The sequence below is a fragment of the Pongo abelii genome, chromosome 16 (assembly GCF_028885655.2).
Source record: "Pongo abelii isolate AG06213 chromosome 16, NHGRI_mPonAbe1-v2.0_pri, whole genome shotgun sequence".
Lineage (NCBI taxonomy): Eukaryota > Metazoa > Chordata > Mammalia > Primates > Hominidae > Pongo > Pongo abelii.
In genome coordinates, this window is record NC_072001.2 from 47,928,467 (window position 1) to 47,993,134 (window position 64,668).

Below are 64,668 nucleotides of genomic sequence, written 5' to 3' on the forward strand. Positions count from 1 at the left end.
ATTTGCTTGTCTGTAAAGGATTTTATTTCTCCTTCACTTATGATGCTTAGTTTGGCTGGATATGAAATTCTGGGTTGAAAATTCTTTTCTTGAAGAATGTTGAATATTGGCCCCCACTCTCTTCTGGCTTGTAGAGTTTCTGCTGAGAGATCTGGTGCTACTCTGAGGGGCTTTCCTTTGTGGGTAATCCGACCTTTCTCTCTGGCTGCGCTTAACATTTTTTCCTCATTTCAACCTTGGTGAATCTGGCAATTGTGTGTCTTGTGGTTGCTCTTCTCAAGGAGTATCTTTGTGGTGTTCTCTGTATTTCCTGGATTTGAATGTTGGCCTGCCTTGCTAGGTTGTGGAAGTTCTCCTGGATAATATCCTGAAGAGTGTTTTCCAACTTTTTTCCATTCTCCCTGTCACTTTCAGGTAAACCAATCAAATGTAGATTTGGTCTTTTCACATAATCCCATATTTCTTGGAGGCTTTGTTCATTTCTTTTTACTCTTTTTTCTCTAAACTTCTCCTCTCACTTTATTTCATTAATTTGATCTTCAATCACTGATATTCTTTCTTCCATTTGAACGAATTGGCTGTTGAAGCTTGTGCATGCATCACATAGTTCTTGTGCCATGGTTTTCAGCTCCATCAGGTCATTTAAGGTCTTCTCTACACTATTTATTCTAGTTAGCCATTCGTCTAATCCTTTTTCAAGGTTTTTAGCTTCTTTGTGATGGGTTTGAACATCCTCCTTTAGCTGGGAGAAGTATGTTATTACCAACCTTCTGAAGCCTACTTCTCTCAGCTCATCAAAGTCATTCTCCGTCCACCTTTGGTCCATTGCTGATGAGGAGCTGTGATCTTTTGGAGGAGAAGAGGCATTCTGGATTTTAGAATTTTCTGCTTTTCTGCTCTGGTTTCTCCCCATCTTCGTGGTTTTATCTACCTTTGGCCTTTGATGCTGGTGACCTACAGATGGGGTTTTGGTGTGGATGTCCTTTTTGTTGATGTTGATGCTATTCCTTTCTATTTGTTAGTTTTCCTGCTAAGAGTCAGGTCCCTCAGCTGCAGGTCTGTTGGAGTTTGCTGGAGGTCAACTCCAGACCCTGTTTACCTGAGTATTACCAGTGGAGGCTGCAGAACAGCAAATATTGCAGAATAGCAAATATTGCTGCCTGATCCTTCCTCTGGAAGCTTTGTCCCAGAGGGGCACCTGCCTGTATGAGGTGTCAGTTGGCCCCTACTAGGAAGTGTCTCCCAGTTAGGCTACACGGGGGCCAGGGACCCACTTGAGGAGGCAGTCTGTCCATTCTCAGAGCTGAAACACTGTACTGGGAGAGCCACTGCTCTCTTCAGAGCTGTCAGACAGGGACGTTTAAGTCTGCAGAAGTTTCTGCTGTCTTTTGTTCAGCTATGCCCTGCCCCCAGAGGTGAGGTCTACAGAGCCAGCAGACCTTGCAGAGCTGCGGTGGGCTCTGCCCAGTTCAACCTTCCGGCTGCTTTGTTTTCCTACTCAAGCCTCAGCAATGGCAGACGCCCCTCCCCTGCCAGGCTGCTGCCTCAGACTGCTGTGCTAATAGTGAGCAAGGCTCTGTGGGTGTGGGACCCACTGAGCCAGGATAGAATTTAATCTCCTGGTGTGCCATTTGCTAAGACCGTTGGAAAAGTGCAGTATTTGGGTGAGAGTGTCCTGATTTTCCAGGTGCAGTCTGTCACAGCTTTCCTTGGCTAGGAAAGGGAAATCCCCTGACTGCTTGCGCTTCCCGGGTGAGGCAATGCCCCGCCCTGCTTCGGCTCACCCTCCATGGGCTGCAGCCACTGTCCAACTAGTCCCAATGAGATGAACCAGGTACCTCAGTTGGAAATGCAGAAATTACTGTCTTCTGCATTGATCATGCTGGGAGCTGCAGACTGGAGCTGTTCCTATTTGGCCATCTTGGAATGGAATGTGGATGATTTACTTTTGGCTACCAATTTGGAAGCCTCATGCCAGCAGGCTACTCTAGATCTCTTCAACTTTCTAGGTAATCAAGTGGGCAAGGCGTCTAAACTGAAAGCCCAGCTCTGCCTACAACAAGTTAAATATCTAGGCCTAATCTTAGCCAGAGGAACAAGGACCCTCAGCAAGGAACAAATACAGCCTATACTGGCACCGGTCCCTCAAGGAGTAGCACCAACCAGATTGATAAACTCACTTATCTGATCTTGTGGCCCTCACCCAGAAACTGACTCAGTCCAAGTGGACAGCTTAGATCCCCTATGATTTCATCTCTGACCCAAACAATCAGCACTCCTGACTCACTGGCCTTTCCCCACCCATCAAACTATCCTTAAAAACTCTGAGTCCCCGTATGCTCGAAAGCTTGGGGAGCCAGATTTGAGCAATAAGGAAATTCCAGTCTCCTGCATAGCTGGTTCTGCATGAACTCTTTCCCTATTGCAGTTCCCCTGTCTTGATAAATTAGTTTTGTCTAGGCAGCAGGCAAGGTGAATCCACTGGGGAGGTGGGACTGTAAGGGAATGAAATCCTGAGCATTGTCCTCAAAGGAGGGAGGGGCCTTATAGACTTAGGCCTATCTAGAAGCGCCTCTCTCCTCAGAGAGTAAAACCTCACTGTTTCTGAGGGCTGAGAGGCTTGAAGGAAGAGTTTGGGCAGAAACTCTGCTTTGAATAGAAGCAGTAGATCCAGTTGAGAGAAAGAGGTTCACAAATTCCATTGCATGGCTTTTTTTTTTTTTAAGACAGATTTTCACTCTTGTTGCCCAGGCTGGTGTTCAACTGTGCGATCTCAGCTCACTGCAACCTCTGCTTCCCAAGTTCAAGCTATTCTCCTGTCTCAGCCTCCTGAGTAGCTAAGATTAAGGCCCATGCCACCACGCTCCGCTAATTTTTGTATTTTTAGTAGAGACGGGGTTTCATCATATTGGTCAGGCTGGTCTCGAACTCCTGACCTCAGGTGATCCACCTGCCTCGGCTTCCCAAAGTGCTGGGATTACAGGCAAGAGCCACTGCGCCCGGCCTCATGTCTTTTTTATACTTAAGCACCAGGCCCATGTAATGATGCACGAATTCATTCACTCCTACTTGTGCCAGGCCCTTTGCTGGGGGCTGCAGACACAGGGCCGACGTGGACGCTGCGTCATGGTACCACCTGTCTCGCAAAGTGCACACCGTGCTCCACCCACAGCCTCAGCATTCTCGTTGCTAGGAATATGGACCCTCGGGCAGCACCTCAGACCTAGACCTACTGTATCAGAATCTCGGTGCTGGTCCTGAGAATGTGCATTCTCAACAGCTCCTCACATTCCCCACCCCCATTCTTCTGCAGCTAACGTTTGAGAGCGCTGGTCTGGTGTCTACTGCCTCCGCAGGCGGTTTTCAGGGCAGCCGTGTGTGCTTGGATGTGAGGCGGCAAAAACAGCGCGCTGCAGGGCCGGCGCGGTGGCTCACGCCTGCAATCCCAGCACTTTGGGAGGCGGAGGCGGGTTGATCACGAGGTCAGGAGATCGAGACCATCCTGGCTAACACGGTGAAACCCCGTCTCTACTAAACAAAAATACGTGGTGCGGGCGCCTGTAGTCCCAGCTACTCGGGAGGCTGAGGCAGGAGAATGGCTTGAACCCGGGAGGCAGAGCTTGGAGTGAGCCGAGATCGCACCACTGCACTCCAGCGTCGGCGACAAACAAACAAACAAACAAACAAACCAACCGGCGCGCTGCAGACGGAGCCAGCGCCAGGGCTTCTCGCCTCCAGCCCTCTCCCGAAGCCCCGCCCCGCCTCCGGGTAGGTAGGAGGCCGGGAAGACCCGCCCCTCCACGCTAGCGCCGCCCGGGCTGTCACAAAGGAGGAAGCCTAGTCCCGCCCCTGCGTGCGGCGCTTCTCCCAGGCCCCGCCTTCCATCCAGTGCCCTGGACCCTCGGCTGGGCAGCGCCACCAGAGCGACCAAACGTCCCGCGCCTTCCAGGCCGCACTCGAGAGCCAAAAGAGCTGCATGGCGGCGGCGGCCAAGCCCAGCAACCTTTCCCTGGTGGTGCACGGACCGGGGGACTTGCGCCTGGTAAGCTGGGAAGGAGGGTGGGAAGCATACCGATCCTGCCTCACTCTCCTCTGAGCCCAGCCGCAGTCCTGGCTTCCCGCTTCCAGCCTGGCGCCGGCCCCGCACCTTAAGCGCCCTGGCTGCCCAGATCCCAGCTGGTTCCCCTCGGGGTGTGGGGGCAGCGGGTAGTGGCTGTTGCGAAAGGCAGGAATCTAGTCGTGTGCCTCCCGGAACCTCGCCCCGTGGCTGGCACGTGGCCGGTGCCCAGGACGGTTGCAAATTGTTTGAATGAGGCTTTTTCTCTCCTTTGCCAGCTGCAGATTCGTAGTCCAGCCTCTTGTCATTGACCTTTTCAAAGAAAATGCTAAGGCTGTCTGAATTATCAGGGCAGACAGTGCAGAGCAGAGAAAGGAGGGCCAGAGGACACTTAGAAAGAGCAGAACTTGTATTTAACTCCCTTGCTTGGGACTGATAAACCTCCCTTGCAGGATTATGATGATCACAAGAGTACTCAGCACTTAGTACGTGCTCAGGAAGTGCCAGCTCCTTCTCCTTTCCTTCCAGTCTAGGCCTCCATCTCCAGAACCCCTGCTGTTCCCCTTGCCTGTGCCAGACTTGTGGATCTTGATAGCTCCCTTGTCTGTAAGGCTCCTTCTCTCCCTAAGACCCTGTCTGGTTCACTTTCCAGCAGTTTTTCTTTCTAATCCCGTCCCTCTGTCCCTTTAGGAGCATTCTGTATGTGTGTCCTCTGCCTTAGACCCTGCCTTTTGCTCCCTGGCTTGTGGCATCAAAGTTTAGGAAGTGGCTGAGTCAGCACCCTAGTCATGCCAAGGCTCCCTTGACAAAGTCCCTCTCAGATGGGCTGAGATGGCAGTGGGTATGTGGGACGAGTGCCAGCCATCTCTGCTGCTCCCCTGTACCTCCTTTCCCTCTAAGTACATGCGTCAGTGTGTAAACTGCAGTAATTCAGAAGCTTATCCAGATTAGCAGTTCTTGACTATTTAAGAATCTGTGGTGTCCCCTCCACAGAATGCAAACAGACTGAGTTTGGCAACAATTTCAGATTGTTCAAGGACTCCCTTTAAGCCGCTCTAAGCCCCTCTATAGAACCCTTGTCCCAGCTGACTCTCCATCTCCTCAGTTGAAGAAAGTGCCATGCCCAAGGTGATAGGTTTTGTTAGTTAACAGAGTCACGACAAGGACTCAGATGTTCAGACTCCCGATTCTAGTGCTCATTCCACTCTTTGGAGTCTCCACCCAAGGTCCTGCATTAAAGTGAGGCTGTTAGTGTTTATTGTTGCAAATGCCAGATGGTATTATAAGGGAAAGTGGTCCAGCTCTACACAGCTTGCAGAGTGATTTCCAACTCAGTACTTCATTCCACAAACATTCACTCATGAAAGGGTGCCTGCCATGGCTGAGGGCCCAGAGAGGAGGACACAGCGCCTGCTCCCAAGTTTACTGAGGGATGCAGACAGATAAAGTCAACGATTATGACAGAGCCCGAGGGCTTTGATGGAGGCCTCAGAGAGAAAAGACCCCACAGGGAGGGGCCCTTGGCCCTCTATCTGCTCAGAGCCTGCTTAAAAGTCATGCACCTAAGGTGCAGAAACACAGTTAAGTTCTCCTTCATCTTACCTCAAACTCATGGTCTTCCACTGCTCAGGCAGACTACCTCTACTATGGTTCTGTAGACAAAGCTTTGAAGATTAGAGCAGCAGCGAACTAACATTGATCTCATCAGCTTTGCATTAGAACCCACTCTCTGACTGGATTAGGGGCTAGGTTGGGGTGGCTGTAACCTGAAGTGTCTAGAAAATATGATGGGCTAGAGAATTTCACCTGTGGTTGTGTGCTGGAACACTAGCTGGGTAAAAGAGTTCAGAGGAGGATTTGGGAAAACACCTAGGCTCAGTTTGAGAATGGGAAGTGGTAGGGTCATTTACTAGTCAGAGTACATTAAAATGATGAGATTAGGTTTGAAAAGTTGAGTTTAAGATGTCTCTGGAGGCCAGGTGTGGTGGTTCATGCCTGTAATCCCAGCACTTTGAAAGGCCAAGGTAGGCAGATCACTTGAGGTCTGGAGTTTGAGACCAACCTAGCCAACACGGTGAAACTGTCTCTACTATAAATACAAAAATTAGCTGGGTGTGGTGCGGCATGCCTGTAATCCCAGCTACTTGGGAAGCTGAGAATCACTTGAGTCTGGGAGTCAGAGATTGCAATGAACTGAGATCGCACCACTGCACTCCAGCCTGGATGACAGCAAAACTCTGTCAAAAAAAAAAAAAAGATGTCTCTGGGACAGGACACAAGGTGCCTTTGAGAAATTTCCTTGGGTGCAGGGGTCTGGAGTGCAGGGATACTATCTGGGGTGGAAATGTAAACTCAGGAGTCCTTTGCTCCTCTACTGAGCAGTACTGCACTGCCCCCCCGCCCCCCCCGGAGGCATTTGGAAATGTGTCAGGGAGGCTTGGTTGTCACAATGACTGAGGAGCACTACTGCGGACTTTATTCAGTTCATAGCGCTATCCTGCACAACAAAGAGTTGTCCTGTCCCAAATAGTGCCCTATGGGGATTTGTGGATGGCTGAGCTTGCCTGGGCTGAGTGAACCATGTAGAGTGAGAAGGAAAGAGGAGGAGGACATTACCCTGGAGAGAGCCCCAACACTGGAGGGGAAAGGGCAGAAAGAGTTGTCAGCAGAGGAGACCCACTGTGCTGCCTCAGGTGCACCTGCAGCTCAACACAGACCTTCTGGGCCCTCGCCACTCCTTCTCAAGTATGGTCTTCCACCAGCACCTCCACAGTGCCCAACCCGGACCCCCAGTGTGGTATCACTGCTCCTCCACCTTTTCCTTAAGACAAATAGGCTCAGTGGCTTGGGTTTGGGGTCAGTAGTGAACCGGAGATAGCAACTAGGAGGAACAATCCTGGGGAAGCTTTGAGGGGAACCACCCATTTTCCTCTCTGCAAGAGGACCAAAATGAAACTCAGGATTTCCTGGGCTTAATAAATTGTCAGTGGATGCATTTTGGGGGGAAGAAAAGCCTTGGTTGGATATGAACTACAAAAAAGATAAGGGGACGTGGGGAGAATTTGACTGTTTTCTTCTTTTGATGTAAGACCACCAGCCGCAGATTAAAAACTCTTCCATTTCTGGCTGGCTGGGGAACTGAAGCCCAGCAAACTGTGGCTGGTTTAGGTATACTGGGGGCAGGGTCTGCTGATAAAATGGTTCAGTGCCTCAGGAACTCCTATGAAGGGAGTTGTTTGGGGAAACTCTCATTCCTAAAATCTTTTCAAAAAATGTATAAATTTTCAAGGGAAAAGTGTATCATTTAAATTACATCATTATTTGCTTTCCAAAAAGTGTATAAATCATTCCTAAAATCTGAAGCAGGATTCCAAAGCGTTCTGAAGCAGGAAGCAATATCTCAACCTTTCCCAGTGCTGCCATCCTACTTGAGGGAAGGCCAGGAACTAGCCAGCATCCAGGGCAGTGGTTCTGTGGGGGAATGCGACCTGGTCCACTTTACTTGTCCCTTAACTGGCAGGAAGGAAACCTACCGCACAGCCTCCCTACTGCCTAAGGAGACTGCACCATTCTCTTCTTTCTTGATGTATGGCTGCAGGGAACAAAAAATTAAACTCCTCGCCTACTAATTAGTTAATGATCACCTTGACCACAGCAAAGATAAGTATTTATAAATTGGGTGGTAAGTCAGACACACACTAAGACCAGTGGTTTTCTTTTATAATTCGGAGAACGAAATGAAACAACAATCTGAGACTTAAGGATTTTCGCTTTTCCCTTCATTTTAAATAGAAAAAGTTTGAGAGTTGGTGGGAGGAAAAGGGACTGATGACCAAGTTAATGTATGAAGAAGCAAACAGTGTCAGCTTGCTGGAGTTCTCTCTAAATGGAAATAGTACGAAGTTCCCAAACCAGGCTGGGGAGCCAGAGTGGGGTTTAGTCCCCATTCTCCTGCTGCTAGTTGTATGACTCAACAAATTATTTTCCACTTCAACTTCCCAGTGAAATGGGGATTATGGTAGTATTCATCTTTGGTTGTATGAGGATTCAGTGGGACCAGTTGTGTGTGTGAAAGGCCTAGCACAGCATCCAGCACACTGTTAATGGTACGTGCTAACTGTGGAGATAAGCAGGAAGCCAGAGCCCCTGAGGATGGACACTTAAACCATATCAGCTTAAAAAGAGGTGGATGGAGACCAGGGCCTTCAAACACACGAGCAGTTTTCCTAACCAAATTATTATAATGTGGGCCCAGGCAATAATCTTTCTTTCCACTGTATCTACCAGTTTAATTACTGTATGCCCCTTTGATCAGTCTATAGAGACCTAGAAGCTTTTAATTAGGAAATGAATTACTGGTTTATGAAGTTAGAATATAAAACAGTCAAATTAGTTTTTCCCCCACAGAAGCTATGTTTGGTGGTGGGGGTGGTGGGCAGCTTGTTTTTATAATGTAGGGTTCACTCGAATGGTAAGGAAATGAGGGGAATTAATATGTTGACTGCCTACTGCATTCCAGGCATGTGCTGGGTACTTTAATACAGGGCTTTACAAACTGTCCACAATGAAGGACCAATTTTACCTTTTCCAGTCGGCCATGGACTGATATGTTTGCATCAATATATTTGAATGCTGTGTCACATCAAAATGCTATAAACAGCCAGGCACGGTGGCTCACGCCTGTAACCCCAGCACTTTGGGAGACCAAGGTGGGTAGATCACTTGAGGCCAGGAGTTTGAGAGCAGCCTGGCCAACATGGCAAAATCCTGTCTCTACTAAAAATACAAAAATTAACTGGGTGTGGTGGTGCACTCCTGTAATCCCAGCTACTCAGGAGGCTGAGGCACGAGAATCACTTGAACGGGGAGGCAGAGGTTGCAGTGAGCTGAGATCACGCCACTGCACACCAGCCTGGGTGACAGAACAAGACTCTATCTCAAAACAAAAACAAACAAAAAAATTCTATAAACATTTCTAAATGCTCCTCTCAATTTCTGTACATTGTATTACAAGTCAGTTCATCAATCACCCTCTGAGTGCACTTTATCTCCCTTCTTCCTGAAAGCTGGCCCTTCCAGACTTCAGGCAGGAGCATCTGAACAGGGAGAAGTATAGGAACAAAACAGGCTCCACTTCCAGGAAACAACACCGTGGAGGGGATGTAGTCAGATTTTTGTTATGATCAGCTATATGAGGAGACAATAAATTAAAGGAAAAAATAATAATTTCAGAATGATGGGTTAATCTTGTTTAATTATAAAGGGCAGAAAAAAAATAATACATTGACATCAAGTTTAAACATTACTTGGAGGTCCATGAAGATATTGCTTGAGTTTTTGTCCATTGAGGCAACGTATCATACCTTAGGTCAAAAGAATTGTCTTGACCTAAGCATTTTTAAATACTCTTATTTATTTTTAAAAATAAGATAAATCTATATCTGTAATACAGCACATTCAAAATGTCCCCTCCGTGCCGTCTATACTTTACTGTTAAGATTTTGGGGTGAGAAGTGGATTGTATAATGAGAGGGTATGAACATGGGCAGCTCAGATGGTCCTGGGCATCATCTGATTCTCTGAGCCAGCTGCTTCTATGGGATCAGATTAAAGGGGCTGATAGTCATGAAGCAGGAGCTGGATTAAACCAGATTACCCTGATAGTGATGAGATGCAGGCTACTTAACCCTTAGAAGTCAGAGACACTCGAGAGTGAAAAGAGAATGTGAAACTCCTCCAGAAAAAGAGAAATTTGGTAGCAGTAAGTAGCCCAAAGAAGCATCTTTCTTGCTTTTATCTTAATTATGTTCTAACAACAAAACAAAACCCAAACTGGACACACCATTTCAAATTCAAAACAGGAAATTAAATCCAGCAAACACTCCCACCTCCACCAACAGCTCTGGAAAGGCAATGCCTTTGTCTGTGAAAGAATATGAGGCACAAAGGTAGCATTTTCCTCTCAAAGTGATGCAAGATTTTTCTTGGCCCCTTCGCTGGACCTATGGAGTACTGGGCCTACCCTGCTCAACCCCTTGTGGGAGGGAGCACATGAATGAGTGAGTGCGGGATCCAGCCAGCTGCTCCAGGCACTGACACAGGAGCAAGCTCCTTGAGGGGAATGTGGCAGCACCCAGGTGAGGGTGTCCATGACCCTGAAGCCCCAGAGGGGCTGTTACCGTGCTCATTTAGTTCCACCGTCTGCAGATGGTGGCATGTTAGCAGCTCAGTTGGCCCCTTGCCTCGCTGCACAGGGCATGCCACTGGTGAGGGGCAAAGGGCCAGTGTGACAGCCTTTTCTGGGTACCTGCACTTGGTGGGCCCTGAACTCTTGTCCAGTGTCCAAGAAGAATGAGGTCACGCAGATGACTGAAGGATGGTGAAGATGGAGAATTTTACTGAGTGATGAAAATGGCTTTCAGCAGAGAAGGGAACTGGAGAGGGGTGGGAAGGGCAGGTTGTCTTCCCAGAAGTCAGGTTGTCTCCTCCCCAAAGTCAGGCCATTTCCCCCTCTACCAACTGAGTCTGGGATCTTTATAGGCACAGGAGGAAGTGTGTATTGATGGGTTTGTGAGTATGCAAAAAAGGTTAAAGTGAAGACACCACTCAAAGGTGGGCAAAACAGTGTAGAAAACTACTTAGGAAAGGTTAGGTATATGTAAAATAGGTGAAGGGTGGGGATCAATCAGAGGGAAGCATCCAAACAGGAAGACAAGTTCTCGATCCAGTCCCAGGATTTAACTTGTAGCTTGGCTTTCAGGCTTTAAACTGTCTTCTACTTGGAGGTGGAATTTCACTGAGTACCCACCCCTATCTGCCTAGGCATTTGGCCACCTCCTTTCGCTATCAAAAGCGGGAGAAGAGGCAAGCAATATCACAAATAGGATTTTACCATTCCTTAAAAGCAGCCCTATTCTAAGGGGAGACCCTAGAATTATGGATGTAGGGGAAATTTCTCTTTAAAACTGCATGACAGAAATTAAGAAGGAGGAGAAATATGTACACATAGATACAATATTAGCATCTAACTTAGAAGTCTTTTAGTGTGGCTGTTAAAGCTGGCAGTTTTCCCCAAATCAGGTTTACACTAAGAACATTAATTACCAGGGAAAATATATTCAAATTTTGCAAAGTAATATTCAACTCAACAATTTTAAAAAACACGGAAATATTCAATTACATAGACCCGAACACAGTGAGCACTTATTAAGATCACGAACAGGACTAGAGCATCCGACAAAGCTCAGAGACTTAGAATTTTTGCTCCATATGTAGAACCATTTAATAAGATCATGTATGGTTATGTTCATACACTTTGGATTAGGAGGAAATTTTAATATATTTATCCCTGATGAAAATTAAATAGTCCCTAACTATCCTGTGTGGATTCAATGCTAGGTGCTGGAGAAGTGCAAAGGAGAGAAAGGAGTCACCTCTCCAGAGGGGAGGCTTTTTGCAGGAGGTGATGCCTGAGCACCAGTCCCAGTAACCAACTGCCTATTGAACAGCTGTGATGTCAGGTTCCAGCCTACTTGTGCTGACTCCGACCAGGAGCCCAGAGGTTTCACAATAACTCAATGGCCAATTAAATGCAAGGCTTTCACATACCAACAATCATGCAAATATATTCAACACACACAGGCAGTGATAGGGGAGGTCGGGGCGGGCATGGTGGTTCACACCTGTAATCTCAGCACTTTGGGAAGGTGAGGTGGGAGGATCACTTGAGGCCATGAGTTTGAGATCAGCCGGGGCAAGACCTCATCTCTACAAAAAATGTAAAAAGTAGCCAGGTGTGATAGCACACTCCTGTAGTCACAGCTACTCAGCAGGCTGAAGTGGGAGGATCGTTTGAGCCCAGGAGTTCGAGATTGTGGTGAGCTACTAATGTGCCAGCCTGGGCTACAGAATGAGAACCCATGTCTTAAAAAAAAACAAAAAACTAAAAACAAAAAAAACGAGGGAATGAACCACGGCAAGTAGCTCCAGAGACCAGCACGCTGACTGATGAACCGATTTGGATTTCCCTTGAAACAACAAAGTGGGAAGAGTGTTGTTGCTGTTCTTCTCCCAGCAGAACTTATGGCAGCCTCTGTTTGTGAGGAGAAGGCCTCAGAGTTCTCACGGCAGAGCTTCTACAGGCTCTCGGCCATGGTCACTTTCTTTGCTGTTTTTATACCCTGCACAGGAATGCATTGTCATAACTTAGCCATCTTTTGGCTTCACTTTCTTATTTTATTTTATAAAATTAATTTTGGAGACAGGGTTTCACCATGTTGCCCAGGCTGGTCTGGAACTTCTGAGTTTAAGCAATCCACCTGCCTCGGCCTCCCAAAGTGCTGGGATTACCGGTGTGAGCCATCCCGCCTGGCCTTGGCTTCACTTTCTTGTCAAGTTTTGGGGTTGCCTGGCCACAGCAGCTGTTGTCATCTCAGTCCCACATACATATGCTTATCACTTTGAGCAGTCAGCAGTTTCACTGTGAGCTGAGTCACTTATCATTGTGACTCCATTTTGTTGGTGGAAACAACCCAGATGTTATTCAAGTAATGAACATTTTTTAAATGTGGGATATAGATATATAATGGAATATTATTCAGCCCTGAAAAAAAGTTTTGTCACATGCTGTGTTAAAAATAAACCTTGAGAATATTATGTTAATAAAAACAAGCCAGTGACAAAGTGACAGATAGTGTATGATTCCACTTATATGAAATAAGTAGCCAAACTCACAAAAAGTAGAATTGTGTTTGTTAAGGGCTGCTGAGGGGGTAAAATGGGCAGTTGTTACTTAACAGGTATTCAGTTTCCGGTTTACAAGATGTGAAATTCTAGAGATCTGTTGTATAACAATGTGAATATAGACAACAATATTGAATTATACACTTAAAAAGATTTAAGATGTTAAATTTTATATTATGTATTTTACCACAATATATTTTTATAAAACAATAACTGGAAGAAAAAAAAGACTCCATTTTGAGACATTTAGAATCACAAAACATTATGATATATCAATAGCCCTACCTGGATGTCCCAAGACACCTCAGTCCCAGCATGTCCAAACCTAAGTGTCTCGTAATTCTCATAGGAATTTAGAAGTCATCCCAGATGCCTCACTTCCCACCTCCTGCGGGATCTGAAAGAAGGAGAGGGATTAGGCAATGGGAAAGGGTGAGTGTGGTGTGGTTGGAGGTAAGATGGGGGCGTGGTGGCCAACAGGTGAGGGGTTTAGGAGTCTCCAGGGTCACTGGCGACTTGATACAGATTTGCATTTCAGCAAGATTGTTATCAGCAAAACAAAGTTGAATGGAGCCAGGAGAGCTTGGGCTGGAGACCAGCTCATTGGACCTTGGGAGGACATTCTGCCTCCTACTTTGACCTCAAGTTTGCCAGGACCAACGCGGCTACAACAAAGCCTCTCAAATAGCCAATTGGGAAACCTTTGAATTTTCCTCCCACCTTCAAAACACCCTTCAGGCATTCAAGGGAAAAGGAAAATGGAAGGGGAAAGGAAGAAAAACAGGGTCTCTTGCGCTCTGCAGGTGTGCAGGGCAGCCCTCCACAGGCCCACAGCAGGCTTGGCAGCAGGGAGCAGGTGACTGCTGTGCATCTGGGATGAACCAGCACCTTCCCCACACACTGCTAGCCATCCCCCACCCTAAGACAGTGGGAGCACATTGCACTCTTTCCACAACTGGCAGAGTCAAGCCTAAAAACTGCAAGAATCCCTTCACTTTCTTCCAAATTCCAGCCTTGTAAAGAGTGGTCAGATTTTCTTAATGTTGATATGAAAACCATGAGAATACAGTTGTCCTTGGTATCCTAGAGTAGGGGAAGGATTGGCACCAGGAACCCTTTGTGGATGCCAAAATCCAAGGTTTCTCAAGTCCCATGTATGTAATAAAATGGTGTATTATTTGCATATAACCTACATGCATCCTCCCATCTACTTTAAATCCCCCTAGATTACCTCTAATATCTAACACAATGTAAATCCTCTGTAAATAATTGTTATACAATATTTTTCATTTGCATTATTTTTTATTGTTGTATTTCTATTTTTTATTTTTTGAATATTTTTGACCTGAGGTTTGGTTGAATCCAGGATGCAGAATACAACTTTTCCACAAAATAATTTAAAATACTTGTCAAAAGATAAAATGACTGCAATTTAATTTAAAAGATTTTCTTTGGCTTTATTTGCAATTCTAGAATTGGGCAACACTTCATTCCATAAAACAGCACGTGTTCCAGTGAGGTAAACAGAGGAGGTTGGTTTTACAAACAGAAAAGAGCTAAAGAAAGCTGAAACACAAGAAAAAGCAGATTGGTCATTTCAGTTATTTTCCTTGTAAGGTGGGAACAGGGAAATAGAACAATAGAAAAATAACTGATTGGTTAAGATCAGATTTCTTCAGGTCATTATTTTTTATTTTTTGGTAAGGATTAAAGTGGAGGGAACTTTATTATCATGCTGACTGAAACTGGCCTGTTTGGGATATTTGGCTATTATCTCTCCTGATTTCTCTGAAGGTCATATAACAACTTAGTTTTGCTTTGATGATGTGGACCTTTAGTATGAGTGGCTCCATTTTGGGTTTTTAATTCTGTTCTCTTGGCGCCCAGTGCAGGAGCAAAACAGTGGCCTCCTGTAATTCCTATTTAACATGTTTACTCTTATCAAAAGGACAAGATTGTCCAGGGTTCGTTCAACCATAGTGTGAGCTAATTATGGAAAAAGGACTTTGATTTTACTTCTTTTGTAATAAGAGTGAACGTATTTACTGAGTCGGCATTCCCTTTCATGATTATCATTATATGAAGGAGGAAACTGGGGCACACAGGGGTTACATAACTACCCTGAGGTCACACAGCTGGTGGGGGAAGCCTGGGTGGCATGTAGACAGGCAGTTCCAGAGTCTGAGTTCACTGTGCCACTCAGGTTGGCTGAAGGAGGGAAAAGGCATTTTCCTTCCATTTCTGCTTGTGTTGAGGCCGTTGCACAACCCAAGCAAGACATGTTGAGGGAATCAACTCAGTTATGCAGGTGGAAGTAGAGGAAAAGGGACCAATGACGACATAGCTAGGAAATATATGTTTAGGCTAATGTAAAAAATATATTTAGGAAAAGCAAGATAACATTTAGTATGTGAGAGGTACCTGAGATGATTCCATGTCCCCACAGAGAGTACTTCCTGAAGTATTTCCATGAGTTACTTCAGGAGTGGGCTGGTAGGGCAGCGGGAGGAGCTGAAGGGGATAGAAGGTGAGAGGTGACAGCGTGCTGGCAGTCCTCACAGCCCTCGTTCGCTCTGGGCACCTCCTCTGCCTGGGCTCCCACTTTGGCGGCACTTGAGGAGCCCTTCAGCCCACCGCTGCACTGTGGGAGCCCCTTTCTGGGCTGGCCAAGACCGGAGCCGGCTCCCTCAGCCTGCAGGGAGGTGTGGAGGGAGAGGCGCGAGCGGAACCGGGGCTGCTGGAGTTCCGGGTGGGCGTGGGCTTGGCGGGCCCCGCACTCGGAGCAGCCGCCCGGCCCTGCCGGCCCCGGGCAATGAGGGGCTTAGCACCCGGGCCAGCGGCTGCGGAGGGTGTGCTGGGTCCCCCGGCAGTGCCGGCCCACCGGTGCTGCACTCGATTTCTCGCCCGGCCTTAGCTGCCTTCCCGCGGGGCAGGGCTCGGGACCTGCAGCCCGCCATGCCTGAGCCTCCCCCCACCTCCGTGGGCTCCTGTGCAGCCTGAGCCTCCCCCCACCTCCGTGGGCTCCTGTGCAGCCTGAGCCTCCCCGACGAGTGCTGACCCCTGCTCCACGGCGCCCAGTCCCATCTACCACCCAAGGGCTGAGGAGTGTGGGCAAACGGTGCGGGACTGGCAGGCAGCTCCACCTGCAGCCCCAGTGCGAGATCCACTGGGTGAAGCCAGCTGGGCTCCTGAGTCTAGTGGGAACTTGGAGAACCTTTATGTCTAGCTCAGGGATTGTAAATACACCAAACGGCACTCTGTATTTAGCTCAAGGTTTGTAAACACACCAATCAGCACCCTGTGTCTAGCTCAGGGTTTGTGAATCCACCAATGGACACTGTATCTAGCTAATGTGGTAGGGACGTGGAGAACCTTTGTGTCTAGCTCAGGGATTATAAACGCACCAATCAGCACCCTGTCAAAACAGACCACTGGGCTCTACCAATCAGCAGGATGTGGGTGGGGCCAGATAAGAGAATAAAAGCAGGCTGCCGGAGCCAGCAGTGGCAACCTGCTCAGGTCCCCTTCCACACTGTAGAAGCCTTGTTCTTTCGCTCTTTGCAATAAATCTTGCTACTGCTCACTCTTTGGGTCCACACTGCCTTTATGAGTTGTAACACTCACCGCGAAGGTCTGCAGCTTCACTCCTGAGCCAGCAAGACCACGAACCCACCAGAAGGAAAAAACTCCGAACACATGTGAACATCAGGGACTGCTGATGAGTTACAAAAAAAAAAAAAAAGGAAATTCTGTTTAGGAAACCTTGAATATGATTAAGATGACAAAACCTTTGGGAATGAGAAAAAAAGCTGTGGAGATAAAAGTGAAAGTTCAGGATTGCAGAGAAGCTAAGAAACTTTGATAGATGAGAAATAGGGTAAATGGAAGAGTATCTGAGACAGAAAAAGAGATTAAGCAAGCAGAGGATTGTGGCCAACATCATGGCAAGGAAACATGAAAAGCAAGGTTTTGAGTAACCATGCTGTAATAACTTTCTAAAACATTGTAGTCTCCACAGTGTGCTTAGGGCAATATTTACAAACCTACCGGCTGATGTTAAAATGGTTTTGTGCTCAGGTAGGATGTCTCCTACAGAGACAGGAGGCAGGAGACAAGCCTGAGTTGTAAGGGTAATTAGAATCAGCCAGAAAAAAAGAATGGAAAAAGAAAGTTGGTGTGCAGGGAGAGGAATTTAACTTCTCCGTCAAGTGTGTTCTGCTACAGGCACAGCACAGGCTGTGGGCACTGCACCCTCTAGTGTCTGGGAGAGTCACTGCAGCTTTGCTGTGTGGTACGAGCACAGTTGTTCAGCTCTGTTAACTTGAATAAATATTTACAGTAGTGTTACCTCTAGTGACCCAGGGCCTACTTGGTGTGCCTGACTGTTGTTCTAAGCTTTAGTCTTACCACGTCTCCACCTCCAAATGGGGCGTTCAGGCCTGGCCTGGCTGGAGGCAAGGCTATGAATTGTATGCTGTGGAACTGTCTTTCAGTGTCTGTGAATTTGCCTACTAGCAAATTTAGCAGGGAGGGTGGGGTACTCTCCCATGTTTGAAATAAAGGTCTTAGTCTTTAGTTTCAATTTAACTTGCAGTTTAACATTTCACGCAGTATAATGCAGCCATAAAAAAGAATGAGATCATGTCTTTTGCAGGGACATGGATGAAGCTGGAAGCCATTATTCTCAGCAAACTAACACAAGAACAGAAAAGCAAATACCACATGTTCTCACTCATAAGTGGGAGTTGAACAATGAGAACACATGGACACAGGGAGGGGAACATCACACACCAGGGCCTATCGGGGAGTTGGGGGGCAAGGGGAGGGAGGGCATTAGGACAAATACCTAATGCATGTGGGGCTTCAAACCTAGGTGACGGGTTGATAGGTGCAGCGAACCAGCATGATACATGTATACTTATGTAACAAACCTCAGGTTCTGCACATGTATCCCAGAACTTAAAGTAAAAAAAAAAATCCACGTGGTATAACAGAAGCATCACTTTACACAGAGGTCCCTGATGTTTGATGTTGGACCAGCAACAACTTTGAGGAAGGTTTTGGTGACAATCAGCTATCTTCAGGTGGCTATTTCTAGACTGATTACTTCCCTCCCTCCCATCCTCCCTCCCTCCCTCCCTCCCTTCCTTCCTTCTGATGTAGCCAGTCTAAAGTATTAAAAGATAAAAAAAACTCCCTTAAGCCCTTTTGCCCCCATAAGCCTGCTTTGGATGCAGCTCCTCCATCTACCGCCTTAGTGTTACCATGGGTGGGTTCCTCAGTTTCATCATATGAAAAAGGGACAATAGTAGGATGTACCATTTAGGGTTTTTCTGAGTATTAAATGAGGTAATGCCTATAAAGCACACAGTACCTGACACAAATAAGCCATTGAGCAATGTCAGCTAGGCAGCAATAGCATTAAAGCTTTGAGCTTTGTTTCACTGGAGAAGAGGTTCACATTAGCACTGAGCCTCTTCAACAGAAAGGGCTGGTAACTTGAGATGAGTGAAAACCTCTGACCTTCCTTGGAAACACTATTTTGGATAGCGGTTATTTAACAAGTACAAACACTTGAGTTTGGGGACAAGCAGTGTACCTGATGCTAAAGAGATGGAAGGCGTGGTCTTTGGCTTCAAGGTGTTTATTATCTTGTTAGGAAAAATAAAAAGCCACTGATCACTAAGCACAGTGATAGTACCGAGCAGCATTTGTCTAGTGCTCTTTGGTGTTGTTTAGTGTGGTGGGGCTGCCTATAAAAGTAGCTAGATAGGCCCTTTTGGAAGGAGGTAAGCTTTGAACAGTGCCTCCTCCCAGAGCTTTCTTCATGGGGCCCAGCTCTGACATTCTCATCACTTGTTTGGCAGCTCTTTGCACCACCCCTGAAGAACAAAAGACATATTCCACCTTGGGGCTACAGTAGGGTACAGTGGAAGCAGGCTTTATCCACTCTGGTAGCATGATCTTGACCAAGTTATTTAACTTCCCAGCTTCGAGTTTCTCATTTCCAAACTAAGTGCTATGGTGAGGATAGAGTCCAGTCCACTGTCTGGCACATGGCAGGTGCTGTGAACATTTCCATCTCTCTCTCTTCTTTTTTTTTTTTTTTGAGACGGAATCTCACCCTGTCACCCAAGCTGAAGTGCAGTGGCACAATCTTGGCTCACTGCTACCTCCATCTCCCGGGTTCAAGCAATTCTCCTGCCTCAGCCTCCTGAGTAGCTGAGACTACAGGCACGTGCCACCACGCCCGGCTAATTTTTGTATTTTTGGTAGAGATGGGTGTCACCATGTTGGCCAGGCTGGTCTCAAACTCCTGACCTCAAGTGATCCGCCCACATCAGCCTCCCAAAGTGCTGGGATTACAGGCATGAGCCACTGCGCTTGGGTACATCTCTTTTCTTGATTACCTTCAAAGAATAAAATGAACACTTGGATTGTCACTAGGACTTTCCTAGACTGTTGACAATGAGGAAAGAAGGCTTAGTAAACCAACACTACTACAACTACTGCTGCTACTGCTACTACTACTAGCTGTGAACACCAGAATAGCTCAGATTGCTTTTGAACCTGTGAGAGGGGCCAAAATGCAGTTCTTACGTGTTCCCAAGGGGCCCCTAAAATGCCACATGGGAAGTTTAGGAAAAGAGGACCAGGTATCAGTCTTTGTGCTTATGTAAAGGAAAGAGGTTGGCAGCACAGACACTTTCTCCTACCTGTCTAGAGGGAAACATCCTCACGTGCAACTGTCAGAAATACCTGCATCCTTTCCCTGGAGGAGTTTGTCAGACCAAACAAATCTGTATCTAAGAACATGTTTTTCCAGGAAGGCAGGATCTGATACGGATGGCAGATCTAGAGACCCAAAGATCCCTTCTGCCTAGAGTTACATGGACTGTGCTTTTTCCTTAGTCCTTATGAAGTTGCACCAGTGGGTGGGATGAAGTCAGCAATTAGAGGCAGCTCTTCCTCGGTTAGGATTGTGCCTTTGGCTTGTAGGCTGTTTCCCAGGGAGGGAACCCAGCGTCAGAACTTCATCTCACCCTGTGACATGTCACTAGTGACAACAAGTGTGGTCCTCTGTATGCTCTGTGAGTATGCTGGGCATGCCGCTATTGAGTCAGTCACTGTGTTATGCAGAAAAGTGACGAAGGGCTAGGCAGGTGTGTGCAGCGTGCCATTTAGCGTATCCCCTCAGGCATGCACCCAGGAGCAGTGTGGTCTGAGCTTGTGTTAATTCTAAGAAGAAATAAACTAATGATGAAACTCTAATTGTTTTTAACGGAAAATGTTCATAAGGTGAAGTTATTATGCATGCTAAATGATTTTTTCAATTTTGTTTCTTTTAGGAGAACTATCCTATCCCCGAACCAGGCCCAAATGGTAAGGTCTTGGGAAACACGACTTATATTTTATTATTTCCTGTTGTTTCCTTTGAAGTCACATGTATATTGTTCCCTTACCTCTCTTTTCCTACTGTTTATTACTTTTGCGTCCATTAAAAACCTATGCTTTTGTTAGGCTGAGAACAGAGTGTACTGTCCACAGCATGACCTGGTGGGAAGTTTATCTTGGCTGCTACATGAAATAAAAAGAACAGTGATAGAATCAGAAAAATTACCGTACCAGACTGCTGAATTGTCCCAAAGAGTTTTTGATGTGAAGTATATGGACCAATGACAGAATTCTTCCTCTTTTGACCTAATGACAGTATACCCTATCTACCAGAAGCTGTTGTTGGAGTGGCCAAGTGTCCTAACCCTAACCCAAACTTTGAAAAGGAGTGAGTCTACAGAACTTAATCTTTAGCAAAGGGAGCATCATGCCAGCTTTCCCCACTCCCCAGGAAGGCCAGTCACTGAAGTGTGGGGCAGCCCAAGGACCTACCCTCCAGTGGGGGTGGGAGGGGCTGCATGGGGCCCTGTCCCCTGCCCTAATCAACCAAGCACAGAAAGTGAGTGAGCACACTGGGGCAGGGTTTCCAACACCCTTACTCCACTCCTTCCAGGCCTCTCACTTGCTAAGCCTGTGGGGCTTAGCTGACATGCTGACACCCAAGGTGGCATCTGCAACTTCCCAGCTTTGGGTTTCTCATGTACAAACTGAGTGCTATGGTGAGGATAAAGTCCAGCCCACTGTCTGCACATGGCAGGTGCTGTGAACATTTCCATCTCTTTTTGTCTGTTGGCTCGGGCAGATCCCTGCTGACAGCTTTCTAATCCCTCCCATCCCTGGAATTCCACTTTGTCATAATCGTGCAGGACCCTGAAGTGAGGCTGGGGGCAATGGGCAGAGTGTCTGTAGATACTCACCCTCCCCTTCTCACACCTAGACAGTCAGGTCCCCTTTCTGCCCTTGAGGAGTTGGGGGTGTCCTTTCCCACTTTGTCCTACCTCACACCAGAACCACAGCTTCTCAGTGAACATCAGATCGAAGGCAGCTTTCCTGGTAGATCCAGAGCTTTGCTACTGAAAGGTCAGTTGGGTTATCGACTTGTAAGTGGTAAGAATACAGACTAGATAGAATATAGCCATTCTATGGGTGCTGAGTAAGTATTGTATAGTTAGGGTTCAAGGATTTTCACCAAGATACCATGTGCAGAGAGGTGAAGGAGTTACCTCACTGTGTCCTGAAAAGTTGACTGTTGATTCCAGAAGTGGCCAAACGAGGGCCGTCTTGGACCCAGAGTACAAGCTTGGCTCCTGGTACAGCTTTTCTCCCTGAAGCAGCATTCTGCTCGCACTCTCTTCTCTTGCTACACTTGCATTGGAAGGGAAAAGAGTGCATTTCAGCGAGTGTTCTAGCAAGTCAAATCTAATCTCTCGCTACCAATTGCTACTTCAAGAGAGGAAATTCTGAGATGATTTTCCTAACTCAAATGACTTTTCCCTGCATTTGACCTGAGAATTCACCCTGCCATTTCTTACTCTTCGCTAAAACTAAGGAGGAAGAAAGTTCTGAAGAGCCACCCCTGGCAGTCTGTGGCAAGTGCAGTGCATAGCAGAGATTTGGGTCTCTTTGTCTTTCTAAGGCAGAGTGTTTTTTTCAGGGAGGTATTCATAACCATCATCTCAGTCAGAGATGATGGTACTTATTGGTACTTATTTCACCAAAAGGGCTCATTACCATCATTATTTTAAACTTAGAAAACTGGCCAGGCGCGGTGGCTCAGGCCTGTAATCCCAGCACTTTGGGAGGCTGAGGCGGGCGGATCACCTGAGGTCATGAGTTCAAGACCAGCCTGGCCAACATGGCGAAACCCCGTCTCTACTAAAAATACAAAAATTAGCCGGGCGTGGTGGCGCATACCTGTAATCCCAGCTAATTGGGAGGCTGAGGCAGGAGAATTGCTTGAACCAGGGAGGCGGAGATTGCGGTGAGCCAAGATCCTGCCATTGCACTCCAGTCTGGGCGACAGAGGGAGACTCTGTCTAAAAATAAAAAATAAAAATAAAAATAAAAAAAGGAAAGAAAACAATAGGCATGAAGAACTCAACTTGATAGTTCACAAAATGTTGCCAAGCTGAGATTCTACCAGACCTTTTCTCATAAATAGATACACATCTACGAATCACGCATAGCATATTAATTGTCTGGAAAGTTATCTTTTGGAAAACAGTTTGTTCTCTTAAGTGTTTGGTACATTTCATCCTACTAATGATATATTGTTTACCCAGTATATTGGTCAGTGTTGTCCAGAGAAACAAAACCACTAAGAAATATGTGTATGTATGTATGTGTGTGTGCACAAAGGGCAGGCTGGAAATTCAGGTAAGAGTTGATGTTGCAGTCTTGAGGATAATTCCTTCTCCTTCAGAAAACCTCAGTCTTTGCTTCTAAGACCTTCAAACTGATTGGATGAGGCTCACTCACATTATGGAGGGTAATCTACTTTACTCAAAGTCTATTGGTTTAAAAGTTAACCATGCCCAACACGTATTTTCAAACAACCAGGCACTATAGCCTAGCCAAGTGGACACATAAAATTAGCCATCACATGTGGAAGCTTGTTTGCCTTGCGAGACTTAATCAGGGTTGCTGTGGAGCTTGTTTTCCTCTGTGGCCTAAATCGTGTACCTGGCCTGGTAACCCAGCCCTGTCCCCTGGGCAAAGGGAAATCACTAGGTCACCTCAGAGTGATAGGGGTTCTTCCCTCTCTCACTGTTTTTTTCTTCCTTTCTTTTATCAGAGGTGTTGCTGAGGATGCATTCTGTTGGAATCTGTGGCTCAGATGTCCACTACTGGGAGGATGGTCGAATTGGGAATTTTATTGTGAAAAAGCCCATGGTGCTGGGACATGAAGCTTCAGGAACAGTCGAAAAAGTGGGATCATTGGTAAAGCACCTAAAACCAGGTCAGCAAGGTCCTTCGACTTATGTGTTCATTCAACATAAATATGTGTGCATGCTTTCTTTGGGCCAGGCCCTCTGTTAAGCTCTGGGTACAGCAGGGAACAAGACAATCTTGGTCCATACTCACATGGATCTTACCTTACACAAGAAAAGAGGGACCTGGAGCAGACAGATAGTTACTTAGTCACCATGTGTTTAGGGCAGTAGAGGAGAATACAGGGTGTGATTAGTGTATTTTACCCAGACCCTTGGTTCATTTGAGGAAGGGACAATTAATCCAACATCCGGAGCCAAGTAAGAAATAAGCCAGGTAAAGGGCTGGAGAAAACACTTGAGGCACAGGAACCCAAACTACCTTTACAAGCTGTGAACCACGGCCTTGGATATAGTGTTTGATTTTTATTAGATGGCTGGGAAACCACCATTAATTTTCCTAGATTTACTTAATTCATTTTTCCAGAGGGAGGAATTCTCAGCTGTGGCAGGCTGTGTTGTTCCCTGATACCGTGAATTAAATCCAAGTTGTCTTGGCATAGTTAGCTGTTGGCTTTAACCTTCCTTTACCGGTGAGGCTGCTGTGCAGCCTGGAAATAAGGTCACATTATTTGGGGGAAGGTGGAGGTTGACAGGAGGCCCCATCCTGTGTTAGTTATAAAGTTCTCTGAGCCCAACCACATGGAGAGGGATTGACTAGCTGTGAAGAAGTCAGGCATGTGTCTTGTTTAGGGATTTTAAGTCATTCATCATTAGCGGAAGTCAAGAAGGCTCCTGTGGTGTTATGAGGTTATTTCATAGTGGAATGTTTATAGCTTCCAACAGCCACTGATGATTGGTTCTCACCTGTGGGACAAAGTCTCTGACTATAAATTATAACAAAGAGTGGGGTTCTCTAAATGTAAATTATAACAAGGGTTTAGTCAGTTGTCTACAATGAACTCAGTCTTATGCCATGAGCCTTGAGGGATACAGAAAAATGAGCAGATATGATCCCTAGATGCTTAGATCTATATGGAAACACTAGATGTCAGGCCCTTCATAAATACCAGCAATTAGACAGCAAGCCCATAGGGTACAATTAGGTGTGGAAAAGAATAGGCTTTAGGAGTTCAAAGGGCATTTGTTGTGGGCAGAGGTGGTTAAAGAGTTCATGGAGGAGATAGGTCTTTGAGCTAGACATCTAACAGTAGTATTAATAAGAGGGTGGCTAATATTTATTGATTTGCTACATTAGTCTCCATGTTAAACACTTAGATGTACAATTCTTTCTTTCTTTCTTTCTTTTTTCTTTTTTTTTGGATGGAGTCTTGCTCTGTCACCCAGGCTGGAGTGCAGTGGTGCGATCTCGCCTTGCTGCAACCTCCACCTCCTGGTTCAAGTGATTCCCATGCCTCAGCCTCCCGAGTAGCTGGGATTACAGATATGCACCACCATGCCTAGCTAATTTTTGTATTTTTGGTAGAGGCTGGGTTTCACCATATTGGCCAGGCTGGTCTTGAACTCCTGACCTCAAGTGATCTGCCCACCTTGGCCTCCCAAAGTGCTGTAATTATGGGCCTGAGCCACTGCACCTGGGCTATTTATTTCATTCTTGTAACAACTCTATGAGGTAGGCATTATTATCTTCATTAATTGAAGAAGAAATTGAAGGCTGGTTATTGCCCAGGCTCACTCACTAGTTGGTCTCAGAACTGGGATACCCACCCTGGTCTTCTGGACTCTAGAGCAAGTGCTCAGAACCACTGGGCTTACCCAGCATCTTCATACTTGAGAAAGGTTTTATATTTGAGTTATTGAAGAGGTCAGAGCTAATATTCTAGTTAAGAGGAAGTGAACAGGCTGGGTGCGGTTGCCCATGCCTGTAATCCCAGCACTTTGGGAAGCTACAGTGGGCAGATCACTTGAGGTCAGGGGTTTGAGACCAGCCTGGCCAATATGGTGAAACTCTGTCTAAAAATAGAAAAATTAGCCAGACATGGTGGCACGCACCTGTAATCCCAGCTACTTGGGAGGCTGAGGCAGGAGAATTGCCTGAACCCAGGAGGCAGAGGTTGCAGTGAGCTGAGATTGTGCCACTGCATGCCAGCTTTCCAGCCTTGGTGAGAGGCAGAGCAAGACTCCATCTCAAAAAAAAAAAAAAAAAAAGAGGAAGCGAACAATAAAATTATAGATGTGAGAGTAACACATCTGGGTGCAGATAAGTCTGTGCTGCTCAGAGCAGAAGTATTGTGTTGGGGAGTTATTGGAGATGATAAACATGCATAATCTTTATAAAAGTCCCTCTTTAAAAAGCACTTGGCTGGGCATGGTGGCTTACACCTGTAATCTCAGCACTTTGGGAGGCCAAGGCAGAAGAATTGCTTGAGCTCAGGAGTTTGAGACCAGCATGAGCAACAGAGGGAGACCCTGTCTCTACAAAAAATAAAATTAGCTGGGTGTGGTGGTGTGCACCTGCAGTTCCAGCTACTCAGGAGGCTGAGACAGAAGGATCACTTAAGCCCAGGAGGTTGAGGTTGCAGTGAGCCATGATTGCACCACTGCACTCCAGCTTGGGTGACAAAGCAAGACTCTATCTCAAAAAAATAAAATAAAATAAAATTTAAAAAGCACTGTAAAACTGTGAAATGTCATGTTATCATAATATAATCATAATTAGAAGATAAAACTGAATAATATGAAAACTCCACCTGATTATGGAGGATCTTGAAGGCTAGGTGGAAGATTCATCGTTAATGGCATAGGCATAATTTGCAGAAAGTTCACCGGACAGGAGAGAAAGCAGAAGGAGTCAGAGGAGATAGAAGGAAGAGACAAATATAGACATTTTATTTTTTTGAGATGAAGTCTCATTCTGTTGTTCAGGCTGGAGTGTAGTAGGGCCATCTTGGCTCACTGCAACCTCTGCCTCCCGGGTTCATGCCATTCTCCTGCCTCAGCCTCCTTGAGTATCTGGGACTACAGGCACCCACCACCAGGCCTGCTAATTTTTTGTATTTTTAGTAGAGATGGGGTTTCACTGTGTTAGCCAGGATGGTCTCGATCTCCTGACCTTGTGATCCACCTGCCTCGGCCTCCCAAAGTGCTGGGATTACAGGTGTGAGCCACTGCGCCCGGCCCTACTTTTCAAAGCTGAGCCCAGCCATGGATTTGTATACTCAAATACCTATGAGTTGGGCAAATTCCTCTCGTCTTGAGGTCAAAAGAACATGGAGCCTGTTAGAAAGCGACATTCTTTACTCACCGCAGCTTAGGAATCCTGTACAGGGACTGTGTAGACAAGATATGAAGCCAGTTTTCCCAAGGGGAATTTATTGGCTCTGCAACTCCAGCTTGATTTTTTAAAGGGAAGCACACCGTTCCAGTCAAAGCCTTGGTAAAACAACTAGTTTCTCCATTTGTGTCCTGTTGTGAAAGAAGATGGATTCTTATTGCACTGATGGAAACAACTATATTGCCATAAATCAAGAATACTCACAAATAGTTTCCAAAGTCTAGAGAAACTGGCCAAAAGAAACAAACATACTCCAAATTTTATTCACAGGAGTATACATTACTGAATTGTTAAAAGCTGTAGATAGCTCAAAAGAAAAATTCCCTTGACTCTGAAAAACAAGGATTAGCAATGTTTTAAGCAGAAAGTTAAAAAGGATTACTTCAGTTTTCTATTAGTTCAGTCCATTCCATTAATACTTGCTCTGCTTGGTATTCGTGAACATTTCAGTTCTTCATGAGTCCTATACATTTTTCCTCTATTCCAATGTCACAATCTCCAAGGTTATCAGAAACCTGCATTTGAGAGCACCTATCAAAGTCCTATAGCTGATTATAAACTATCTTTTGAAGATGATTAAAACAAGACAACAATTGTCTGTGAATGACAAAATATCCAGGGTAGCTACAGTTAAAAACACAATTGACAAAGAAATTTGATTATCTCTGTGGTTTACAATAATTTACACAATAACCTTAATTATGATTGATAGCAAATAGACATTAGAATTTTAGATATTCTATACAATTTTGGAACATAATATTATTCACTAAAATATAACCTAAAGAAGATTAAACATGACTTTGGCAATCCCACGTAACTCAACGTGTCAAATACTATTGTTTACCTCTCTTTTGGATGCTCCAGGGGCCTGCTATAGTACCCAAAAGCTAGGGATTAGAAAAGACAACCTTGAAACTGAAGTTTGATTTGGGGGAGCCTGTTAAATATGTTAGCGGTTCAAAGCACTTGATATTATGAAGTACAATTACAGATTACTATAAACTATTTATTTTAGCCAAAGTCATGACTCAAACATTTTAAAACAAGGCAAAAACCTTCACTCATTAAGAGGGAGGACTTAGCTTCCAAACAATCTGTCTTTAATGTTACATGAAAATCCTGTTCAAGAGGAGAAAGTCAAATTTCACCCTTTCGTTAGTCTACTATTAATGTCAACCCCAACTTTTTAAATGAAACCTTAGAGATAATTCTATCAAATCTTACCCAGTTTGATCATGAGGTGAGATTTTTGTAAACCTTTTATAACTCTCTACAAATTTTTGTTAAGGAGCAGATCAGTGCCTTAAGAAAGCCTTGTTGTGCTTTTATTTCAATGCTCAATTTACGTAAAAAACATAGAATACCCTTTTGAATTTAGTCAATATATTCAGACACAGAATTTCCTTTGCAAGGTTAATTTTTATAATCCTTCCACAACTTGCTCAAACCTTCAGCTTTATCTTAACCTAATTCTAAACAATCCTTTATTTCTAGGCAAAATTTACATTTCCATGCTTTCTTATAATCTTTTACCAAAACACATTTTACTTTCCTTACACACCTTGCATGTAAATCTATTTTCAGTAGTCTCTAATTTCCTCTGGGAGGAAAGTGGCTGGGTTTAGGCAGGGACAGGTTTTTAAGTGGACTGTAGATCCTTCCAGCAGCAAAGCCTGATATGTGAAGAAGCAATTGTCTGTTAGCCAGAGACTCCAATGTAGCTGGATGCAGAACAGGTGCCTCAAACATAAGGATTGAATGGCTGTTCTCCCTGTGATGGGGACAGTACTGAGGCTAAAAGTTGTCTCTCAAGGGTGGCTTCCTCTTGACTATTGAATGTGGAATTTTGCTGTTTACAGATGGGGCATGGTGCCTCGTCCCTAATAGAGGGATGTAGGAGGGAGATAAATTGGGGAACTAGAGGCCTTGGACAAAGGGCCAATAGTGCCCCCCACAGAGAAAAATCCCATTTCACTAGGTGGCATGGTAGGGACTGAAACGTTAGGTAAAAACTCTGACTCTAAATTTTTTCCAGGCAGAGGTTAGAAAGAGGTTTGGGGTTTGATAGTCTACCCCCACAGTATGCCTCTTAGCAAAAGAAAATTGTCACATAGAGGAACTGTTCAAATTCAATGGGCAGACACAGTCTCAGCCTTGCCACTGCTGCCCCCACCACCCAGAGACTGCTGAGCCCCTGTCTATCCACCGCCACCACCCACTTCAGACACTGAACATCCAGTCATGAATAAAAATGAGCTGGTTCAGAAGGCCAAACTGGCTGAGCAGGCTGAGCGATATGATGACGTGGCAGCCTGCATGAAGTCTGTAACTGAGCAAGGAGCTGAATTATCCAATGAGGAGAGGACTCTTCTCTCAGTTGCTTATAAAAATGTTGTAGGAGCCCGTAGGTCATCTTGGGGGGTCATCTCAAGTATTGAACAAAAGACAGAAGGTGCTGAGAAAGAACAGCAGATGGCTCAAGAATACAGAGAGAAAATTGAGACAGAGCTAAGAGATACTGTCTCTTTTGGAAAAGTTCTTGATCCCCAGTGCTTCACAAGCAGAGAGCAAAGTCTTCTATTTGAAAATGAAAGGATATTACTACCGTTACTTGGTTGAGGTTGCCACTGATGATGACAAGTAAGGGATTGTCGATCAGTCACAACAAGCATACCAAGAAGCCTTTGAAACCAGCAAAAAGGAAATACATCCAACACATCCTATCAGACTGGGTCTGGCCCTTAACTTCTCTGTGTTCTCTTGTGAGATTCTGAACCCAGAGAAAGCCTGCTGTCTTGCAAAGACAGCTTTTGATGGAGCCATTGCTGAACTTGATACATTAAGTGAAGAGTCATACAAAGACAGCACGCGAATAATGCAATTACTGAGAGACAACTTGACATTGTGGACATCAGATACCCAAGGAGACAAAGCTGAAGCAGGAGAAGGAGGGGAAAATTAACCAGCCTTCCAACTTTTTTCTGCCTTATTCTAAAATTTACACAGTAGACCATTTGTCATTCATGCTGTCCCACAAATAGTTTTTGTTTACAATTTATGACAGGTTTGTGTTACTTCTATTTGAATTTCTATATTTCCCATGTGGTTTTTATGTTTAATAGTAGGGGAGTAGAGCCAGTTAACATTTAGGGAGTTACCTGTTTTCATTTTAAGTGGCCAATATGGGGATGTGGAATTTTTATACAAGTTATAAATGTTTGGCATAGTACTTTTGGTACATTGTGGCTTCACAAGGGCCAGTGTTCCATATCTAAGCAAAGAAACTTCCATATTTAAGCAAAGAAAACTACCTACATATTGGTTTGTCCTGGTGGGGAGTAAAAGGGATCATTGGTTCCAGTCACAGGTATAGTAATTGTGGGTACTTTAAGGTTTGGAGCACTTACAAGTCTGTGGTAGAAACAGTTATCCCATGGATCCCACGTGTTAAACCATGTATATCTGTGGAATACTCAATCTCAATGCGCACACCTTTGACTACAGCTGCAGAAGTGTTCCTTTAGACAGTCGTAACCCATTTTACTCTGGATAAGGGCAGAAACAGTTCACATTCCATTATTTGTAAAGTTACCTGCTGTTAGCTTTCATTATTTTTGCTACACTCATTTTATTTGTATTTAAATGTTTTAGACAACTGAGGAAGAAATGTGAAAGTAAAGATGCAGTAAAACCTAATTGGCTGATATTCGTTACTTATGTATATCAAGCACAGCAGTAAAACAAAAACCCATGTATTTAACGTTTTTTCAGGTTTTTTGCTTTTGTGATTTTTAGGTTTTTTGCTTTTGTAATTTTTTTTGATACTTGACTAACATGCATGTGCTGTAAAATAGTTAACAGGGAAACAACAGGCTAGGTTTGTTTAACGTCTTATGAAATTTTCATGAACAATCCAAGCATAATTGTTAAGAACATGTGTATTAAATTCATCTAAGTAGAATAAAAGTTTTATGAATAGAAAAAAAATTTGGCTGGGTGCGGTGGCTCACGCCTGTAATCCCAGCACTTTGGGAGGCCGAGGTGGGCAGATCATGAGGTTAGGAGATGGAGACCATCCTGGCTAACACGGTGAAACCCCGTCTTTACTAAAAATACAAAAATTAGCCAGGTGTGGTGGCAGGCGCCTGTAGTCCCAGCTACTTGGGAGGCTGAGGCAGGAGAATGGCATGAACCTGGGAGGCAGAGCTTGCAGTGAGCCCAGATTGCGCCACTGCACTCCAGCCTGGGCAACAGAGCGAGACTCCATCTCAAAAAAACAAAAAGAAAGAAAGAAAGAAAAAAGATTCACTGGGCAGTGCTGGGCACAAAACCCAAATGGAGAGGAGGGTATTCACTGAGGGTGAAATATCCTCCCATACAGTGCCATGAATGCCTATCATTGGGGGACAAAAAGGTCCTTACTAGGTGAAAATTTAGACTGAAATCTTGAATTCTCCCTGTTTCTAGGAAATCACAAAAACAGCAATTATTTGAGTTACTTTCCTGGTTACTAAGGCACTGGCTGATTCTATCCAACAAAATTATATTCCCAGGTTGTAAAAACACCTTCAGCATAGCATACAAAGAAGGGATAGGAGACATGATAGTCACAAAGGAGAGAATGGAAGAAAATGTGATAGGAAAGACTGGAAGTCCTGGTGCCGACACCGTGATGGGCTGTCAGGAACTGGAGTTAGTTCAGGGTCCTTCAGATAACACTGAGGTGTAGCCTCAGCCAGAAACCTTCAGTTGTCCCAGGACCTCCTTCCAACCCCATGTGATGGCTAGGTCTTCCATGAATGGAAACTGGATTGGAACACAGCTGACATTCCCAATACCCAAGGGCGATGGGGGATTGACAAAGTCCCCTCCAGCAAGCCTGTCCTCTGAGTCTTACAGATCTGGTGGCTGCACTAACCACTCTTAACTGACCAACAGAGGCCTGGTATTTGTTTGATTTTGAGAGAAAAAAAAAAAAAAACTATGGATAAGAAACTGCAGAAAGTAAAGTATTGGGGGGCTGCTCCTACTCACCCTTCTGACATATCCCAGATGACCCCCTACAGGTGAAGCAGTCTAGGGTCAGTGTAGCAGTCTCTTTGTCTGAGGTGTTATCCAGAGTTCTTTGTCTCATGACCAAGAAAATTAAGGAGCATGGACACCAAGGGTGAGGTTGGAGTGAAAGTTTAATAAGTCAAAGAGGAAAGCTCTCAGCAGCAGAGCAGGGGACCTGAAAGAGGGTTGTTGTTTTACAGTTAAATACGAAGGTTTTTATAAGAAACTTCCCTTATCCGTCTAGGTGCTGTGTAACTTACCTTTTCTCTGTAGCTACCTGTGTAGCTTCCCTTATTTGTGCAGCTGCGAGCATGTATTAGGCAAGCACAGAGTGCAGCTTCTCTTGCCTGAGCAACTACGGGCATGTTTTAGGCAAGCCCCCACCCCACCCCATGCAAGTTCTCATGGAGCCCACTGTGTACATGCCCAAAAAGGGGAGGAAACTTTTTCCTGGGAGTGCACTGATTACACAGAGAACCAAGGCGTTTTTATGTTGGGCCTCACTCCCTTATCTGTGCCTGTAGCTTGATTTTTCCAAGCTGCTCTTTATGTGCTTGCAGCTTGATTTTTTCCAGTCTGCTCTTTTGTTTGAAAGAATTTCACCAAGGACCTGCCCTAACTGTCTGCCTGCTTTTTTTCTTTCTCTTTCCTCACTTGGGAGGCTGAGGCAGGAGGATCACCTGAACTTGGGGAGGTCGAGGCTACAGTGAGCTTTGATTGCATCACTGTACTCCAGCCTGGGTGACAGAGTGAGATCCTGTCTCAAAAAACAAACAAAAAAACCAAAGAAACATGCACACACAAAAAAACCCAAAAAACCAACAATGAGAAAACTGGAAACAACCAGGTTTTTTCCATCAATAAGAGAATGGTGATACTGACTGTGGTATACTCTTACATTGGAACACTATTCAGCCATGAAAAGGAACAAACTGTCATTTGTTTTTGAGACAGTTTTGCTCTGTCACCCAGGTGGGAATGCAGTGGTGTGATCATGTCTCTCTGCAGCCTCAACCTCTTGGGCTCAAGTGATTCTCCCGCCTCAGCCTCCCAAGTAGCTGGGACCACAGGCACACACCACCATGCTCAGCTAATTAAAAAAATTTTTTTTGTAAAGATGAGGTCTTCCTATGTTGCCCAGGTTGGTCTCAAACTCCTGGGTTCAAGTGATCCTCCTGCCTTGACCTCCCAAAGTGCTGGGATTATGAGATTATAGGCATGAGCCACCACACCTGGCCGGACAATTAATACCACAACAACATAGATCAATCTCAAAAACATTATGCTAACTGAAAGAAGCAAGATTCAAAAGAGTATCTACTGTATGATCCCATTTTTGTGATGTGCTAGAACAGGCAGTACTAATCTGTGGTACAAAAAAAAGTCAAAACATTGGTGTCCTCTGGGGATGGGGGTGGGGATTGACTGGGAACAGATACAGAGGAATAAGATTTCTGAGGTAGTGGTAGTGTTCTGTATCTTAAAAGGGGTTTGCATTCCTAGGTGATACCTTTAAAAAAGAACCATAAACAAATACTGAACTCTAGTTAATGATATGCAGGCTGAAGCATTTAAGGGTGAAGTATACTGATGTCTGCAGCCTGCTTTGAAATGCATCGGAAAAGAAGATAGACTGATGGAAGGAGACAGAGATGAGATGGAGGGGTAGATGGATAGATATGTGATAAAGTGAATATAGCTAGATGTTCCTCGAAGAATGTAGGAGGAGGGTGTCCAGGTGTTCGCTATACAGTTCTTTGAATTTTGCTGTGTGTTTGAAATTCTTCATAATAAAAAGATAGAAAAAAAAAAGCAATTAGAGAGCAGTTCTCAGGCTGGGTTTCCAAGCAGGTGTTGTGAGGCATAGAGTAGAAATATCATAGAGCTGGCTGTTCAGAAGCCTCAAGTATTACTCTCCACTGTACGAGGCCTCTGCAGGTCATTGGCCTTTGCAGTTCTACTACCAGGAATCAGTTGACTCCTAATAATTGTCTAAAAACGACCAGACTGGACATAAAACATGTTGTAATTATAGCTCTTGTCTTTGTAAAGGCTTTGCTCCCTATCTTCCAAACAGATGAAGAAAAAATGCCTGCAAACTCCATGTATTAGCTACACCTTCTCCAGCAGTGTGAGATGGGAACTATACTTGGCTTGCCTTAGCTGGGAAGTGGCTGTGGAGATAGAGGGGTAGCTTGGCTTGTTGCAGGAGTTGGAAAAAGGGCAGGCCACACTGGGCTGTGGAGGAGGGGGCTGGTCCTTTTCCCCCAGAGTGAGTCTGTGCTTCATCCCGAGTTTCCTCACTTGCCTAGGACACCCTGGGTCCCCAGGGAGGAGGGTGGCTCGTTAAGCTAGATTCTCTCATCTGGCATCTGCCCATGAGCATGCAAGCCTTCATAACATCTCTGCTTCTGCTGTTTTCAAAGGTTGGAAAACAAAGAACCAGACCAAAGAGGGGGCAGACTCTGCTCCCACCCTCGGACATGGTGCCATCTTTGTTTTCCTCTCCAGGTGATCGTGTTGCCATCGAGCCTGGTGTTCCCCGAGAAAATGATGAATTCTGCAAGATTGGCCGATACAATCTGTCGCCTTCCATCTTCTTCTGTGCCACACCCCCCGATGACGGGAACCTCTGCCGGTTCTATAAGCACAATGCAGCCTTTTGTTACAAGTTAGTGTCCACAGTCCCACTGGGTCTCCTGGGACCTCTTTCCCTTCATTAGCTTGGTGCTGTTTCCTGTGGTTATTTCTTTATTCTTTTCAGCTCATAATTCCAAACATGAGGCATCACCTGGGCAGGCTACTCTTCTTGGTGGCATTGAGAGAGGGTAGCCTCCCTAGGAATAAGACTGACTCACAGTGGTTGGTTTTAGTCTTTCAGTTTGTTTCCCTTACTTAGAGCAACAATAGAAAATTATTGCTGAAATCACTCACCCTCTGCAGACACCTGGAGGGAATTCCTGTGGTTCATCCTCTGTTATTAGTTTCCACTGCAACCACCAGAAAGGTCATAACAACAATGACCTCGGCCAGGTGTGGTGGCTCACGCCTGTAATCCCAGCATTTTAGGAGGCCGAGGCGGGTGGATCACGAGATCAGGAGAGTGAGACCTTCCTGGCTAACACGGTGAAACCCCATCTCTACTAAAAAAAATACAAAAAATTAGCCAGGCCTGGTGGCGGGCACCTGTAGTCCCAGCTACTTGGGAGGCTGAGGCAGGAGAATGGCTTGAACCTGGGAGGTGAAGGTTGCAGTGAGCCGAGATCACGCCACTGCACTCCAGCCTGGGCAACAGACCGAGACTCCATCTCAAAAAGAAAAACAACAACAATGAGCTCGATAATAACAACAACACACCATGACAGCAACAGCTGACATTTCCTGAGGTGCCGTGGTGTGCTGCCAGGGCTTGAGCTCTGGGATCCTGGATCTACTCCCTCCTGGCAAGTGATTTTGGAGAAATGATTTCACTTTTCTCTGATTCAGTTTCATTTACTCGCCAAAATATTAACTAAGGTGATGCATGGAGAGTCATAATTATTATTACTATGTGCCTGCCCTTGTGCTAATAAGTGGTTTGCATGCTTTAATTTATTTAATCTCCACAAGAATAATGGTGAGGTGGGCACCGTTATTGGGTTAACCAAGGCAGAAGGAAGCTCATTGACTTGGGCACAGAGCACAACCAAGAGTCAAACTGGGGTCTCTGAGTCTCAAGCTCCTGCCCTGTGCCCACTCCCTTACCCTACTCCAATTCTCACCCCTGAAATTGTGAAGTTGAGTCTGGAGGAAGCAAAGTGCTTCCCTTTCTGCATGACCCCTCATGGCCCCAGCCATGGAGCTCTAGGGTGCTGAAGTGCTGCTTTCCCCGTGACCCAACCCAGATGCATTCTTCTCCCACCACAGCCTGGCCCCAGGCTGGGGCTTGTCTGATGGAGGCCAGGTGCCAGTCACAGGAGCAGTATGACAGATCTGAGTTTTTCTAGGGCCCACTGGGAGCCTTGAGAGGAGTCACAGGCCAGAGACCTTGTGATGGGTTTAAGTCAACACCTGAACCTGCTCTAGAAGTAAGCAGGTTACATGTGCAGAGTACACCTTTCAGCAAGTGTTTCCTGAATGAGCCCATCTTTCTGGGGCCCTTTCCAAGTCAAGACACCAAACAAAAGTTTCATGGAAGGCAGAAGAGCATAGTGGTGAAGCCCACTGGTCTCTGCCAATTACAACTGTGTGACCTTGGGCAAGTCACTTAAATTTTGTAACCTCAATATCCTCGCCTGTAAAATAGAGATAGTAATGGTACCTCCCTCACAGAATTACTGATGAGATCCAATGAGAAAAGCATATCAAGTCTCCAGCATGAGGTCTGGCACATAGTAAGTGCTCAGTAAATGGTACCAAGCTATGCCATAGTCATGGCCTAGTGGTCTGGGGATGGAGGTGCAGGAGTAGGCCTGAAAGAGAGGCTTGTGCTGGTGGTTTATAGGGAATGATGGGGCTCTGGTTGGCAGTGGCAGTGGCAGTGGCAGTGGGGGTGCTGAGGAAGGTCTCTGGGGAGTCCTACAGCCCCTGCCTTTCTTCTCCTCCCAGGGGGCTTTCTGCCTGTGTCCCCAGTTCTTCCCTAGACCCAAGCCCTCCTCTCTGATGTCTTTTTAGGTTTCCCATACTACCACAGCCTCTTTATTTTTGTATCTATTTTCTTTCTATTTTCCTGCTTCCTCCTTGGCTTCTTGATCATCCGTTACCCAATTTGGACTGTTCCCTGAACCCCATTGTAAAAACTACCAAGTTGCCTCATCACTCTCTGGTGTTTATAAAGTCATGAAAGGTTGGGGCTGGGAAGAAACTTGGAGTCTTCTCATCCTTGTTCTCCATCAACCCCCACTGGACAAGATTGGGGAGGGTGGAGTCAGTGGTTTTCCCAAGGTCAGTGCCAGCGGGGCTGGCCTCCAGGACTGCTTGTGCACGCTTCTGCCTCCACACCAGGTGGCTTTCCAACATGGTTGGCTGTGTTGGGTGCAGGCGGATGAGGCAGAATCTGCTTAATCTGTAGAGTATTCTTCCTGATAACAATCTTCCCTCATCACCTTCCCCAATCCCATCTCTCCTCCATGTAGTTTCCACGCAGGCCACCCTCTGCATAGAGCCCTTATGAGTTCCTCAGGAGGCCCAGATGTGGAAGGGCAGGCGTGTCTAGGAGCCTGTGGAGTCCCTGAGAGAGTTTAGGAATCTTCACTATTTCATTTTAAACTTTTTCCTGTTATATAGAAGGGATACTTCTAGGGGGAGTAGAAGGAGTGTGATCGCAGTCAGAGCAGGACAGTGGATTGGAGTAGGGGAAGTGATGGGAAAGAAGCCGAGGGGAAGGGATAAGGGGGTGGTGGGTGGCAGCTGGGCCTCCATTGGCCCGGTGAGTAGTTCTGTCAAGGATCAGGGACCGTGACAGGAGGACTCTGAGTTATTCTGTTGAAGATCGGAGACAGTGTTGAAAGGATCATGGGGATGAGCACATGGTTTGGCTGCCACATTTATTTCTTTTTGGAACTTGAGGGTTTTCCTGTTCCTGTGTGTGGAGATTTGGGGTGCTGGGTAAATCCTGGGCAGTGAGGAACTAGCAGAAATTGGATATTAATATTAGCTACACAGCTGCTCATACCAGGAAGCAGCTGATATGGGACAGGCAGAGGATGTGGAATCAGGACACCTTGGTTAAGTCTGGCCTTCATTCCCTAGCTTCATAACCTTGGCAATTCTCTCAATGTCAGTGAGTTTCAGTTTCCTCTTCTGTAAACTAAAGGTTTTCTAAAAAAAGCCTGCCCTACCTGCCTAACATGGTTATCATGAGGATTAAATGAGATCATGGATGAGCGTGCTTCCTAATCTGTAAAGCTTTATGCAAATATTTGCTGTCGTCATCAGCTGCATTATTGATAGGGTCAAGATGCCAGTGGAAGTGAAAACCTAGAACCCAGAGTGAAGGTGACACAGCATTTAATCAGCTTTGTGGAACAGGTCCTTTTTCCTTCTTGACTGGTCCTGGGTCAGCAGGGCAGCCGCTGTCCTCAGATGTGGTTCTTCTGGAATGTATAATATGGGAGGCGACTATCAGAGTGATGCCCATTGCTAAATCACTGTTGTGCAAAACTGGTGATAGGATTGTTTGCTAAAGTGAAACTAAAAAGGCTGTAAGTTTGAGAAGCAGAGGAGATGCTGGATCGTGGCCATGTTAACTCCTTGTTAAATAAACTTTTCATTTATTAATGATAACCACATACCATAGCTTGGATAGCACGTTAAAGAAAACATAATGTGTTCATTTCACTGAATTGATTTCTCCAATGAAAACCATGTTGCCTTCTTCAGATGGGGACATTGTGGCATGGGTTCTGTGATGAGAACATATCTGGCTTCTAATTTGAACGCTTTGGGCCCCTCACTAGCTTTGGACCGTTGGGGCGAGTCATTTAACCCACCACGCCTGTTTCCTCATGTGTAAAACGGGCATGATAGTACCTACCACAGAACTATTCCAGGGATTTACATGAGTTAATGTATATAAATTGCTTAGCACATTGCTCTGTACATAAATAAATGCTCGATAAATGTTAGCTATGGTTGTTATTACAGTGATGTTGGGCATATATAATACTATTGTTAGCATTGTAGTTAACTCAGAGTATCGCTGTGTCAATTGACTCCTCAGGCTTCCTGACAATGTCACCTTTGAGGAAGGCGCCATGATTGAGCCACTTTCTGTGGGGATCCATGCCTGCAGGAGAGGTGGAGTTACCCTGGGACACAAGGTCCTTGTCTGTGGAGCTGGTAAGAAACAGAAGCTACCCTGTTGCGGGTTCATTGACTGGGAATGTGGGGACCTCTCTGCCCATCTCATTCCCTCTCCAAGGCTTGAGATTTGTTCTAGAATCCTTCTGGGTAAGGGAGGATTGCAGTGTCCCATTCCCTCAGTGACTAGCACTTTGCTAAACAAATGAGTATCTGCAGACATGATATTAACTAGGGTTATATGTCCTAGGCAACATAGCCCTTTTGTTCATTTAAAGAATGAATTGGCTGGGCACGGTGGCTCCTGCCTATAATCCCAGCACTTTGGGAGACCAAAGCCAGTGGATCACTTGAGCCCAGGAGCTCAAGACCAGTCTGGGCGACATGGTGAAACCCCCTCTCTACAAAAAAATACAAGAATTAGCAGGTATGGTAGTGTGTGTCTGTAGTTCCAGCTACTCAGAAGGCTGAGGTGGGAGGATCACTTGAGCCTGGGAGGTCAAGGGTGCAGTGAGGCATGATTGTGCCACTGAACTCCAGTCTGGGTGACAGAACAAGACCCTGTCTCAAAAAAAACAAGACCCCATCTCAAAACAAACAAACAAACAATCAAAAAGAATGAATCTGGGCCAGGCGGGGTGGCTCATGCCTATAATCCCAGCACTTTGGAAGGCTGAGACGGGTGGATCACTTGAGGCCAAAAGTTCAAGACCAGCCTGGCCAACATGATGAAACCTCATCTTTACTAAAAATACAAAAATTAGCCGGGCGTGGTGATGCGCCCCCTGTAGTCCCAGCTACTTGGGAGGCTGAGACAAGAGAATCACTTGAACCTGGGAAGCAGAGGTTGCAGTGAGCCAAGATCATGCCACTGCACTCCAGCCTAGGCGACAGAGCGAGATTCTGTCTCAAAAAAAAAAAAAAAAAGGAATTAATCTGGTGATTATTTTTGAACCCTTGATGGGAAACTAGGGAAATTTTTTTTTTCTTTTGAGACAGAGTCTTACTCTGTTGCCCAGGCTGGAGTACAGCAGCGTGATCTTGACTCACTACAACCTCCACCTTAGAGGAATATTTTTGATAGTAAAGGGAAGGGCTACTCTTGGAACTTTCAAATTGTACCAGCAAAGTGATGGCCTAGTCCCATCTATGAATAGGGTAGACCCTGCTCCCGGCTAGTGGGAGGAGTGAGCAGTGGTCCGCTCCCACACCACTGTGAGCCAGCAGTCTGCCTGCAGTAGGGTTGTAGCTAGCTGCCTTCTCTCATCCCCTGTTTCAAGCCATCTGGAACAGGCCTTAGCAGCCTCAGACCAAATCATTCTGGTGACCCAGACAGTACGCTCACACTCCTTGTGGGTGTGATCTGGTGTTCCTCATACTTGTTTGTGATTTTCTTTGGCTGGCCAAATAAGTGATCACAGGGCTTCCTAAGAGGGCTGATGGATGTAGAATAGACTTGCCGCAATGGGCTAGCAGACTGCGGGACTCAGGTGACAGATTCTTATAAAAATCTGCATGGATCCAGTACCTTTTTACCATAGAAAAGGAAAATAAATCACACACACCACACACAGGCATGCCTTGCCCCCAACACACACACACAGAAATTCACCTGCAATCCCATCACCAATTAGCCCAAGAGAACCACTACTAATATTTGGGTATAGAATCTTTTAGTTAGTTTTTTTCTGAGACCATGCTAAATACGCTTCCTTTACCTACTCTTTTTTAAAAATCAGGCTGGGCATGGTGGCTCGTGCCTATAATCCTAGCACTTTGGGAGGCTGAGGCAGTCGGATCACCTGAAGTCAGGAGTTTGAGACCACCCTGGCCAACATGGTGAAACCCTGTCTCTACTAAAAATACAAAAATTAGCCAGGCGTGGTGGCGGGTGCCTGTAATCTCCACTACTTAGGAGGCTGAGGTGAGAGAATTGCTTGAACCCGGGAGGCAGAGGTTGCAGTGAGCTGATTGCACCACTGCACTCCAGCCTGGGTGACAGAGAAAGACTCTGTCTCAAAAAAATACTGTGAACATTTTTCCATGTCAATAGATAAAGAGTTATGGAGTAATTTTTAATAGCCGTGTAGTTTTTTAATCATGCTTTGTTGGACATTTCAGGTATTATTTTTCAGTGTTTTGTTTTCTGAGGGAGCTCACAAAATTGTTCTTGGGGGTGTGTATGAAAGGTAAATCCCCAAAGATGTTCTGCATTGCTTTCATTCTGTGGGCCTAATTTTTATATTAAAACCATAGTGTCACATAGCATGCAGATACTATGGGGAAGCAGGTGTCTCAGGCAAATCGTTGGATACCTGAGTATCCTGGGGCTATCTGGGCACCTGGGCCAACCCAAGGAGCCAACTCACTTAAGAACCCTCTCCAGGTGGTCCTCAGAGGGCACCTAAAAGGAATATGTCTCTCTCTGGGGGAGGTGTGATGGGTTCTCACGAAGGTAGGAGCAAAGAAAGAACAGGAAAACAAGTCCAGACCTTCTGAGATTTCTTATTTTCTGCATAAGTTTGTGTTTCCTTGAATCCTGTGGTTTGAGATTATCTCCATTAGTGTCCAGGAGTAAGTGGGAAAATTTTAGCTCTGAGGTTTGAGAGGATTAAATAGAACCCAGCACTAGGAGCGTATTTTATGTAGAGAATAATTCTTCATGGATTCATTCACTTCTGCATTCAACAAACAGCCGCTAAGGTCTTATCATGCCAGGCACTGGGATAGATGCTAGAGACACACAAAAGATATGGTTCCTGTCCATGGCCTGGACAAGTGGGAGAGCAGATGTTTAATATTTCACAAACATCTTCCATCTTCTGCTTTGTTTAGGGCCAATTGGGATGGTCACTTTGCTCGTGGCCAAGGCAATGGGAGCAGCTCAAGTAGTGGTGACTGGTAAGACTTTGTTCTTTTTCAATCTCCTTGACTGGGAAACAGCTGGGCCTACTGTATGTGTATGTGTGAGGAGAGGTTATCTGTGACAGTGTGGAGGGGGTGAGTGTGTAGTGTCATATGGATTGTGGAGATATAGAAGAGTGTGAGTGTGTGTTTTGTGTTAGGAGAAGCTATCAGAGAGAGAGAGAGAGTTTGTGTGAGAGAGAATGTGTGTGTGTAGCTGTGTGGTGGATATGGGGGTGTATGAGGGTGTAGAGCAGGGGTGTCCAATTTTTTGGCTTCCTTGGGCCACATTGGAAGAATTGTCTTGGGCCCCACATAAAATACACTAACACTAATGATAGCTGATGAGCGTAAAAAAAATTTTTTTTAATCTCATAATATTTGTAGAGAGTTTATGGATTTGTGTTGGGCCATATTCAAAGCCATCCTGGGCTGCATGTGGGCTGCAGGTTGGACAAGCTTGGTGTGAAGAGTATGTGTGTTGGGCTCAACACCACCACCCATTGCACGAGAGCTTTGTTGCCATCAGATCTTACACCTCCATTTTCTTTTCTTCCTAATGAGTCATCAGATTTCTCTGTTGGAAAGAATTTTTTTTTTTTTTTTTTTTTTTTTAACCTTCAGATCTGTCTGCTACCCGATTGTCCAAAGCCAAGGAGATTGGGGCTGATTTAGTCCTCCAGATCTCCAAGGAGAGCCCTCAGGAAATCGCCAGGAAAGTAGAAGGTCTGCTGGGGTGCAAGCCGGAAGTCACCATCGAGTGCACGGGGGCAGAGGCCTCCATCCAGGCGGGCATCTACGTGAGTGGGCTGAGGGCAGCTTTGGGGAATCAGCGTAGGGGAGTGAAGGAGGCAGAGGTAGGGAGTCAAACTTCTTTACCAGCTTGCTGTGTGAGCCCCAAGCCAAACTTATTTGTCTTTTGCTATCTCTGTTTTCTTTTTTTTTTTTTTTTTTTGAGACAGAGTCTCACTCAGTCGCCCAGGCTGGAGTGCCGTGGCTCGATCTTGGCTCACTGCAAGCTCCGCCTCCTGGGTACACGCCATTCTCCTGCCTCAGCCTCCCGAGCAGCTGGGACTACAGGTGCCCGCCACCATGCCTGGATAAATTTTGTATTTTTTTTAGTAGAGACGGGATTTCACCGTGTTAGCTAGGGTGGTCGCCATCTCCTGACCTCATGATCCACCCTCCTCGTCCTCTCAAAGTGCTCGATTACAGGCGCTATCTCTGTTTTCTTATCTTTAGTGCGGAGAGTGTACTTGAACTTGCCTTATATCCTTATTGGGCCATCTGAGGTTCACACAAGATAACAGCTATACATGGGCCTTGAAAAATGTTAAGGACACACACTTTGGGGATGGGGTTGGCTTCATGATCATATCTGTGATGTTAAAAGTGCAGTAGTTTTGGTAAAAAGATCAAGAAGAAAAACAGGGAACCATGCCTTAATTGTATGTGGGAAATCTCTGTCTTATTTTATTGAGGAAAACTGCAGTCTTTTAGTCATTGATATAAAGTGACAGTCATTCAGTTAGTCATGAAGGTGAGGTGATTTTCCAGGGTCACAGCTGACTACTGCTTGTTTTGTCTCCCAGACCTAGGAACAGATAAGCTGCCAATGCCTGACTCGCCCCTCAGTGACCCACCAGCCACTTATGGGAAGTTGGCAGGAAGTTGGAGGTGGTGGGAGGGAGTGGCATTGACAGATCAAAGTATGAGGAAACGAAGGGAAAAGAATAACTTCCAGGTTCCAAGCCCTACTGTATGCCAGGTTCTCTGCTGTACTTTATAAACATGAGGCCTAATCTGCACAATAGCCCTGAAAATCAGTTACCGTTTTATGCTGAGGGATTTGTGGTTTGTTTGAGGCAAGCCAAGTCAGGCCCAGGCCCAGCCCTGCCAGGCCCCAGTGCCTGAGTTGCTCCGCTGCTTAGGAGAAGAAGGGAAGGAGGGCACGAACAACCCTGCTAGGGTAAGGGGACAGGGCCAGGGCTGGAGAGGGTAGCAGGCAGCTGCCACCACAGGGGACTCCCGTCCCTGCCTCCCAGACAGCTTCCCCACGGTAGCGTGGGCTTCCTCCTTCCTTCTGAGAGTCACAGCAGGAGGGCACTTTGCATCACATGAGACATTCTAGGGAAGGCTGACCCACCAAGCTGAGTAGCAGAGCTGCCTAGACCTCCTCCTACTAAGTTGCCCAGTGGCCTTGGGAGCTGAGGAAGCAGTGGGGGAGAGGGAGGACCGGGTGCCACCTTGGCACTGTCCTGAGTTTCAGCTGGAGTTGGCCAGCCCTCTGCTTCACTGTCATAGGCAGTGGTCGCCATGTGGGAAGGGGCAAAAAGAAGCTGAAGCTCAGAGAGGAACAATGGGTCTGTGTGTGTGTGTGTGATTGATCTACCCATGGTATGTCTTGGGTACCTACTGTGTGCCAGGCTTTGTGCTGGGCACTTTGAGGGCTAAGACATGAGTAAGTCGCATCTACTGTCTTCAAGTTGTCGGCAGGTCAGTGACCTCCACCCCACAGAGAGGCAGTATAAGCTGGGGGACTTAAAGGACATGGCTCTCCTCCCTCTTGTGCCCTGCCCTTAGAGCATTTGGAACAGTTGGCATTTCCAGCTGTTGATGGTGGGGGCCTGGTTGCCAGACTACCTGAGGCAGGCATGGAGGTGAATGTGACCCATGGGCCTCACCAGGCCTGAAGCAGTGTCTCTCCTGACGTCACGCATGACAGGTGCTGTAGAATGCTATAGACCACCCCGCCAATGAGCAGGCTAGGTGGCTGGACCAAATATGGACAAATCTGAGCATCACTGTCCTGCCAGGTTATGACTGGATAGTGTTTGTGATGAGACGTGGCAGATGCCTTGGGGTAGAATTGATGTCATATCCTTGGTGCAGTTGCGATACCTACAGGATGGTGTCCAGGTGGTTCCAGCATTCCTTGACCTGGGGTCAGCAAACTGCTGGCATCTTGGCAGCTTGGGATGGTCAGTTGGTGTTCCTCCTCATCACCAGGTAGAGAGGAAGTACTGGGAGAAAGTAGTTTCCCTAGAAAATGGGCTGAGAGGGCACGTCCAGGGTACCACAGCTCTGAAGCAGCAGCACTGGGAGTCACTCCCACACCACTCAAACCCTGAGTTCACCTCTTGCTCACAGCACTGCAGGCCTCTCTCCATGGTGTATCCTTCATCTCAGAAGTGGAGGCTGTGATCATGGTGTATCCCTCATCTCAGAAGTGGAGGCTGTGATGTGTGCCTTTCTCTAGTTCCACTGTTTAGCACCTAGAATGGTCCCAATAAATGCTTGCTGCTGACTATAATGAACACCCAGCATGATTGAATTGTCCATTGATCTGTCTCTCACCACACTGAGCACAGTGATCCCCAGAAAGCTCTGGAACAAGCATAGCACTCACAGGGAGTTCTGGGGAAATTTTCACGAGAAATTTCACTGCTGCCTGTGACCCACTCCAAGTGGGGAACTGATAAGGCAGATAAACATTCAAGGAAGACAAAACCCATTATGGCTCATACTGTTGAGGTAAACATCTCCAGAACAAAAAGATTTCTAACTGCCAGCCTGCACGCACAGATAAAGCCTTTTTTAAACCACATAATACAAGTGGCCCATCTGTCTCATGTTTATAGTTTTCTCACCACCGGTGAGCTTAGAGGGCAAGTGGTTCCTTCCAGCTCTGATGAAAGTGCTGCCTGTGGAGGGGCGCTCTGTGGGAGGAACAGGTGCTTAGACTGTGGAGGTGGCTGAAGCCAGTGTTGGGTCCCGAATCTGTAAAGCTTTGGAAGATGTTCCCACTGTGCCTGGTTCTCCATGGGTTAAGTGTATTTTTTCAGAAGCTTTAAAGAAAACAGTGTTTACTCTGCCACTTAAGTTTGGTTGGCAGGTTGAGCAGTTTAGCAGTGTACAAGAATCTCATTATCTGGAATTTTTGGATGCTCAGCTGATGCAACCAAAAGATACTTGTGTGATGACAATATGTTATTGTAAGTGGGAAGTCAGTATTTCTTATCTTCTGAGCTTTCTTGTTTTTACCTCCTTTAAAGGCCACTCACTCTGGTGGGACCCTGGTGCTTGTGGGTCTGGGCTCTGAGATGACCACCATACCCCTACTGCATGCAGCCATCCGGGAGGTGGATATCAAGGGCGTGTTTCGATACTGCAACACGTGAGTACGCTGTGGGTAAGCTGGGATGCCCAGCCTCCAGCAAGACCAGGGCAGGCCCCACTCAGCCTCTGGGCCCATGAGTCTCTGCCTGTTTGTTCATGGGGGGCACTCCCTGGCCACACTGATAGCTGTGTGATATAACAGGGATCCAAAGAGAGAACACTCACTCCCAGTTAAAGAATGGGAGGGACAGAAGGATGGATGGAGGGAAGGAAGGAGGGGATTTTGAAGCATACTCTTACTGAGTGCCTGCTGCTTATCCCCCCCAGGCCCCTTTTGTCCCCCCATTTTCTTAAGTTACCAGATCTCCATTTTCTCCCTTTAAAGGGAAGAAGGAGAGAAAGGAGGACAAAAGGAAGAAATCAAGTCCTGTGGCTTCCGTCCCTGAGCCCTAGGGCCCACGCTGGGGAGCGAAAGGGTCTGAGTTTGCTCCACCCATGTTCTGCAGCTCTACCCTCTCCCCTGCTGCAGCCCTCTGGCTAGGACCCCCCTCTCCAGCAGTGTCCCTTACTCCTGGCTTTAGAGGCTGTAACTCCATGCCCTCATCAGGGCGCCAGTTTTCCAGTAAGCTGAGCTGTTAGTGGGTGTGACTGGATTGTCCTGGGCTGCCTCCCCACGGCTTCTCTGCCTTTTCCCAGTGGCCTCCACCATGTGCCTTGTACCTTCATGCCACAGGAATTCTAGGCTCCATGCAGACATGGCAGAGTGAGCGGGTGGGTGAGGGGTGGGGGCAATTGGAAATAGGCTCTGTACCCCTGAAGCATAAGCCATAAGGTCCTTTCCTGGGTTGTTGGCCTGTAAAATTGGCTTTGCAGAACCACAGTGCTATCAATAAATACGGCCAAGCTGATCTAGTGCTTGGTAGTTTGGGGCACCTGGCTCTTTCCTCTTGAAGGTTGAATATAATGCTCCTGTTCTTTTACAGGTGGCCAGTGGCGATTTCGATGCTTGCATCCAAGTCTGTGAACGTAAAACCTCTCATCACACATAGGTTTCCTCTGGAGAAAGCTCTGGAGGCCTTTGAAACATTTAAAAAGGGATTGGGGTTGAAAATCATGCTCAAGTGTGACCCCAATGACCAGAATCCCTGATGTTAATTGGCTCTGCCCTCATCCCCACAGTCTCGGGATCTCAGGGCACAATGGCTGGACAGGGGTGCAGAACTTTCTCTTTTGAATGTTAAGAATAATTAATATAATTTATTGTGAACAGAAGTCCTTAAGCAGAGGAACTGGTGTGCCTTAAAGATACAATCTGGGATAGTCTGGGGGAACTTGTAGCCAGAATGGTCTGTTCATGCTAAGCAAAGTTCAGCAAGTAGAGCAGAGTCTGGCAGGCAGGTGCCAGGAACTCCCCTTCTTCCTGGAGTGCCTTCATTGAGGAAGGAAATCTGGCCCTTGGGTTTCCTGGTTCCACTGCTACTGACCTGGAGGGGAATGATGGCTGAGTTATGAAAAGATAACTTCATGAAGACTTAACTGGCCCAGAAGCTGATTTTCATGAAAATCTGCCACTCAGGGTCTGGGATGAAGGCTTGTCAGCACTTTCAGTTTAGAACTCAATGTTTCTAGAGACATATTGGCTGTTTGGTTTGATGATAAAAGGAGAATAAGAAAAGGTATCACTTTCCTGGATCCAGGATAATTTTAAAACCAATCAAACGAAAAAAACAAACAAACAAAAAAGGAAATGTCATGTGAGGTTAAACCAGCTTGCATTCCCCTAATGTGGAAAAAGTAAGAGGACTTCTCAGCACTGTTTGAAGATTGCCTCTTCTTCAGCTCCTGAGAATTGTGTTATTTCACTTGCCAAGTGAAGGACCCCCTCCCCAACATGCCCCACCCCACCCCTAAGCATGGTCCCTTGTCACTAGGCCACCGGGAAACTGCCACCTGTGGACCTCACCAGAGACCAGGAGGGTTTGGTTAGCTCACAAGACTTCCCCACCCCAGAAGATTCGCATCCCGTACTAGGCTCATACTCAACTCAACTAGGCTCATACTCAATTGATGGTTATTAGACAATTCCATTTCTTTCTGGTTATTATAAACAGAAAATCTTTCCTCTTCTCATTACCAGTAAAGGCTCTTGGTATCTTTCTGTTGGAATGATTTCTATGAACTTGTCTTATTTTAATGGTGGGTTTTTTTTCTGGTAAGATTTGGATCCAAATCGCATCATGCCCACTTGTGACTTTGAGATTATTCATCAAGAATGAGGATATTGTAGCCATGACATAGCTTGAGCTATAGCCTTTAATCCCTTACTTTGGCTATGGGTGGAGGGTGAGTTTGAAGAGGTTCTGATTTTCTTGTAACTTGGGAAAGCCATGACCTTGTGCCCGAATCTTTCAGATTGCTTTGGGTAATAAATATTGTTGGTGGTATCTGACTCATGCTGCTATTTATGGTCATGTTTAGCAGGGAATGGACTTAGGTTACCCATTTCCCAGAGGAAAGGATCCCAGGATTTTTGAAGGTGACATATTTTCTTTACCAAATATAATTTCATTGACATGAATTATCTCTAATCCTCACAACAAGCCACATACAAAATCATTTTGTAGATGAAGAAGATATAAATGCCAGAGGAGACCTTAAGATTGTCTTAACACAACCCTTCAGTTAACAAGAGACGAAATTGAGGCACAGATTGGGGAAGTGACTTGGCAAATCACACAGTGGGTTAGTCAATGGCCCAGGATTAGACAGAACCCAGGAATCTTGGCATCAAGTCCTTTACAACATGCTGCCTCTCATAGGACTGAGGGGTCCAGTCCTAGAGGACAAATAATGCTCCCCATGCCACCACCCCCACCAAGCAGCTCCTACTGATGAGAAGATGCACTAAGCAGTCTTGGTGGAAACATCATCCTCATGCCCTGTGCCCACTTTCAGGTGCCCAGAGAAGGAGCTCAGTGTCTGCTTCAGCCAGGGCTTTAAGAGGAGAAGGAAGCTGGGAGTGAGGGGCAGAGGCTCTACCAGAGAATGTCTGCTGGTGTTTTGGAGGCACTTCCTGCAGCCTACGCACTCCTTGCGAAGCCATTTCACTGCTGCCCCTTCATCGTCCTCCTCCTTGAGCCCTAGGTAGAAGTCAGTGTGTGGAGGAGGCCACCCAGAGATGACCCTGACCAGGCCCCACCGCCTGTAGCCAGACCCAGCCTCTGTCCCAGCTGGCTGCTAGTTTTCGAGCATTGCTTCCCTGTTATTTGGCCTCCGTACCTTGAACCTAGGTTGACATCATGAGCAGAGGACAGTTCTTAGGAAAGGCAAATATCCCATAAATCCTATTTGCCTCCCTTCTAACCTCTGGCTCCACCAACTCCCCACCAGGCCTCCCGCACACACAATAGCAGGCAGGAGGGAGGAGGCAGCACCGTGCTGCACAAGGGAGACTGGGTGGGGAAGATGTCAGAGAACCAGTGACTGAGTGCAGAGGTGACTTCACACCAGCATCTGCTATAGCCAGAGGTGGGCTGCAAGAGGGAATTAGAGGAGCCAACATGTCCTCTTTCTCCTTTAGTGTCCGTGGAGCAGTCCACTGCTTTCTGCCTTCCAGGTTGCCTGTAGGGTCCTTCCCAGCTCTCCGCCCTGACACCTCTTCACTCCCTAGCACTCGTGGTGCTGACTGGGTGGGGTCCTCAGTGTTGACTGAAAGCATGAATCAAGTGCCAGGCGCTGGTGACAGAGCACACAGAGGCTGCTGGGCCTCCCAAGGTCGGGGAGCTTGTGGGGAATTCACATTCTTGGTTCCGGGACTGATTCACTGAGTCAATCAATATTGATTGAGCACTTGGTTGTGGTGGTAGGAATGAAATCCTGGGCTTCCTGCAGCCCCTTTCCATGAATCTATACATATCAAACATGTGCATGCATTTGTAAACATTAATGGGAGTGTACTTTACTTTTTTCATTTTACTCGTTAACAGATGAGGACTTTAAAAAAATCACAATTATTAAATAATTCCCATTACTATACCTGACAAAACTAATAATAATTTCATAATAGCTAATACCCAGTCAATCCATGCCATATTTTCCCTCATCTAAAAAACAGAAAAAAATTACTTTTTTTTCTCCCCAAAGACAGGGTCTTGATCAGAGCTCACTGCAATATCAAACTCCTGGGTTCAAGTGATCCTCCTGTCTCAGCCTCTGGAGTAGCTGGGATTATAGGCATGCACCACCATGCCTGGCTACTGTTTGTAGAGAAAAAAATTTAAAAAGGTCTCACTATGTGGCCCAGGGTGTTCTTGAATTCCTGGCCTCAAGCAATCTTCCTGCCTCAGTTTCCCAAAACACTGAGATTACAGGCATGAGCCACCATGCCCAGCCAAAACTTTACTTTTTTACACTTGCTTTACTGGAATCAGGACCTAAACATATTGCATGTGGTTGATATATTAAGCCTGTTTTATTTTTTATTTTTTCTTCTTTCTTAAGCCTCTTTATTATAGTTCCCCCTACATTTTGGTTTACATGCCACTGTCATGTTGAAGAAACTGGGTCCTTTGTCTTCTGGATACTGTTTTACAAACATACTTGTTTTCATTTAATAAATGGCTAAATTTCTTTCTATGTCAGTAATTATACACATCATTATTTTAAATCACCACATCCCATTGTATGGATAGACTATCATTTATAAAGCAAATTGCAGTATTTTGAGTGTTTGGATAATTTACAGAGTTTTGTTCTAATAATAAAATTGCAAAGACTACCCTTGTTGCATACTTTTGTGCTCCTGACTCATTATTTCCTGAAGTTATTAATATGTTATTTCTTGAAATTATATTTTAGAATGAAAATAGCTGGGGTTAAGGGTACACACATTTTTAAGGTGACCTGGTTAGACAAGAAAACACAGTATTGACATTCAGACTGTCTAAGGAAATCTCTGGGGTTGCCCCAGGCCTTGTGTGATGTGGGAGGACTCTGGGGTCTTGGGTAGCTCACAGGGGCTGCTGAGGATGAGGCCATGAAGCCACTGGCTCTCTGGCTTCAGGCCACCCTTGGGAAAGCAGGGGCCTAGACCCATAAACTTGGACAGATTGCCATTTTCCAGGCCCCAGTTTCCTTATTAGTAAAATTGGTGGTCCCTTTTAGCTCTGGGACTACTGCCGGGACGACAACAAACAGCTCCTGTGAAGGACTGGCACAGAATTCACAGGGAACTGTGGCCCAGCTACTGTGGAGCAGTGAGCCGCCATCAATGAACTTATACTGGAAGCCTTCCCTACCCCTGCCCCTCCACCTCAATTCCAGGGGACACTGGGTACCGTTCACCAAACTTTTTTTCTCCTCCAGGTTTATCTTACAACCAAATCCAAGCAGAGGCTGCCCCACCCCAACACCCCATTTCACACAAGGCGGGAATGCCAACCAGAATTCAGCAGCATGGCTCCCTCACCCCCCACCACTTCCATTGCTCAGGGCACTGTGGGGAGGGAAAATCCCACCTCAGCCCAATATACTTCCAGAGTTCCCTGCTACAGGCATTCTGCAATAGTTAACCAGACCTGGGCTCACTGACATGGTTGGGATGGAAGAGGCTGGGCAAATGGCAGCTTCAGCTAACCTTGAGGCTGCCATGTTCACTTTTCCCCACTGGGCCTCAGGAGGGTGAGAATCCCTGATCCCCTGTGGCACACAGCAGAGGGCACAGGAGGAAGAAGCCAGAGGGAGGTAAAACAGAGAGCCCAGGAAACTTGCCCACCTACAGAGAGCAAAATGCCCTCTCCTTAAGTAATCCGTTCCCACTGCCACAGCAACAGATGGGCGACTCGGAAGTTGGGGAGCCTCCGTGATGGCTTCAGGGATCTTCCCAGAAAGTACAGAACACATGTTGCTCTTTCTCCTGGCTAGGCCCACCCAAGTTAGTCAATATCCAGGAGCCCCTTCCCCTTGTGCCTGTCCTGGCGATTTCAGGAAACTAAAGTCTGGGACTCCTGATCTGTCTTTTGGCCCAGTAACAATGTTATTCAGGACAAAAATATTTCTGCTTGTAATAACCTAGAATAGTGTTTCTTATGATATATAAAGATGGGGCATATTGCTGTTGAACACTGTCAGCAATGAAACGGCAAAAGAAAAAATGAGGGAGAGGGAGGAGCATAAGACCATTGAGATCTGTTTCACTGAGAAGTTCAGGGCAGGAGCCCCTGCAACTCCAAAGAAAGACCTTCTTTTTTTTTTTTTTTTTTGGAGACAGGATCTCGTTCTGTCACCCAGGCTGGAGTGCAGTGACGCGATCTCAGCTCACTGCAACCTCTACAACCCAGATCCAAGAGATTCTCCTGTCTCAGCCTCCTGAGTAGCTGGGATTACAGGCACACACCACCATGCCTGGCTAATTTTTTGTATTTTAGTAGAGACCGGGTTTCACTATGTTGCCCTGGCTGGTCTCTTGAGCTCAGGCAATCTACTCGCCTCGGCCTCCCAAAGTGCTAGAATTACAGGCAAGAGCCACCGCGCCCGGCCCATTCACCAAACTTTAACAAGTCACCAGGAAGAAGTAAGGGTGGTGTGTGCAGAATGTTCCTTATTGGTCCTGACCTCTCCAAGTGGGTGCAAATCCATGTGGCATAAAATGACTTGGATTGGGTACTGGCTTAGTCCATTTTGTGTTACTATAACAGAATACTTGGGACTGAGTGATTTACAAATAAAGGGGTTTATTTAGCTCACAGTTTTGCAGGCCGGGAAGTTTAAGGGCATGGCCGTGCCTTCTGGTAAGGGCTTTTATGCTACACCATAACATTGCAGAGAAAGTCAAAGGGGAAGCAGACACGTGTGAAGAGGCCAAACTCAAGGGACGTCCTGGCTTTGTAACAACCCACTCTTGTGGATCTAATCCATTCCTGAGAGAATTAATCCAGTCTTGCCAGAGTGAAAACTCACTACCGCGAGAATGGCACCAAGCCATTCGGGAGGAATCTGTCCTTATGACCCAAACACCTCCCATTAGGCATCTGCTCCCAACACTGCCACATTGGGGATCAAATTTCAACATGAATTTTCGTGGGGACAAACTCAAACCATAGCAAGTGTTAATATGCAGATCTTAGATGCTCAGACCCCAAGAGACTTGGCAATTTGTAGAACCCTTAAGGAACTTTGCCTTCTGAGTGATTCGAAAGCATTTGTCACATTGCTGTTTCATTCTGTGGGCACATATGTGTATGTAACGCTGTGCTTATATAGCTTAACAATACTGTGTAGATTTTCGAGTGCTCTTGCATATTTGCACTATCTGCTTTCAGGAATACCAAAGGGAATCATATCTCTTGCCACCCATCATGTGAGATGGGATAGGGCTGCCGGCGCTGACAGTATCAAGGTTTAATGATTCTCAGGAACTTCTGGAAAAACTGTTATCAGTAAGCAGAAGGAGTCTATCACATGATCTGTGAGAAGGTGAATGCGGAAAAAGCTGGGAGGCAAGGAACTAGTCATCCAGGGCAGACTGAAGAAAGTGACTCAGCTCTGGCCTTTGGGGACTGGGGCTGCTGGTTCTGGGGAGCAGCTGGGCTTTCAGCATAGCACAGGGACAGACAGGCTCTAGCCAGAGCTCTCCTGGGCCAACCCCAACTTGCCTTCCCCTGCACCACACACTAAATCCCCACACCTTGCTGAACACCCAACAAAACTAGGACCTGAGGAAGGCCCTTGCTCCTGCCATGCTGCCTTCCTCCAGAATGGGGTTCCAGAGGGAACGATGCTTCCGAAGGGAAGACAGACATTGCCAAGGTGGTTGGCTGGGGATGTTTCTGTCATCCAGTCCGTGTCTGGCCATGGGCCTGTGGCTGACTGGAGGGACAGCTCTCCTGCATTTGGAAGAGGCACCTGTAAAGGAAGAGACCAGTGGGTTGTGTAGATGTCTTGGGCTCCCTATAGTAAGAAAGAGGTGGGTACACGTTAGGCTACTCTGCTTCCTGATGACCTCGAGCAACTCACTTGACTCCTCCAAGCTTCAGGTTCCTCATCCTTTAAGTGGGAAAAATAAAACAAGCCTCAGGCTTGTCATAGGGACAGAATAAAGAAGCTTCATGTTCTTCCCCTGGTGAATGGCACTCTGATGATGCTTATTAAGTGCTTGTGCCCCTGCCCTTGACTCACCAAATTTTCTCTCTTGATCTGTTAAATGAGTAGAATGAATGACCCTCAAGACTTTTCCAGCTCTGAGCCCTGAGTCTGCAAAAGTGCTCGAAGGTAAGTGAGCAGTTCCCAGGGTGGCAGAAAAGGCCTCAGCCTGGCCTTGACCCAGCATTCTCAGCAATTCCACAAACCTGCCAGGGAAAGAGAGATGGCAGCAGACCTGGAGGCCAGGCAGGGAGGAGGAGAGGAACCAGGTGTCAGCACTTAGGAGCTGCCTCTTACCGACCTGCTCTGCTCTGCTCCCCTGAAGCCCCCCTGAAGAGCTGCTGGACCCAGGAGCCCTGGGCGGTTGGTTCACATGGACGGGGACCCCCAGAAGCCATGACCAAGTCTCACACCTACATTATGGAGGCGTCCCTAACTGGCTGGCACAGTGCCTGGCATGTAGAAGGAGCTCTGGAAATGTCTGTAGCCTGATAAGCAACCAGACCTCATTCCCAGCTCCCAGCCGTTTCCATCCTGCCCATTAGCCTGAGCTAAACCCAGAGCAGCTGGGAATCCTCAGGCTGGCAGTCTCAACATGTAATGACTCACTGTGTGGAAGGGGAAGCCAAACCTTAAGGACCAGGAGGGGCACATCCAGAGACTGCAGCAAAAGGAGGGCTTGCCTGGCCTAGAGCTCCCTGCCCCAGAAACCCACCAGAGACAGCCTAGGGTGCAAATAAGACAACTGAGCGGGACGTCACTGAGGGACAAGGAGTAGGACCAGCTGCTGCATCCAGACAGTTTTGGCTTTTAAGGGGGAATTGTGGGGGACCCTGTGGTGTGGTGAAAACAATACCGGACCAGAGGCAGAGTTCTGAGTTCTGGGCCAGGGTCCCCAACCCATTAATTTTAGGAGAGCTAATAGTGAGTACGTTCTTTTTTTTTTTTTTTTTTTGAGACAGTATAGAGTCTTGCTCTGTTGCCCAGGCTGGAGTGCAGTGGTGTGATCTCAGCTCACTGCAACCTCCTCCTCCCAGGTTCAAGCAATCCTCCTGCCTTAGCCTCCCAAGTAGCTGGGATTGCAGGCTTGAGCTACCACACCCGGCCTTGTTTACGTACTTGAGTATCTAGGTAAGAGTCGGTGAAACCCCTCAGAATTGTTATCATCTCTACAATAGAATGCTAAGCTTCTGTGAACAAGAATGAATCACAACAGCTGAATCTGGGTGCCCACTATAGGCCAGACACTATTCTGAGAATACCAAATATCTTAACTCACATAACCCTCACAATAACCGTTTGAGAGTAATATCATTGCCCCAATTTTAAGGCTGAGAAAACTGATATACAGAGGGATTAAATGATTTGCCCCAGATCCCGCCTAGTTCCTACATACATATATTTGAATATGTGCAGAAAATAATGTCCAGGCTGATGGACATCAAACTATTAATAGCAGTTAGCTCTGGAAGAAAGGACTTGGGGGTTTTGTGTTGTTTGCCCAGTGGGGTGGTTGGGGACAGGAGGACTTTCATTTTTTACTGTATAAATTCCTCTATAATTTGAAAATTTTTGAAAAGCATGTTCATGTATCATTTTTATAATTTAAGAAAAACTAATAAGAATGTTAAACCTTGCTGTGGCTTTCAGGCTTAGCTGCAACCTTTTCATTTCCAGAAAGCCCTTGACTGCAGCAATTTCCTAGGAGCAGTGGAAGGGAGGGAAGCACCCACTCACCACTACAACCCTAGCAGACCCCTGGGCAGCCTGGGCAGGGCGATCTGTGATACCATAGACCGCGTAGGTTTGTTATGAGGCCTCAAGGACCGTGGGAGGACAGTTAAACAGATCCCGAAAGCGCTGGTTCCAAGAAGCCAGCTGTTTCCTTTCACTAGCGCTCGGTCTTTTAACTAACCATCTACTTTATCTGATGGTCAGCAGAGTAACAGTAGGGCAGTCCTTGGCACCTCCTTTTAGGTTATGTGCCTGTATTTTTGGTTTTAGCCATGTTTTGTGGACTCTGAGTCACTGAGTTTTGTTTTTGAATCAAGATTACGAGCTTTCTACTTTTCTGAGGAGTTCATCTGGTTTATGGCTGTGACTATGATGCCTGCACATCCATCCTGCCTTGGATGTACCTTTATTACTTCCTTCATTTGCTTTCTTTCCCTCTGTATCACCCCCTGTGATTTCTGTAGAGGACTTTATTTCCTGGGTCCTTTTAAATTAGGTCAGAAGGAAACATTATCTTTTTAGTTTTTAAACTGGTTTTACCTTAAGAAGCTTTAACAGACTATTTTTTGGCCGGGTGCAGTAGCTCACACCTGTAATCCCAGCACTTTGGGAGACCAAGGTGGGAGGATCACTTGAGGTCAGGAGCTCAAGACCAGCCTGGCCAACACGGTGAAACCCTGTTTCTACTAAAAATACAGAAAGTAGCCGGGTGTGGTGGTGTGCCCCTGTAATCTCAGTTATTTGGGAAGCTGAGGCAGGAGAATCCCTTGAACCCAGGAGGCAGAGGTTGCAGTGAGCCGTGATCAAGATCATGCCACTGCACTCCAGCCTGGGCAACAGCGCTAGACTCCATCTCAAAAAAAAAACAAAACAAAACAAAACAAAAAAAAACCCACGAAGCTTTAATACACTATTTTTTATCATTCCTACTATTGATATCTATTAATGAGTAGGTTATCTTTTGACTTTGTTTTAAGGAAATGGAAATGTGAGTGTTTTCTCCTCCAGCCTTACTCACGCTGTGGTATTATATCCCCGTCTAAAAACTGCTGAATCTCCCTGTTTACCTCCTGGGTAGTTCTCACAGTATCATATCTGATAACACTGTTTAATCAGACCTCATGCCATTTGACATGTCTCAGCCAGTCTTTCCAATCTCTTCTCCATGTGCATATCCCCACAGTTCGTAATGATTAGCTCTGTACCTGAGGACTTGCATAGATTAATTCTTTCAAGCCTTCCATTTCTTCAAATATTCTTCCAAAGGGGAAAAATAAACTTGGGTCCTTACCTTATGTTGCTAATTTATTTTCCTTTAGGCTGTGTGGCTTTGCTTTCAAACTGTTCTCTTTTCTTTCCTTTTCTTTTTTGGAGATGGAGTCTCACTCTCTTGCCCAGGCTGGAGTGCAGTGGCGCGATCTGGGCTCACTGCAACCTCCGCCTCCCAGGTTCAAGCAATTTTCCTACCTCAGCCTCCCGAGTAGCTGGGACTACAGGTGCGTACCACAATGCCTGGCTAATTTTTTGTATTTTAGTAGAGACGGGGTTTCACAGTGTTGCCCAGGCTGGTCTCGAACTCCTGAGATCAGGCAATCAGTCAACCTCAGCCTCCCAAAGTGCTAGGATTACAGGCATGAGCCACCGTGCCCAGCCAAACTATTCTCATTTCTAAGGCTTGAGAAATAATGTCCAAAGACATCTTATTCTAGCCTCTTAAAATATCTCCTTCTTAGCCCCCTGTAACCACTCACAAATACTACACCCACATTTATATTATCTTATTTGATCTTATCTCTGAATTCAGAGTCGGCAAGTAGATATGTAGAGAAATGTCGTGGAGGATCATATTGCTCTCTGAGCTTTACAAACATTATCTCATTTTACCCTCACATTCGGCAGGAAATTGAGGCTCATTGTAGTAATGGAACCTAAATAAAGATAATTGGCATGTCAGGATTTGAGCACCAGGCTGGTTGCTCCAAAGGCCATTCCCTCAACCACAATGACTCTGTATTTTCCTCATGATATTCTTGGTCACCCTGTTGCCCTTGTACATTGTATTCTCTTTGTTTAGCTGCTATACCCATCAGGGATTTTTCTTTTTGCATTATGATCAACTCTGTTTAATTTGGCTCTATTTAGACTTTCTATGCTGGTGTTCTTGGCATTGCTAATTATTTGCTGTCTTCTATAGTAAGGTTTTAACTCAGGGAAAAATAAAAAGTCCCTACCTTACCTCAAACTCCATTTTCCTAGAATGGAAAATGGAGTTTAGACTTTCTATGCTGGTGTTCTTGGCATTGCTAATTATTTGCTGTCTTCTATAGTAAGGTTTTAACTCAGGGAAAAATAAAAAGTCCCTACCTTACCTCAAACTCCATTTTCCTAGAAGACTCCATTGTTAACAATTTAGAGTATATCCTTGCAGACATACCCCAAACACTATACCCACACATGTATACTCTCTCTATATATATGTATATATATACACACACACACTACACATACATATGTATACATACACATTAATTTAATTTTACAAAAATGGGATTATATCCTGGTTATACAGTCAGCCCTTCATATCTATGGGTTCTGCAACCATGGGTTTAACCAACTGAGAATTGAAACTATTCAGAAAAAAATTCCACCAAGTTCCAAAAAGAAAAGCTTGGATTTGCTGCGCACTGAGTACTATGTTGAATCCACACAAACAAAGTGATGTGTTGGTGTCATATGAGATGTTGTAAGTAATCTAGAGATGATTTAACATATATGGAAGAATGTGCGTAGGATATATGCAAATATTACACCATTTTATATAAGGGCATCTACAGATTTTGGTATCCTTAGGGGGTCCTGGAACCAATCCCCCATGGATACCAAGGAATTACCATATATATTTCCATGTCAGTAAATGTAAATCATATTTATTCCTTTTCATGCCAACATATTGAATGGATGTATACAACATAACAGCCATTGCACATAACATAGCACCTGTTGTATGGATGCACCATGTATCATCAGGCATCATTCATCATTCTCCTGTTATTGGGTGTTTTGGTTTCTTCCAATATGTTGCTATTATAAATCAATGAATTTCCTTATACATAAATCTTTCCATATAAGTGCAAATTTTTCTATAGGATTCTTAGAAGTAGGACCATTATGCTGAATGATATTAATACAATTATCAAGCATCACTCCTATGCTTCCCTGGAGGTAGGCAAAAATATTTTTCTCTTTTTCTTTCAGAATAAATGCTACTGAATGAGTTGGAGATTTGTTCTTCAGTATTTGTCCCATTGTTTTTTCTTTCATTGGCTTCCCTTTTCCTTTTGATGGTGAAACGTTGATCTTTTAAATTTTGTTTTGACACAATCATCATAATTAAAAAGCAATAAAAGTTTGATTTTGACAACAGTCATCACTGTAACACATCAACTTTGGATTTTTCTCTGCTGGTCTTCAGTCTTTGTGCATGTGTAATCATAATCTTAAAAATCTCTACTTTTAATCCATGATTATGAAAGCAGTATATACTTGTTATTTTAAAATCTCAGAAATGCATAACACAGAAAATAAAAGTCACTCTTAGTTCTACTCCACCCAGAGATAAATACTGTTAACAATTTATAAGTAAATATTTTCATAGTCACAATCAAAATACAGATACAATTTGTATCTGTATACAGTAGAAATAGAAGTACTATTCCTACTTAATGATATATAAGTAAATATTTTCATAGTCATAATCAAAATACAGATATAATTTGTATCTGTATACTGTAGAAATAGAAGTACTATTTCTACTTAACGATAAATCTTAACTTTTTTTTTCTTTTTTTTTTTTTTTTTGAGACATGGTGTGGCTCTGTCACCCGGGCTGGAGTGCAGCTGGCATGATCTTGGGTCACTGCAACCTCCGTCTCCTGGGCTCAAGCCATCCTCCCCACTCAGCCTCCCAAATAGCTGGGACTACAGGTGAATGCCACCACACCTGGCTAATTTTTGTATTTTTAGTAGAGATGGGGTTTCAACATGTTGCCCAGGATGTTCCCGAACTCCTGACCTCAAGTGATCCACCCACCTTGGCCTTTCAAAGTGCTGGGATTACAGGTGTGAGCCACTGTGCTGGGCCACCCTTATCCATTCTTATGTGCTTTTAAAATATTTTAAAAAAACAAGACATGGTTTTTTTAAGACATGGTCTCACTTTGTCACCTAGGTGGCAGTGCATTGGCGTGATCATAGGTCACTGCAGCCTCAAGCTCCTGGTTTCAAGTTATCCTTCTACCTCAGCCTCCTGAGTAGCTGGGACCACAGGTGCGCGCCATCACACCTAACTAATTATTTTATTTTTTGTAGAGAGAGAGTCTCACTATGTTGCCAACGCTGGTCTCGAACTCCTCTTCCCAACTAGTCCTCCCACATCAGCTTCCCAAAGTGCTGGGATTACAGGTGTGAGTCACAATACCTAGCTATTAAAACAAATTTTTCATGTATATTTTTTATTTCTTATTATGAATATTTTATATTTTTGAACAATGTACAAAAGTATAAAAAGGAAAATAAAATCAAATATATCATCACCTAGAAACACTCACTCTTACCATTTTGGTGCATTTTCATCTATAAAAGTAAATATTTGTCTGGATTTCTGGTTATTTTCCTAGGACAGGTTCCTACAAGAGGAATTAGTGGAACAAACCTTTTAAGATTCTTGAGATATTTTGCCAAACTTCCTGAATGTAAGATTGCTCATCTAATAATTTTCATCACACATGGTTATATAATATTCCATTTGGTTGTATAGTTTACTTAATCATTCTCTGATTGTTGGACATCCAGACAATTATGGCTTCCTGAGGTTGCCGAGAGAATTACATGAGAGAGCTATTAGGAAACCAGACCTTGGGTCTGACGCAGAGGAAATCTTCATTATTATTCCTTTGCCCACCCCCTGCTTCAACCACTCCAGGTAATGGGCTTCATGTCCCCCAAAGAACTCAGCCCTAAATGCCTCCCTTCCCCATCTGAGGTCACTCCAGCACATTCCCCAAAGCTTATGCCTTCCAAAGATGTCAGCCTCTTCTGAGTCCTGACAAGGTGCGGCTCTTGTTTTCCAGAACAACAGTGGGTGTTGTTTCCATATCACACTGGGTGTTGGCAGATCCAAAGGTAAGAGGGATCCAAAGGTAAGAGGATTCCAAAGATGCTCTTTCCTTCAAAAGATGCCATCTTTAGGGTCTGGCTGTGGAAGAGGAACGTAGTACAGTCATCAGGATGAGTACTCCAGCCCAGTGATGAATGTGTACGTGGACCTTCCTTATCCTTCAAGGTTAAGCTCAAAATCCCCTTCTTGCAAGGACCTTTTCTGAATTCCCTTTCTGAATCCACTCATCTTAGCATTTAATCAATTGCTTATCACATAGGGTAATGTATTCACGAAATATCCCATGAGAATGTGCTCTCTGTCTGGCACTTTACAAGGCAGGGGAAAAATGACAGTGAACTATAGGCATAGGTCCTGCCCTCTAGGAGGCTTATAGCAGAGAAGGAATGAGGAACATTGAGCAAGCATTGTGCTTGCTGGTGTGATGAGTTACTGTACTTTCTCCCCAGAGCTGGATTGGTTTTTGGCTCCTGGAGGGCAGGAAGTATGTCTTGCTTTTCTTTTGGACCCTGTGGGATCTGGTATGATCTGTGTTCACAGCAGTTGTTCAATGAATACCATCAGAACAATTAACAATGGAAAATATATTATGAAAAACCTTGATTGCATATACCTTTAGAGGCATCAGGATGCAAAGAGCAGAGACTCTGAGATATCATAGGCTTCAAACCCTTATTTTGCCTGTTACTAGCTGGATGCCCGTGGGTGATGTACTCTGAGTCCCACATGCCTCATCTATAAAATGGAGGCAGTAATACCTTCTCCAGAGAGTTATTGTGAGGATTAAGTGAGGCAATTTATGTAAATGTGTTACAGGACCCAACACAAAGTAAACCTGTAAATATTAGTTCCCTTTCCCCAGACTATTTAACCTTGGTTGAGAGGCCAAGGAAACTGTTTTCTTCTATCCATTTGAGACACCGAGTGCAGAAGGGAAGAGTGAAATTGCAGGTCTAGAAGGGGTCTTAGCCTAATCCTTTTTTTTTTTTTTTTTGTGAGACAGGGTCTCACTCTGTCACTCAGGCTGGAGTGCAGTGGCAGTCTCAGCTCACTGCAACCTCTACCTCCCAGGTTCAAGAGATTCTTGTGCCTCCACCACCTGAGTAGCTGGGATTACAGGCGCCCGCCACCGCATCTGGCTAATTTTTATATTTTTGTATTTTTAGTATTTTTGTATTTTCCCCATGGGGAAACATGGGTTTCCCCATGTTGACCAGGCTGATCTCGAACTCCTGGCCTCAAGTGATCCACCTGCCGTGGCCTCCCAAAGTGCTGGGATTACAGACGTGCGCCACCGTGCACGGCCAGCCTAATTCTTTTATTTTCTTGGTAAGACAAATAGAGGCCCATAAAACTCAGGTGACTTCCCTCAGGTTACTTGGTGATTTGAACAGTAATGCTGGAAACAAAACTCAGGTCCCCTGATTCCAGCATCCAGTGCATTTTGGGCAGCCTCTCCTAAATTCTCACTGCCAGCCTCTCACTCTCAGAAAAGCTGGAGGCTTCATGTTACGGCTCATCTGAAGTCACTGTCCAGGGAAGATAAGGATTCCTGTGAAATCAGGGAGAGACTTCCCAGGAAATTTACAGCTCCCTGGAGACAAGACAGGGAGGTGGTCACTTAGTAATTTTCCACTCCATGCAAGGTCAGGATGGATTGACTTTCACATGATCGGGGTGGCTGGGTAGTGTATCCCTGGGGGTTAGAGCAGGCCTCCTCCTGGCTTCACAGAGCCAGAACCTGGTGGGACACAAGAAAGTGAGCGGGAAGCTGGGGAAATGAGAAGGAGGGATGATGAGATAGGGGATAAATCTGGATTAGAAACAAGTCACTCACCATTACTCAAGCCCCACAAACCGCAAACTCCTCAGACTATGGAGCTCTGCCTTCAGAGCTTCAGCTTCTCTTACTAATCAGTGATGCTCCTAACAATATTACTAGGTGCCAGGCACAATTAAGGGCTCTCCGTACATTAGCTTCACCTGAACACTTGCAGCCTGCTTTTGAGTGACAGGATAAAGTGGTAGTTAAGGGCATGATCTCTGGTTAAACTTTCTGGGTTCAAATATAGTCTCCTCCCAAAGTGGGAAGATCTGCTTGAGCCCAGCATTTCGAGACGAGTCTGGTCAACATAGTGAGACCCTGTCTGTACAAAAAACTTTAAAATTAACTAAGTATGGTAGCGCATGCCTGTAGTCCCAGCTACTGGGGAGACTGAGGCAGGAGGATTGCTGGAGCTCAGAAGTTCAAGGTTACAGAGAGCTATGAGCATACCACTGCACTCCAGCCTAGGTGGCAGAGCCAGACCCTGTCTCTACAAAAAGAAAAACCTGGTCTGTCTTCTCACTTACATTCTAGATAACTTTGAGCAAGTTGTTTAAGCCTCTTCGTGCTTCAGTATCCCTTATCTGTAAAACGGGGACTGTGGTTGTTCTAAGGATTAAGTGAGTTAATGCATTTCAAGTACTTATGATAGCACTGGGCACACAGCAAGCTCTGTATGCATTAATCATCATAGTTTTGTTGTCATCATCTTAGAGGGCTTTCTTTAATCATCCTATCTAAAGGGTTCCCCTTAGTCAGTCACTATCATTTCATAGTTTTATTATCTTCAAAGCACTTGTGATCTGTGACCTCCTTCTTCCCTTCCTCTTCCTCTTCCTTCTATCTTGTTCATTGTCTGTTTTATTCCACTAACATTTAAGTTCCCTAGAAGCTGTGCCTGTGCCTGGGACATAATAGATGCTCAACACATATTTGTTGAATTGAATTATATTATTAGATCTTCCCAAACCCTATGAAGCAGGTACTCATGTTATCCCCATTTTATGAAGGAGCAAACTGAGGCCCTGAGAGTTTTCTTTGTTTTCTCAAGGTCACCCAGCTAGGACTCAAACCCAATTTGACTTGAGAGCCCTCACTCTTAAGTACTATGCTGGATTGGCTCCTCTTACTCAAAAATTCTTAATAAATAAGGAGATATCTGCACTCCCATGTTTATTGCAGCACTGTTCACAATAGCCAAGATTTGGAAGCAAGCTAAATGTCCACGAACAGATGAGTGGATAAAGAAAAAAATGGTACATATCACAGTGGAGAGCTATTCAGTCATAAAAAAGAATGAGATCCTGTCATTTGCAACAATATGGATGGACCTGGAGAGTGTTGTGTTCAGTGAAATAATCCAAGCACAGAAAGCCAAATGTTGCATGTTCTCACTTATTTGTGGGATCTAAAAATCAAAACAACTGGACTCATGGAGATAGAGAACAGAACAATGGTTACCAGAGTCGAGGGTGTTGGGGGAAGTGGGGGTTGTTCATGGGTACAAAAATAGAAAGAATGAATAAGACATAGTATTTGCTAGCACAGCAGAGGGACTATAATAAAAAATAATTTAATTGTGCATTTAAAAATAACTTGAAAAGTATAATTGGATTGTTTGTAACAAAAAGGATGAATGTTTGAGGTGATGGATACTCTCCCCTTCAAAAAAAGAAAATATATTTAGACCTATTTCTAAGCAAAAAAGTTAATGTCAGGACAGTATATGAACTATGATTCAGTCATAATGTGTACATAAATACAGTATGTGTATACATGTATAAACAAAACCAAACAAAACGAAAATTCTTAGTAAGTAGACAGGAATTATGCCGCATCTTAGCAACGTTCTCCTCTTTCAGTTGAGGCAGAAGTTGAGGCTGGAAAGTTGGAAAAAGGGGCAAAGATCCAGCCTTCATTCCTCTCCTACAGAACTCAGCTTCAGCCCCTCCTGTCCTCATCCGCTTCTTTTCGCCCTGGCCCCAAAGCCCTTCCATCCAATCTCATGCTTGTCCTCCTCTTCTCCATCCACAATTCCATTACCATCCAATCCCACCCGATTCCTTGTCCATCCCTGTTTCATTCTCATCCTCATCCTCATCCCTATTCCTGGGAGGCAGGGTGTGGGTTGGGCTTTGTCCCAAAGCCTGAGATCAACATCTCTGTAACCCAGAGCAGGGAAGATTTGCTTTCCTTTACACGGTTTATATGATCATTACCCTCTGAGTCATCTTCCCTCTGAGTCATCTTCCATCTTTCTCTGGGACATTTTTGTAGCCTCCCTTGTTTGCACATTTTTCAATCTAATCCCTCCCCTACACACACTTATGCAATGACCTCCCTTTCTCAATCCAAGGTATCACCCAATAGCTGCCTGATCCTGCCTTCTAGCCCACTTCTCAAAGAGTTGGTCATAAAGCCCCAGGAAGGGTAGGACCAGGTTAGTATCCAGGCAAGTGTTGAGGCTGAAGACACTTTTAACCTCTCTGCAAGTCCTTGACTTTTATCCCTCTC

The 64,668-nt window shown here is 45.5% G+C and overlaps 1 protein-coding gene and 1 pseudogene across 1 annotated transcript; both read left to right on the forward strand.

The window, feature by feature from the left end:
* Positions 1–3,921: 3,921 nt before the first annotated feature.
* On the forward strand, positions 3,922–47,729 carry SORD (sorbitol dehydrogenase; the record flags this gene model as incomplete). The annotated part of the gene is given in 9 exon segments (NM_001133308.1): positions 3,922–4,042; positions 20,149–20,182; positions 22,989–23,153; positions 33,989–34,148; positions 38,178–38,296; positions 41,093–41,158; positions 41,786–41,961; positions 45,217–45,338; positions 46,264–47,729. Coding segments are annotated over 9 exon segments (1,074 nt in total). The 3' UTR covers positions 46,430–47,729.
* Positions 23,160–33,324, forward strand: LOC129050091 (14-3-3 protein zeta/delta-like; annotated as a pseudogene).
* Positions 47,730–64,668: the final 16,939 nt, after the last annotated feature.